We start from the raw sequence: 72089 nt of genomic DNA on the forward strand, positions 1-72089 counted from the left end.
GACAATACTTGAAAGAAAATTTAAGTACTAGTTGGCATGTGTTCAGTTTCTATGAAGTTCACATTTTCTGCAATACATTAACAAGCAGAAATATTGCTAAAATTTCTTTTATCAGGGACATAGGCAAGTGTGACAAGTGAGGTTGAGTTAAATATATGACAGCACAAGGCTGTAAGAGGAGAGAATCTGTAAACAAAACCTCTTACTGGAGTTGAACAAATGCTGGGAGTCTCATCCAGAGCATTGAATGAAGATTCAAAGTAGTGGGCAGAACATCAGAGTGTCTGGCAGCAAACTGCAAACTGTCGCTCCCTGAGCACTCGCCAGCACAGCATGAGATCACTGGTACTCTCACAGGTAGGTACTGCAAACAATGAGGATTTCAGGTGAGATTCCCAAAGGAATGTCAGCATCACAAAAGTTCACCAGCTGATAAAAGGCAACAGCCAAAAATGTTTGGAGCAGGATTGAGTAATGGGGATTTGGAATGGCAGGAGAATAAAACTAACAAAACCAAAAAAGATCTGAAGGTTAACTATTATAACTGGAGCAGTAGGTGAGAATGACACATCAGGTATAAGGAAGAAGTTTAATTAGAGCCAGGGACCAGGCTTGGGGTCAGACTCAATGAAGCATCAATTACTAGTTAGCACCAATGTTTATACATCCTTCCTGACTCAAGACAAGATTGGTTCCTGATACTCTGGGATAGAACTCTGCAGGGTACAAAGGGTGGGATTCAAGTGGTCTGGGATGAAAAAGACTAGTGACACAAAAGTTGTGAACCAGATAGCATTTCATATGGATACCAGAATTGAGGACACAAATGTCATTCCCTTGGACACAACTTTTAAAATAATCAGCACGCATACTTCTGTGAAGTAAACAGCAGTCAAGATTTGGGTCTATAGCCTTTCTGAGAGAGCCTACTGTATGATCCACAGATGTTTATATCAGACCCCTGCCTACAGAAATAACTTCAAGTGTTTTACTCTAAACTGTCAAGAAATTCTAGGTCCATCAAGTTTCTTAATGATGTGTTATCACTTACATCTAGATAAGATATAAGGAACTCAAATACTTTCGTTTTGTGTAAACAATCTGGGGACGATGCATTTTCTGCATCTACTAGACATTACCTATTTTCCAAACATGAATTATCACAAATAATAAGCATTAGAATACACAAAGTTTTTTTCCTCCATTCACATGATGGTGACTTTGAGTTATATCACATCTCCCAAATTTATTTTATTTTCTCCTGTTTTTTACTTCTGAAAATGTACATTTTGAAGGGCAGTATAGAATGGCATTAACAACTAGGTAACATATTTATAACAATAAATTTATACTTTTAAAAAGGATTTTCATTGTTAATACCAAATTTTAAATATATATATTAATGAAGTTGTATGTCTTAACTTCTAGAATTCAAAGAAAAAGCAGTATAATTATGATCAATAAGATTGTTTCCTACATCTAAAAAAATATAAAGCTCAATCATCACAAAACTTTTCAACAGTGATATCACAAATATTATTTTTTTCCCTCAATTGTAGTCATTGGAGTAAAGTTTTATTTATTGCAGAAAAATAGTTTTGCAACCTTTCTCTTTCACAATGTAATTTTTGAATAAAAGTACAAAAAAGACTTCAAAGCTTTCACCACATAACAAACATAGTTTTCCCAGATTTTAACAGCTGAATCATTTTTTGTTGTTGTTTCACACAAAAAAGCTTTATTCCATTTGAGCCAGAATGTTTTAAATGCTTGTTTTTCAAAATTAAGTTTTATCTTTAAGAAAAGGTGTGTAGTTTTTATGCCACTTAATAACAAGGTTTTCTTTTAACCTCTTTGTAGTCTACATGTCAATAAATGACAGACTTCTGCTATTTAATCTAGAAAAAAAGCCATACATTATCACCTCAATCTGGCCCAAGATAAACTTGTTAATAACTGAGATTTATGAATATTTATCATGCGACAAGTGGTCGACAAGTGGTTAAAGAGACAGTACAGCTTTAATTTTCAGGTAGCATTACTGATAGCCATGCAACTTAACACTGATTAATCAGACTGACTGAGGCTTTAGAAACACAGGCTTGTCTGAATTTGTCATATATCTTCCGTGAATCTTTTCTTCCTAGCATTTCAAAATACTCTGATCTCCACTGAAAATTACTCAAAACCTTTTTTGGAGACAGATTCAGTCTTGACCAAAGCTTCTGCAGGATGCAAAATTGGAGCTGGAATCAATGAGAACATTTGAAATAACAACTAACTCATCATAGTTCCTTAATGGAAAATACTAGGAGACCCGGAACAGAGACCTTTGAAATATGATACTGTCTTGAAAGATGTGGTATGCTATTATAAAGCAAAATAAAATTCCACATTCCAGAACCTCAAGTTCCTTCCAGGTTTTGATTTGAGTTAGTCATTTTTCTGCTCCTTCTTTCTCATTCCTAGTGCTTTACAGTGTGTGATCTATTGCTATATTCCTGAGAAAACTTTCCACTGAGTTGAAAGCCTGAGAACTTTAGTTTGGATGAATGATAATGAGCACTGTCAAAGAGGCAGTAAAATTGAGTCCTTGGTCCTGGCTGCTGAGCTGAGAGCTGCAGGAGTTAATTGTGTGAATGGTAATGAGACTAGGGAGGCAGCAGATGCTCGCGTGCCTTTACAATCCAAATCCCACCAACAAATTCCTCCCACAGAAACTTTGAGGGACATCTTGGCACCCTGGAGATGGAGCTAGACCCAGCCACAGCCACATGCCACCTGCTAAACCTATTGTTAAAAAAAAAAAAAAAAGGCCCATTACAATAACAAAGTTGTTTGCCTTCTTTTGCAATGACTTTATGACATCAGTTTTACCATAGTAGAGGAATGGAAGGGAAAGGAACATCTGATTCTTTAGAGAGAAACATTTGCACCCCAAACAGTTGACTTTCATGGAAAGACTGATGTTTTGTGTATGATGCATACTCCTCTGATAAACCATGCCTGCCTTCTCATCTTGTAACTCCCCACAGGCTGTTTACAGATTTACAAGGCCATGTGGTTTTTAATGACATGAAGAGAAAGGGCCATGTCTGTACCTAAAGAAAAATCAAAAGAGAAAAAGTTAGGATGTAGACTTTTTACCAAAAATATTCATTTCTGAATTAAAAAAAAAAAAAACTCTAAATGAAAATAAAAATCCTTGACCTTTTAAATCATCTTAGCCAAAATGTTCTGTGAATGATCTTTCTTTTAAAAATTAGAATTTTACTGAAGATTCAGTAACTCAATCTTTTTTTAAATATCTGAGATTGGGAAGTCCAGAATGCCCTGTCTTAGAAAAATGAATGGTCAGAGTGGAATCAAGCAAAATTTGAAGAAAACCTCAGATATTGGGTGTTTAGGCTTGTGGGACAGTTTTCCATATGGCCATTTAGGGCTCTCCATGAGGACAGTAATAATGTATGACGCTGTGGGAAATTCTATTATACATTACTTTTGCTTTTGAGGATGTATACACCTGCTTTTCAGAAATGTTGGTATTATATTCCTTGTAGGAAAAAAAATGGCCTATTTCTAGTATTGGAGAAATAGGGTTAGTTTCAATGGCGACTGCAGACATGGTAGATTAGTCATGTTAATCCTGCCCTAGAAGAGAGGCTCAGTGTCTCTGTCCAGGTCAAATAAAAGCTGCCTCACGTCTCACTTTTTGTTCAGCTGGTTGACCCTCATTATTATAGAAGCAATTAGTGAGGCTGAAATTTCTGAATTCATTGGACAAACCTTTGATGATATGCATTAGCAATACAGGTTTGAATTAGAAATATTTGCATGCTTTCTAAATTACTATCACTATCATCACTGCAGGTTTGGGGTTGTACAAACTCTATAGTGCTAGATTATTCTGTCTGTAAAGACCCAAGTTTCTATAGTAAATAAAGAAAAACTGTGTTCTTTTCATAATAATAAAATATGTGCTTCTGACTTACTGAGAAGTCAGATATGGAAGCATGTGGGAGCAATATGTAAATGCCAAGCAAGCTGTTTATACTGGGATCTGCTCCTGCATAATAATCATAATCCAATGCCAGCAGAAACCTTTTGAATTTAAAACACTGTAGAGATCCAGCAAAACAGAAAGAACCACAGCAAATGTTGTAGTTGCTGATTATTTCTGAAAAATCTCAAATGTTTACTTTTTCTTTTTTTGCATGTCAGGGATTTCTACAACCTTAATACAATTCAGTAAAATCATTTTAAAACAGCTTGATCCCACTTTGGTGAACTGCTCTGCATAAAAATGGGGGGAGGGTGTTGAGCTTTGCTTTGCTTTTCTGTATTTCTAGCACTAGAATAACACATTAAAACAGAAATGCATAGCCATTTTGTTTAAGAAAAATTGTATTGGCAACTGTGAAGACAGAGATTTTATTTTATTATTTCATTAAATTAATGTTAGAAATTCAGACCTCTGTGCACTTAATGTGCAGGCTATATATGCTTCTTGAAATTTAAAGAAACAGTTTTATTATTTTTATTTACTTAGATGGTTAAATTCTATACTTTTGGCTGAGAAAGATGAAGCACATTTGCTTCCCTTAAATGATGTTACTTTCTTTGCCAGGAATGTTAGTATCTTTCATTTAGCCTCACAACAGAAGGCAGAGTTTCTAGAAAAGTTTGTCAAAGTAAATAATATACTCTTGAGTACTCAATGTAAGCAGGATATCCAGGTGCACTTTTATGTCTTCCTTCTGAATTTAGGATTCTATCCTTTGCACAAGAAAATATTTGTGGAGAGTGACTTATCACTGGGAAGACTGGTGATGGTATGAACAATGAGGCAACATCAAAGAGTCCTTGAGTGGGAAGTAGGTTCCTTTGATCTCAGGTCAGTTTCTCTTGTACCACATTATGCTACTCCCTCCTGTCAGTCCCCTGGTTGGCTTTTGCTCAAACACTGGAATGTTTCTGATTATAACATAAATAGAAATATGAATGGCTATTCTCCTTTTCTCAGTTTTCCAGACTTTCTAGCTGCATCTTTTAAGCCACAAATGATTGATTTGTGTTTTCTTCTAGATGAACCTGGTCTCAGAGAAACCAGGATACATGGGAGACTGGGAGATTTAGAGTCAGAAGAATATTACCTCTGTCTTTCTTTACCTCTTCTATTTTTCCCACCTCCGCCTAAGAATCACTTTAATTACTCTTGTAGCATTGATAATTTTTAAGAATACCATCCAAAGGACAAAATAGTGATAATTTTTGTTGTTACAAGGACCGTAATAATTTTCCATGAGATAATGCATTTCAATGGGTATTGATATCTTCCCCTAAAGCTTCATTGTTTTGAAAAAAAGGAAGAATTCAAAACTGGGACAGCATTTTTCATTTAATAACTGAGAAACTAGTGAATATTACTATATCAGAAGTAGGTTTTGAATGCAAATAAAAATATACATATCCAATATCAACTATATATTAGCTGTGTAAAAAAATTACTTAAACTTTGTGAATCTTAGTTTCTTTATAATAAAATGGTTCTAGGAGTAATGTGGCAGACAACAGTTGCTCTCCATTCAACAGCCACTTTCCTCTACTCTGTTAATTGAATCCCAATATTTTAGCATTTTATATGAACTGAAAGAGCTCTTCCAGGACCCCGGGGCTAAAACATATTAGTTTAGGCCAATTATGACAATTCCCCTCTTCTTGCAAGAGGTTGAAGTATCATCACAAGACATAAATCTGAAAAGAGGTTTCAGAGGATATTGGTGGAAGGCTCCTAGAAGAAAAAAACTCTATAAGGGAAATACTACCTTTTTGAACTCTATATTCAGCTGAGTGGGAAAACATTTCCCAGAATTTTAATAGCCATCTTGGGAGGGAGAAAGAACCCATGTTAAAAAGGATACGGCAGCACATTCAAGACGAATGAATAGAAGGATTGGAGAAACGTGGTTCAAGATGGCATTACTAAGCCACTTAATTACTGAAGGTCAGTAGATGTCCAATATGCTACTGGAGATCAGTGGAGAAATAATTCCAGAAAGAATGAAGGGATGGAGCCAAAGCAAAAACAATACCCAGTTGTGGATATGACTGGTGATAGAAGCAAGGTCCGATGCTGTAAAAAGCAATTTTGCATAGGAACCTAGAATGTTAGGTCCATGAATCAAGGCAAATTGGAAGTGGTCAAACAGGAGATGGCAAGAGTGAACATCGACATTCTAGGAATCAGCAAACTAAAATGGACTGGAATGGGTGAATTTAACTCAGATGACCATTATATCTACTACTGTGGGCAAGAATCCTCTAGAAGAAATGGAGTAGCCACCATGGTCAACAAAAGAGTCCGAAATGCAGTACCTGGATGCAATCTAAAAAACAACAGAATGATTTCTGTTCATTTCCAAGGCAAACCATTCAATATTACAGTAATCCAAGCCTATGCCCCAACCAGTAATGCTGAAGAAGCTGAAACTGAATGGTTGTATGAAGACCTACAAGACCTTTTAGAACTAACACCCCAAAAAGATGTCCTTTTCATTATAGGGGACTGGAATGCAAAAGTAGGAAGTCAAGAAACACCTGGAGTAACAGGCAAATTTGACCTTGGAATATGGAATGAAGCAGGGCAAAGGCTAATAGAGTTTTGCCAAGAGAACACATTGGACATAGCAAACACCCTCTTCCAACAACACAAGAGAAGACTCTACACATGGACAGCACCAGATGGTCAACAGTGAAATCAGATTGATTATATTCTTTGCAGCCAAAGATGGAGAAGCTCTATACAGTCAGCAAAAACAAGACCGGGAGCAGACTGAGGCTCAGATCATGAACTCCTTATTGCCAAATTCAGACTTAAATGGAAGAAAGCAGGGAAAACCACTAGACCATTCAGGTATGACCTAAATCAAATCCCTTATGATTATACAGTGGAAGTGAGAAATAGATTTAAGGGACTAGATCTGATAGACAGAGTGCCTGGTGAACTATGGACATTGTACAGGAGACAGGGATCAAGACCATCCCCATGGAAAAGAAATGCAAAAAAGCAAAATGGCTGTCTGGGGAGGTCTTACAAATAGCTGTGAAAAGAAGAGAGGTGAAAAGTAAAGGAGAAAAGGAAAGATATAAGCATCTGAATGCAGAGTTCCAAAGAATAGCAAGAAGAGATAAGAAAGCCTTCTTCAGTGATCAATGCAAAGAAGTAGAGGAAAAGAACAGAATGGGAAAGACTAGAGATCTCTTCAAGAAAATTAGAGATACCAAGGGAACATTTCATGCAAAGATGGGCTCGATAAAGGGCAGAAATGGTATGGACCTAACAGAAGCAGAAGATATTAAGAAGAGGGGGAAAGAATACACAGAAGAACTGTACAAAAAAGATCTTCACAACCAAGATAATCACGATGGTGTGATCACTCACCTAGAGCCAGACATCCTGGAATGTGAAGTCAAGTGGGCCTTAGAAAGAATCACCATGATCAAAGCTAGTGGAGGTGATGGCATTCCAGTAGAGCTCTTTCAAATCCTGAAAGATGATGCTGCACTCAATATGCCAGCACATTTGGAAAATTCAGCAGTGGCCACAGGACTGGAAAAGGTCAGTTTTCATTCCAATCCCAAAGAAAGGCAATGCCAAAGAATGCCCTAACTACTGCACAATTGCACTCATCTCACATGCTAGTAAAGTAATGCTCAAAAATCTCCAAGCCAGACTTCAGCAATACGTGAACCATGAGCTTCCAGATGTTCAAGCTGGTTTTAGAAAAGGCAGGGGGACCAGAGATCAAATAGCCATCATCTGCTGGATCATGGAAAAAACAAGAGAGTTCCAGAAAAACATCTATTTCTGCTTTATTGACTATGCCAAAGCCTTTGACTGTGTGGATCACGATAAACTGTGGAAAATTCTGAAAGAGATGGGAATACCAGACCACCTGACCTACCTCTTGAGAAACTTATATGCAGGTCAGGAAGCAACAGTTAGAACTGGACATGGAACAACAGGCTGGTTCCAAATAGGAAAAGGAGTACGTCAAGGCTGTATACTGTTACCCTGCTTATTTAACTTCTATGCAGAGTACATCATGAGAAACGCTGGGCTGCAAGAAACACAAGCTAGAATCAAGATTGCTGGGAGAAATATCAATAACCTCAGATATGCAGATGAGACCACCCTTATGGTAGAAAGTGAAGAGGAACTAAGCAGCCTCTTGATGAAAGTGAAAGAGGAGAGTGAAAAAGTTGGTTTAAAGCTCAACATTCAGAAAACAAAGATCATGGCATCTGGTCCCATCACTTCATGGGAAATAGATGGGGAAACAGTGGAAAGAGTGTCAGACTTTATTTTTGGGGGCTCCAAAATCACTGTATATGGTGATTGCAGCCATGAAATTAAAAGACACTTACTCCTTGAAGGGAAAGTTATGACCAGCCTAGATAGCATATTCAAAAGCAGAGACATTACTTCGCCAACAAATGTCTGTCTAGTCAAGGCTATGGTTTTTCCTGTGGTCATGTATAGGTGTGAGAGTTGGTTGTGAAGAAAACTGAGCACTGAAGAATTGATGCTTTTGAACTGTGGTGTTGGAGAAGACTCTTGAGAGTCCCTCGGACTGAAAGGAGATCCAACCAGTCCATTCTGAAGGAGATCAGCCCTGAGATTTCTTCGGAAGGAATGATGCTAAAGCTGAAGCTCCAGTACTTTGGCCACATGAGAAGAGTTGACTCATTGGAAAAGACTCTGATGCTGGGAGGGATTGGAGGCAGGAGGAGAAGGGGACGACTGAGTATGAGATGGCTGGATGGCATCACAGACTCAATGGACGTGAGTCTGAGTGAACTCTGGGAGATGGTGATGAACAGGGAGGCCTGGCATGCTGTGATTCATGGGCTCGCAAAGAGTCGGACACCAGCAACTGAACTGAACTGAACTGAACTGGTACAAAACAGTGATTAATAAATATTACTTTTATTTTCATTGTGTTAAAACCTTGACATTTAACTGCTATCTGTGGTATGACTATTTTAGAATAGTACTTTCTATGAGTAACTCATTCTTAATGTACACTCTTAAATTTGCCCTCCTAATTATTAATACATTTTGGAGTAGATATTTTCTATAATGATTTACTGCTTTTGGGCAGATTTTTTTTAAAATTCTTTTCTAGTTAAATGAGAATCTTCTTTGGAAATTAAATTCCTGAAGATAAAGAATATTGAGTATAATTGGCTAATTTATTATAATTAACCTATCCAAATTCAAAATAAATACTAATGATAATAAAAAGGCACCATGTTGCCACAGATGATAGCCTGCTATGTGCCTTACAGGAAACAGGAATTATTTTCAATGAAGGCCTATCAAATTTCCTCAGTTTTGTTCCAACTGTAACACTTTCTGTATAACTAACATTCATTGATACTTAAGTAAAAAGTATGTACGGATTGTTCATTTCTTTTACAGGTTGAAAAAGAAATAGAACTTATACTTCCAGAGAGCAGCTATACAGCCAAGCATCTGCTGCATGTTCTAAATTTAGTAATCATTGGTTTCCTTTATTATACGAAATTTTAATTATTCTTGACAAAGTTGCTATTTGACAGTAACTTGACTTTTTCTTTTCCTTGTGAAATTCAACATCCCTAATTTGATAAAAAGATCTTAGTCCACTACAAATCCTACATTGCTCTTCTTAAAAATGGTTCAGCTGGTGGATGGTAACTGTGAAGTAAATCATTTCCCACAAATTCTAAGTAAATAAGAAATTGGATACTGAAGTTGCAACTAAGTTAGGCATATTTACGAATAGTGGGTTTTCTGTATAACTTTGATGGTAATAGACATTATTTAAGCTTACCATACTATATTAAGAAATGGGTTTCTCTGATAGCTCAGTGGTAAAGAATCGGCCTGCCGATGCAGCAGGCACAGGTTCAATCCCTGGGTTGGGAAGATCCCTGGAGAAGGAAACGCAACCCACCCTAGTGTTCTTCTCTGGGAAATCCCTTGGACAGAGGAGCCGAGCGGGCTACAGTCCATGAGGTCACAAAGAGTCAGACACGACTTAGCAACTAAACAACAACAATATATTAAAGCCTTTCAAAAAGCTTTAACCCAATCTAATATATCCTAAAATAGCACTGATTTGATTTTTACTATTTAAGTGGATGCCAGTACTTATAACTGATATTAGTTTTCCTTTATACTTTTAGAAATGTTTTCTGAAGAGTAGACACTAATCTATGTACAGTAGGATGCTCTTAGTTAGAAAAAAAAAAGGGTTAGATGAATTAGATATTTATTGGGAACACTCAGGTACTACATGTGAAAAGGATTTTAATATGAACACAAAAGATTTAAACATTGGCAACAAATTTTTGTCACACTTCAATTTCTATTTCTTTTAAATCTTGAGCTAGAAATAGTTAAGGATAAATAGTGTACTCAAGATCTGCTTTCCCACACCACTGAGTAATAAAGGACTATTTGCATGAAGAAAACAGAATGCAAATGTGCCATTTATATATACTTGACAGATACAGAACACTCAATCGGGAATTCCTAAGCATACACATATGTACAAATAAACATATATGTAATGACATTGGAAACATTTTTGTCTTCAGAAGTAGTTCCTCAAAAAGAATTAGATTTCTTTTTTTGAAAAGTATTCCCCTTCCAAATGAAAAGTGTACTTTCTAAATAGATGAGGACTGGGAGCAAACTGATATATTAAAACACTGAATCCAGAGGGAAGCTCAATTCCCTTTTCTTTCTATGCATTTAGCTAAATAGAGAAGTTTTCTTATATCACTTCTACTTACATTTGGAAATTAATGGAATCTAAGTCTCGGTCCTTCTGTGGTAATCTTCACCATATGCCAATTGTCCCAATTGTCTAAACTCCCGGGAGGAGCAAAATCTCACAGCACATAGGATGTGAGTACCATTGTGTTAGGGTTTCAACCACTCCAGACAATAGATTACTCTTTGTAGCATTGTGTCTCAATCTTTAATGTGCATAGGAATCAGCCTAGGATCTTATTAAAATGCAGAATCTGTTTGAGTAGGTCTGGGGTACCGTCTGAAATCCTGCATTTCTAACTAGCTTCCAGATAATGCCAGGCTGCTGCTCTCTGGACCTTACACTGTATAGCGATGCTGTAAACTGAGAACTCAGACTCAACTCACAGAAGGACTTGAGGTCCCCCAGAGTTCCTCGAATCTTCTCAGCAGTAACTTTTGGAATGCAGTGTGTAGGCTTAGTTTCTGCCTCAGGATATTATCCTGATGAGAAAGAAACTTAAGAGCCTCTATGATAGTCCTGATAATTAATCCTGAAACCAACTCTGCTGCCATGTAGTCTAAGTTTGTGATCTTTCTCAAATCTTGACTAGGCTCCTGATAAATGACCATTTCCAGAATACTGGATCTTAGGTCCCTGTACCCATCTTGTTCTCTCCATGTTAATAACTAATTTCATAACCTGTCTGCTTAGAAGACCTGAAGTTCTAAAATGAAAAGCTTACCTGTGTGCCTGGTATTCTGGACTCAGTTGATTGCCTGCTGCCAGCCCTTAAGTCATCTGCTGGAACTTGGCACTCTACCATTGGCAGGACATCCCAAATACTGATTGCCCACTCAGATAAAACTGGCCTAGCACCTGTCACTGCATTTCATGAACTCCATTTCTTCCAGGCCTTCCACTGCTGCTGCCTCCTGGCACCTGCACAGCTCTGCCTGCAGGTGTGTGGTCCTTGTATGGGCATTTATCCCATTGTTTTGATCAGAATTCTTATAAAATCTATTTCTATTCTACAAGTCTCAGGATAATTTAGGATCCATTCTCATGTCTCAGTCCTAGATCTTATGTTGATAACTATGTTCCAATAAAGAGTTCATACTGTTTAGTGATATTATATTGTATATTCTTGAATAGGTTAGAAAATGAATACAGGGAGAACAACATGAACTTCTTTTACCTGTATTGCAGTATTAAATACATTTCTATGTTTTAGGGTCTAGGTATACTTAAATAGGTTTATGGATCTTATGGAATTTTCTTCAGTGAACCACCAAGTTTTCAAGATCTTCATGGATGATTATTATTAGCTTTGTCAACTATGGCTCACAAGTGGCCTTCATAAATCAAAAATGGGGAGAGGTTCATCTTTCCAGCATAAAATTATATAATTATCTAAACCAAAAGCTTGAAAAGCAAGAAGGACTGTGGTTATAATTCACACTCCTTCCTCCACCCCTCCAATGGATATTAGGAAGAAAACAGACACACAGAGGCTAAGAAAAGGAAACTAACTTTTGTTTAGTGTTTCCTCTCTCTGCTGTATGTTTCTTCTATACAGTTTTTAAAATTCTTATAAGAATTCTTTATAGCAAACAATGATTAGTCCCACAGGATTAGCCAGATTGGGAGAAGATAAATCAATTGTTCAAGATTATTCAATTATCACCTGATGGTACCTGCATTGGTACATGTTCAGTTCAGTTCAGTTCAATTCAGTCGCTCAGTCGTGTCCGACTCTTTGCGACCCCATGAATCGCAGCACGCCAGGCCTCCCTGTCCATCGCCATCTCTCGGAGCTCACTCAGACTCACGTCCATCGAGTCCATGATGCCATCCAGCCATCTCATCCTGGGTCGTCCCCTTCTCCTCCTGCCCCCAATCCCTCCCAGCATCAGCGTCTTTTCCAATGAGTCAACTCTTACATGAGTTGGGCTCATATAAAAAGTCGAGCTTTTCATTTTAAATAGTTCCAGAGTATTGAGATTTCTTAACTTTAACAACTTCTGGCTGGTAAAGCTTTTGCTCTTACCTCATTCCCAAGATATATAGTAGAGTAACTATTAGGTTTGTTACAAGCAAGAATATAAGTTTCTCCTACAAGGCATTTCACAACGAATGGCATGAGAAAGGTTATCATGGTATGCCAATTTGCAAAAATATTGTGAGATCCCATAGTAATACAAATTAAAATATTTAAACAGAATTGACATCTATTTGTAAGATATAATTTTAGTGACTATAAGTTTGTATTCCAGGACCAAAAAAGTCACTATTGTTGATGTAATGGAGACGTACACGAGCTTTACCATTGAGTCTTACCCTTCCTCTCTTCTTCAGTAGGAAAAAAGAAAAGTGAAAGTGTTAGTCACTCAGTCGTGTCTGACTCTTTGTGACCCCATGGACTATAGCCCACCAGACTCCTCTGTCCATGGAATTCTCCAGGCAAGAATACTAGAGTGGTTTGCCATTTCCTTCTCTTGGGGTCTTCCCAAGCCAGGGGTTGAACATGGCTCTCCCACACTGCAGGCAGACTCTTTACCCACTGAGCCACGAGAGAAGCACCTTCAGTAGGAAAGAAACCATTAAAGATTTAGAATTATAAAGCTTTTGTTTTTGCTGGGCTTCCCTGGTGGCTCAGACAATAATCTTCCTGCAATGCAGGAGACCCTGGTTTGATCCCTGGGTCAGGAAGATTTAGAGGAGGAAATGGCTATCCACTCCAGTATTCTTGTCTGGAGAATCCCATGGACAGAAGAGCCAAAAGTTATCACAAGAAGTGACATGGTAGAAATGACTGGATATATACCCTATGCCAGCTGGTATCTTTTCTCTAGGTCTAGCAATTTTCGGCCAACTTAGGCTGATGAGGTAAAAGGAGACTTGTGAATAAAATATGCACAAGAGAATGGAAGTAGCTGAGATTCTCCTTCAGGAACTGGAGTGGCTATCATCACTTAGAATGCCACAGTCCTCAAGAGAAGAAGCCCTCTTCTTTCTTGTCAACAAAGGCCTCCTATCACATGAGTTTGGACATTAAGGAACATTCTGTCACTGCTTCATCACTAGGATATCTAAGAAGTTGTTTCAGGGTCTATCACTTTTTCATGACTTTGTAAAATTCAAGAAGAAAATTAAATCCAATCATCATTAGATAACAACTAACAGAAGTTTATCAGTTTTCCTCCCCTGACGCAAACCCTTTTATAAACAGCAAGGATATGAGGGACAGATTTTTTTTTTTTAGGATTTTCTATTCAGGGCTACCAAATAAGGACATTTTGAATTGCTGGAACTAATCAAAAGTTCGAAGGAAAGATTTAGTTTCTATTTTGTACTTTTTGAAAACAAGTTTGAAAAAACAGAGTAATATACACACTAAGGAGAAATCAAAAGCAAAATACTATCATGTAGGTATATATATAATTCCTCAAGGAGAGACTGACCAGCTGAAAATGAAGCAGTATTTGGTAAGGATGATACAACAAGAGAAAAAAGCCCTCCTGCATGAAAGGATTCAACGTTCTTTAATGATTTACTCATGGAAACACATTTTTATGAGTTTATATTAATTTCTAATTGATTTCAAATATTTCAGTAAGTTACTTCTGAAGCTTTTTTTCTCACATCAGTTAATTCTGTTCAAGCTCACTGTCAGAAATAAGTGAAAGATTTTTAAGATATTTTTACTTTTTAAGCATACGAAAAATGTCTTTTACATTAAGATAATCAAAATCATTGCTCTTGGGGTATTGGGAAGTAGACTTACCAAATCCAAAAAGAAAACTCTCCTAGACTAATAGAATTAGATTACCTTTGAATTTTCACCCCAACTTTGAATAGTCACTAATTCCTTTCTTTGCTCTTTTGGTGTCTGCAAAGGGGTTCACTAAAGCCTGAATTGATATAATTATTGGCTCAGATTGTTAAAGATCTAGGACAGATGGCTATGAGTTTCTAAAGTCCCAGTTGGTTGTGGTAGTTTTCCTAGTTTTGCTATAGGGTTTGGGATCAGCAATTTGAAAGGGCTACAAACTTGTAAAACAGTATTATTCATGGGGGCAGAATGTTCATCAGCGTGACCCAGTACTAAATACATTCATTATAGGCATTTCTATTCTGCACAATTTGCCACACAGCACTGGTTTCTGGAGGGGGGAGAAAAAGACAATGGCTTATAAAATGCTTTTGAATGCCTAAAAATAAGGAGAATTCATGCTGAGACTCCTCTGCTTTCTTTTTTGGAAAGAATCTTCTTAGTTACTTTAGCTGAGCTCTGCTGAGAGTAAGCAAAGTGGAAAAATCAGAAAATTACTTTTTTTATATGTTTCTGGGGGGCAAAAGAGAGAGTGGGAGAAAATAAATGGGAAAAAAGTGACAGTGAGATTATGTGAAACAGCAAATATGCAAGTGGATGAAGACAGCTGAGGAATAATGCAAGAGGTATGAAAAAAAGCATTAAGAATAGAGCCATGATGATAAACTTAAAAGGAATTGCAGAGCAGAAAGAACATCATAAATAATCATATTTTCAAATAAGAATACCATATCAGTTTCTGTGACCTGGATAGAGCACAAACCTCCCATGATATTTCCTTAGCATTTTGATGCACACAAAATGCAATTTTCAGCTCAGGCATCTTATTTTTCAATGTAAACAAGCTTTGGGTTTTTAAAATACAAATCCTAAAAGTGTCTTCATAAATAATACATATATTATAAAAATTTGACTTGTAAATTTCTGAGTCCGTGTCCCCCCAGTATTCATTGTGAAGATTCACCATGTATAGATAGTCTAGTATTTTTTCCGTAGAAATTGACATGCTAAACCATGAAATGTCTTTTACCAAAGGTAAATAGGATTTTTTGAAGTACAGGGCAAAGAAATATCATAGCCAATTTTGGCCAAAGTCCAGGCAAGAAGTGTTATAAGGTAGAACTATATTGTTAATTAGTTTCGAATCTTAAGGTGTTCCTTTAAATCTTGCTAATTAAGAGAAATCAAGAGTGGAAAATAGCCTTTTTCTTATCTTCAAAGAATAAAGATGAAAGAAAAACAGAAAATGAAACCTCTTTACTAGTTCTGTTCTTTAAAACAGAGCACAAGAAAATCTGCTTGTGCTCACAAAAGGAGAAAGACCCAAGTATTTACAGAGGGGGAGGGGAAGGAGGCGGGCAAACAAGCCTAATTAGAAGCAAGTTTTCAAATTTTATTAAATTCCTCCACCAAAAAAATGCACTTAGAGGTATTTTAAGTTAAACCAGTACTTAAGGACTATGAAAAGCAAGATGATTACATGTTTGCGGAAGAAGAAAGGGCAATTAAGAAAACCAGGCCAATTTAAAATACCAAATGAATAAAGGCGACCAGAAGTTGATTTAAAGTTTTTCTTCTGTAATTTGTCTCTCCTTTGTCGTGGCACGCTAAGAGAAAGTGAATGCAGTAGATGCAGAGGAGGAAGGGAGAGGGGCGGAGGAAGGCAGGAGCAGTCACGGAGCCTCCCGCATCCTGCTCCCCCAGCCCCCACCGGCCCTGCTCTCCCAGGCTCGCGCTCTCCCGCGCCCCCAGCCCCCGCCCCCCAGCCCTCCCCGTCTCTCTCCTTCTCCCACCCTCCTCTCCAGTCTGCCCAGCCCTCGCTTTGGGGACTCCATCAGCTTTTGATTTGGAAGGACGCTGATTGGCTGGAAGCGATTCAACACACGCCGGGCAAGAGAGCTTTGTCTGAGTTGAAGTGAAGTTGTACAGATTTTAGACTGGAGTCAGCAATCACGGGCGTTTAGTCTGCAGCCGAGCAGAGAAAGGGAGAGAGAATCGCTCGGGAAAGATCCATTGCGGACTCCGCCGGCACCCTGCAATAGATGGATTCCGACTACACAAGGGGGAAAACGCGGAGGTGACACTCTCTTTGCCTGCCAAGAGGACGAACGGCCAAACAAATGCAAGGACTGGACTCCATGCCGGTAATATCTGGAAGGCGTGACACGGTGTGTATAAAGCAAAAGTTTGCGAGCTGTTAATTGCTGTGCTGTGTTATTGAGACGCTTTCAAGTTTCCGGTTACCAAATATAGCTTAGCTTTAAGTTGCCAAAGGAAGTTGAGGGGATTGGTTTTCTGTTTTAACTAGCTCTGTGAGCGGAATCTCATAAACTGACCGATGTACCAAATGAATGCTAAAATGCACTTTACGTTTGTTTTTGCACTCTTGGTGGTGTCTTTCAACTTGGATGTGCTGGGCAAGAATTTGAAATACAGGATTTATGAGGAGCAGAGGGTTGGATCGGTAATTGCAAGACTATCAGAGGATGTGGCTGATGTGTTAGTTAAGCTACCTAATCCTTCTACTGTTCGCTTCCGAGCCATGCAACGGGGAAATTATCCTCTACTCGTGGTCAACGAGGATAACGGGGAAATCAGCATAGGATCAAAAATTGACCGCGAACAACTATGTCAGAAAAACTTGAACTGTTCCATAGAGTTTGATGTGATCACTCTGCCCACTGAGCATCTGCAGCTATTCCATATCGAAGTTGAAGTGCTGGATATTAATGACAATTCGCCCCAGTTTTCAAGATCTCTCATACCTATTGAGATTTCAGAAAGCGCGGCAGTGGGGACCCGTATCCCTCTGGACAGTGCATTTGATCCAGATGTTGGGGAAAATTCCCTCCACACGTACTCTCTCTCTGCCAATGATTTTTTTAATATCGAGGTTCGAACCAGGACTGATGGAGCAAAGTATGCAGAACTCATAGTGGTCAGAGAGCTGGATCGGGAACTGAAGTCAAGCTATGAGCTTCAGCTCACCGCCTCCGACATGGGGGTGCCTCAGAGGTCTGGCTCATCCATACTAAAAATCAGTATTTCAGACTCTAATGACAACAGCCCTGCTTTTGAACAGCAGTCTTATATAATACAACTCTTAGAAAACTCCCCTGTTGGCACTTTGCTCCTTGATCTGAATGCCACTGATCCAGATGAGGGCGCTAATGGGAAAATTGTCTATTCCTTCAGCAGTCATGTGTCTCCCAAAATTATAGAGACTTTTAAGATTGATTCAGAAAGAGGACATTTGACTCTCTTCAAGCAGGTGGATTATGAAATCACCAAATCCTATGAGATTGATGTTCAGGCTCAAGATTTGGGTCCAAATTCAATCCCAGCACATTGCAAAATTATAATTAAGGTTGTGGATGTTAATGACAATAAACCTGAAATTAGCATAAACCTCATGTCCCCTGGAAAAGAAGAAATTTCTTATATTTTTGAAGGGGATCCTATTGACACATTTGTTGCCTTGGTCAGGGTTCAGGACAAGGATTCTGGGCTGAATGGAGAAATAGTTTGTAAGCTTCATGGACATGGTCACTTTAAACTTCAGAAGACTTATGAAAACAATTATTTAATCTTGACGAATGCCACGCTGGATAGAGAAAAGAGATCTGAATACAGTTTGACTGTAATTGCTGAGGACAAGGGGACACCCAGTCTCTCTACAGTAAAACATTTTACTGTTCAAATCAATGATATAAATGACAATCCACCTCACTTCCAGAGAAGTCGATATGAATTTGCAATCTCAGAGAATAACTCACCTGGGGCATATATCACCACTGTTACAGCCACAGATCCTGATCTTGGAGAAAATGGGCAAGTGACATATACCATTTTGGAGAGTTTCATCCTGGGAAGTTCCATAACTACATATGTAACCATTGACCCATCTAATGGAGCCATCTACGCCCTCAGAATCTTTGATCATGAGGAGGTGAGTCAGATCACTTTTGTGGTTGAAGCAAGAGATGGTGGAAGTCCAAAGCAACTTGTAAGCAATACCACAGTTGTGCTCACCATCATTGATGAAAATGACAATGTCCCTGTGGTTATAGGGCCTGCACTGCGCAATAACACGGCAGAAATCTCCATCCCCAAAGGGGTTGAAAGCGGCTTTCATGTCACAAGAATTAGGGCAATTGACAGAGACTCTGGTGTGAATGCAGAACTCAGCTGCTCCATAGTAGCAGGTAATGAGGAGAATATCTTTGTAATTGATCCACGATCATGTGACATCCATACCAACGTAAGCATGGAATCTGTTCCCTACACAGAATGGGAGCTCTCAGTTGTCATCCAGGACAAAGGCAATCCTCAGCTGCATACCAAAGTCCTTCTGAAGTGTGTGATCTTTGAATATGCAGAGTCGGTGACAAGTACAGCAATGACCTCAGTAAGCCAGGCACCCTTGGATGTCTCCATGATTATAATCATTTCCTTAGGAGCAATTTGTGCAGTGTTGTTGGTTATTATGGTGCTGTTTGCAACTAGGTGTAACCGAGAAAAAAAAGACACTAGATCCTACAACTGCAGGGTAGCAGAATCGACATACCAGCATCATCCCAAAAGACCCTCCAGGCAGATCCACAAAGGGGACATCACATTGGTGCCTACCGTTAATGGCACCCTGCCCATCAGATCTCATCACAGGTCATCTCCGTCTTCATCTCCCACCTTAGAAAGAGGGCAGATGGGCAGCCGGCAGAGTCACAACAGTCACCAGTCCCTCAACAGTTTGGTGACCATCTCATCAAACCACGTGCCAGAGAATTTCTCATTAGAACTCACCCATGCCACCCCTGCTGTTGAGGTAAGATCACACCCTGCACCTATTCACTGACACACTCAGTTGTTAGTGGTCAGAAGTTGTCTATGTCTTAGTTCTTAAATGTTTCCATTACTAAGTAACAGTACTAACAAAATGGAAATTAAATAGGATGCACGTTACATTATGTAAAGCAAATATACACACCTCAGCATGCTGGTCTTAAGTTTTTCATAAAGAATTTGCTTGCATGTACTATGTGTAATGTTGAAAAGTAAATGTGAAGCTAGCAAAGGACTGTCTAATTAGAGTCCCCTTATCCTCAGACTATGATACTTCAAGCCAGAAACAAAGGGGCTTGCTCTAATTCTCATAGTTATGATCTCTAAGAAAAATTTAAAAATGGAGGCTTCCAGAATCCCATCCCAGTGCATGTGTATTTGTTCAACTTTTGAAAATTTTCTGACATTATTTTGACTACACGTTTTACAGCATTTTACAGCATTTCCCATGTATTTTTACAGCATTTCCCATGTATTTTTATAACTGATCACTTTAACCTGAACAATAAAATAGAGGTAATCAGTCATTGTTTAAATAAAGGAATCCTCTTTCAAAAAGAAAATGTCAGCTGTATGATAACATCTAAATCTCTCTGGGACTTATTTCATTTCTGTTTGGTGGCTGGTTGCATGGTCTATCAGAGTCTAGCATGTGTAGGTCTTTCAAATGAAGATAATATGTTCAATTAATTAGGATAAAGTAGTGAGTAATAACTGTAGTTGCTTGCTTAAAGCTTTTGAGTATTGGGGGATTTGTGTCCAGGAATCAATACAGTCTCTTTGGTTTCCAGCAGGTCTCCCAGCTTCTTTCAATGCTTCACCAGGGACAATATCAGCCAAGGCCAAGTTTTAGAGGAAACAAATATTCCAGGAGCTATAGGTATGAATGACCCCCCTGTTACCTATTATATCTCCAATAACCTAATGCTGAAGAGCAAAATCTATACTTTCCCTGACTTCTCTTTCTAGATATGCCCTTCAAGACATGGACAAATTTAGCTTGAAAGACAGTGGCCGTGGTGACAGTGAAGCAGGAGACAGTGATTATGATCTGGGGCGAGATTCTCCAATAGACAGGCTGCTGGGTGAAGGATTCAGTGATCTGTTTCTTACAGATGGAAGAATTCCAGCAGGTAAGAGTGTGGTGATAGATAAATCCTTATTTTCAGGTCTACTGCCCCAGTGGAGTGAGTGGTTTCTCCCATGCTTTTATTTTTTCTTTGTACTAAATTAGCTATATGCACCCTATCAGTAATGAACATAAATTGAAACAATTTTATATTGTTTAATTAAAATTCATAGTAATCAGTTGGTAGAGAAAGGGAATAAACAGGAAAGCTTAAGAGGACAAGAAGGAAGGAGTGGGGAGAGGAGGATAGAAAACCACACCACTTCCCTCCTCTTTCTCCCTCATCCGCTACTGCCATAGAGCACTCTTGAGAAATTCTGTCAAATTACTGGGTGGTTGTTTTTTATTCAGACAGCCTGTTTTGGTGCCCAGTGGTAAGCAGGACTATAATTTGGAGGACACATTTCCTGTGATGGGAACCAACTCACATAATCAGAGATGAAAATACTCTAGGGAATGGTATACTTCAATCACTAAAAATAGGCAAAAGAATGCATCTTTGTAGGTGGCAAGCACGGAATATTTTTTGCCACCTTTCATTTTATGTCTCCACTATAAATAAGGAGGGGCAAGAGTCCAAGAGGGGAATTTATACGTACACAGCTAGATGGAGGAGACCCTATTAAATTGTGAGCCACGTTTTCCTTAGAGTCCCTCCTCTCTAATCCTGCAGTAGAAACTCTCAGATCCAGCTGAGTAAATACTGACTGCCTCACTGTAGCAACCCTGTTACTGAAGACTATAATATTAAATCAACCCTTCAGAACCTATTCCTTTGGCTACTTACATTTCTAAATTCTACTGAATGCTGATCAAATAACTGCCACTTGATAAATGAATAAATGAAGTGATAAATGAAAGAAAAGGAGAACAAAACTGTATTACCTGTGTGAGTCCATGAACAACTGTTTCCTAAATACAGATAAATAAGATAGTTTAGGAAACAGACCTGAGGGAGTTTCAGAGAGCCACCGAAACTCAGTGGAAATCAGTAAACAGAAATGCTAGCTCTCGTAAACTGTAGTCATAATGGTGGCAGCAGCTGCAGGAATATTAATATTAATCCAGGCAGTCACAGTCAGTTACCAGTGATGCCCCAGTGCTTCCTCTGGGCTCATGAGTTCTGTACCTGCACTGCCTCTCCCAGCACTCTGGCATAGCAATTAGTGGTGATGGTAGTAACAGTAGTGTTCTTTTTTTTTTTTTTTAAGATTTGAAAACAGAAGCTTATAAAGGTTAAAAAAAAAGTATACAAAATCAAGCAATTTGTATATTTTAGAGGTGAGATTTGAACCCATGCCTCTACTCATAAACACAAATCTATCAAGAATAATATAAAGTAAGTTTTTTTTTTTTTTAATACTTTGACGGACGTATTTGTTTTGCCTTTCTAAAGTCTTACTACCTGTCTGAGAACCAATGAAATGCTGCTTATTTAATTATGCTATTACTGTAATAGATACTGCATTTCTGACAGGATGATGTATGGGAAGGACTTCTAGTGACATTAAGGGCTACAATCAATGTACACTGAAAGCTGATACTTACACAGTCACTCATGGTGGGGGTTTTTTGTTTGTTTTTGTTAAATTCATAAATTCTCTAGACCAATTTAAAGAGAAATTCTTGAAAAAACTAGTGGAATATATATGGCCTCAGACAATTTGCTCATAGAGAAACAGTTTTGTTATTCTTATCCATGAAATGAAAAAGTTGGCTGAATTTCTATGATTCTATAATACTGGTGGAACTCAAATGTTGAATATTGATCCCTAATTTGCAATCATATAATTACCCAACTTACATTATTTCATAAAATGGAAACATATCATGGGTATAATACCAATATTTCCTGTTATCTTTTCAATTGTAGAAAGTTGACTCATTGACACAATGCATTTATCATTATAGTTAAAAGTATAACTGCCCCTGCTTGGATAACCTTGCTGGGCCCAAATGATGCCTAAAGTCCTTTTTTAACTCTGAAATTCTCTAATTCAATAACTAATCATGGTCCAATTTTTTTAAAAAAAGGTCACAACTCCTCTTTCATTCTAGCCTATATTTTCAAAGTTACCACTGCCAGGTTATGTTCATGGCAGGAGAGTTATCTAATGCTTGAATTAAAGTAATTAAAATAAATGTTAAAGAATAAAGGACAATTGGGGAAATAATAGGTCGATATTGATAAACTCTAGATACCAGAGCCTTATTTAGTGAGTGACTTTAGACTCCTCCTAAGTCACATTTCTTTTGAAAGTTAGAGGCTCATTTTTATATTACCATTTAATAACACCAGTTAATATGTAGACAAGTCTTTAAAAAGGAATTCCACAAAATTATACTTAATCTGGGTGTGTCATGGGAGAGCTCTTTTGCTAGGCCATGTAACTGTATTTTAATAGATTATATTACAGTACATACACTTCTACCTTATTAGCTTCTTGTCTCTATGTGGGGTATTGTAGAAACTATTCTAGAGGGGGAGCCTGGTGAGCTGCCATCTATGGGGTTGCACCGAGCTGGACACGACTGAAGCAACTTAGCAGTAGCAGCAGCATTCTAGAGGCACATTGCACCAGGAAGTCACTAATGATCCATAAAATATCTTAAGCTTTTTGTATGCTTGGCTAGTATAGAAATGTGCATAATCAAATATCTATACTTAATTATCACCATCATTCTGATGATACATTACCCATATTCTGGTTTATTCTTCACATTTGCAGTTTCTTTCAACACATTAGTGTGTAAAAGTTTTGCTTTGTAAACTTTATATTCCCAGGAAATATTCCAAGTAGAAAAAAATGTTAAGTCCACATCTGAATGCCATTAACGGAAATCAGCACAATTTTTTTAAAGCATGGATATTTTTAGGATTTCAGTGTCTTATTCCAACTGTTTTTTTCTGCATTAGACTGTGATCAAATATAGATTATGTTATATTGCTTTGCCTGCCAACAGGGTCATTTCTGGTCATTCATTCTATTAATTCATTCTATTAATTCCCACAGGAGGACTCTGCATTCTGAACAGTAAAGTCAGCATGCATTTTTGTCTGTTGGCTCATGTTTGTCAACATACTTTCTTCCTTACTCATTCAACTTTGAATTACAACTCTACACAAATGCTTGCAAAATCTCCCGCCAGGATGTCCTTGCGATACTCCTTGACTGAGCTCATTTCATTTTTTTTTCTTTTTTTTAAGCATTGTAACATCTATGATTATTTAATTCAAACATTCCTCTTTAATTCTGTGTCCTCTCCATTCTCATGGCTGGTACCCTACTTCTGGTTGCTTTTCTGTTTCAGCACATGAAGTGATATTCACTCTCCAGTAGCTTCTTCCTTTGTCAAACCTTTCTTTCATACAGCTTGAACAACTTTTTCAGAAATGGCAACCCACTCCAGTGTTCTTGCCTGGAGAATCCCAGGCATGGGGGAGCCTGGTGGGCTGCCGTCTATGGGGTCACACAGAGTTGGACATGACTGAAGTGACTTGGCAGTAGCAGTTCAAAAACAGTAATTGACTTTTGTTTTCCGGCAACACCTAATTCAGCTGTTTGTCTTGACATTTCAAGGCCAGTGAAATCCAGTCTTAGCTTATTAAATTTATTATTTTTTTTTATCTTTTGCAAAAGGCAGGGTCATTTCTACATAACACAGCAATCCTTCGCTAATGTTCACGTTTCTACTTGAAAAATTAGCTTGTCTTTGTCTATCTAAATTCTATTCATCTTTCAAAGTTTGTTTCAAGTTTCTCTTTAACTGCTTCAGCATCCACCTCTACTCTTTTTTTTAAATTTTTATTTTTATTGAAGTATGGTTGCTATATAATATTATATGTTATAGGTATATAATGCAGTGATTCAGAATTTTTAAAAGTTATATTTCACTTATAGTTATATAGAACAGTGGCTAATAGTTTAGAATATACCTAATAGTTTGTACCTCTTAATCCCTTATCCCTATCTTGTCCCTCCTCTCTTCCCTCTCTCCACTGGTAACCATTAGTTCATTCTCTATATCTGTGAGCCTGTTTCTTTTTTGTTGTATTCACCAGTTATAGCTTTTAGATTCTGCATGTAAGTGACATCCTACTTTTTTTTTTTTTTTTAAATATTGTCTCAGCATCATATAGTTTGACACTTTAGACATCTATGACCTCATTTGTCACACTTGATTATTCTAGTACTGGAAACCATTTGAGGGCGAGGAGCTATAACACCATTTTACATATGTCAGGCTCTTAATAGATTGATAACTCAATGACTAATGGCTTGATAGGAGTTAGGCATATATTTACCTTATAATCAATGCCTGCTTCCTGTCCTGAATATAAGGTCTAGTACTGAGAGAAAACTCACCATCTTGCTGTGGGAAAACAGAGTTTTCTGTTTCCCCATGACTTTCCCTCCTCAGAGAAAGTTTAATCACCGGACAAGAGCTTTCAAGGAACAAAGGAAGATTAGCCACTTGCATGACTAGCCAACAAGTCCTGATTTGCTGGATATGGTGTAGAACATCTGTGACACTAAGCTGTATGTACACTGAGAATGATTTCGCACAGTTGAGTCTTGGGGTAAAGGTTGAAAATACCAATGAAATTAAGAAATGCCCCTTCTGTGCCACTGTTCCTCCATCTCTATTATTTTAGCCTTCCTTATCCCCATTGGGCTTCCCTGGTGGCTCAGAGGTTAAAGCATCTGCCTCTAATGCAGGAGACCTGGGTTCAGTCCCTGAGTCAGGAAGATCCCCTGGAGAAGGAATGGCAACCCACTCCAGTATTCTTGCCTGGAGAATCCCATGGACGGAGGAGACTGGTGGGCTACAGTCCACGGGGTCGCAAAGAGTCGGACATGACTGAGCGGAAAAAAAAAATTATCCCCATTAATCTTTATTCATTAATTTTTCATATTTTTTAGTTTTAAAAGTTGTTAATTTATTATTTTATAACTAAAGGCCAATTTATTTATTGTGAAGTTATAAGATAGCATTCCCTGCCTAAAAATTCCTATGACCAAATTTATTTTTTATACGAACTGTTGTTTTAATTACTCAGATGGTATTGATTGTGATTTTCATTATATTCAGTTCTCTAGAAAGCTGATCATGCTCAGGAGTCTTAGAAGCTTGTGTAATTTTTCTTTTTCTCCCCCCTCATTAAACATAAAACAAAACAAATTCGATCAAACAATTAAGACCTTCCCACAGAATTAAAGGCCAGAAAACAACTGAAGAGATGTCATTAGGTCTGTTACTCTTCCTTCTAAAAGGATGTGAGTAAGACAATACAGACAGATCTCCTTTCCACTTTCAGAGACTCAGGGAATTAAGGAAAAAATTAATTACCATTTGATAGTTATTTCGGTGCTTAGAAAACCTCATGGCTATGGAGGTATTCCAGTTCCTTTCAACATCTTTTGATTTGTCCGTATAGGATAAACAACAATAGCTGGTAAATATCCCCCAATAATAGTAATGCTTGAAGTCAGCACATCTACATTTTTTTAATCTTGCTGATTTAAATGTCACTTTTCTTCACAGCAGAATGACACAAGGATCCTCAGTATTGCTTTCTCTCACCCCATTGTGATTTCCACGGGATTGGCATTCACACTATCCATCATTTTCTGTACTTTGAATTTCTAGCCTTCCTAACAATCAGACATTTTTTCTCACAGTTCTCACTCTCATTTTTGTTCTTCAAGTGACTCCTTCTCTATTAAGAACTGAGACCCAGAATGGATGAGGTATAAGAACAGAATTATCTCTGAGATGCACATGATGAAGAGCAGGGACTTCCACACCTTTGAACAAAGTCCTTTACATCTCCTTTTCTGAAAGGTGACATTTACTCTTCACTTTCTTGTGCATAAGTCTTTTCCAAAATTTTATTTTATTGTATGCTGCTGCTGCTAAGTTGCTTCAGTCGTGTCCAACCCTGTGCGACCCCATAGACGGCAGCCCACTAGGCTCCTCTGTCCTTGGGAGTCTCCAGGCAAGAATACTGGAGTGGGTTGCCATTTCCTTCTCCAATTTTATTGTATAAGAACACTTAATATGGGATCTACTCTATTTGGTTAAGCTGTGTGATATCGTTAAAAGTAGGTACAGTGTTTTACAGCAGATCTCTTGAACTTAATCTTGCTTAACTGAAAATTTATGCTTGTTAATTAGCAATTTCCCAGTCTGCCTAATGCTTGTTAACCACCATTTCATTCCTGGATTCTCTGAATTGGACCATTTTAGATGCCTCAAATACAAGGAATCATGTAGTATGTGTCTTACTGTAACTAGCTTATTTCACAAAGCTTAATGTCCTCAAGGTTCATCCACATCATCACATTTTAGAGAGTTTCCTTCATGTTTAAGGCTGAATAATATTCCATTGTATGCATATACTACATTTTCTTTATCCATTCAACAGTTGATAGACGTTTAGTTTGTTTTCACATCTTGGTTATTGTGAGTAGTGCTTTCCTAAACAGGGGGAGTGCTGTATCTATTTGAGATCTTGATTTCAGTTCTTATGGGTAAATCCAAAAGATGGGATTGCTAGATCATATGGTGGTTCTCTCTTAATTTTTTGAGTGACCTCCATATTATTTTCCATAGTACCTGCACCACTTACATTCCTAACACCAGTGTACAAATGTTCCAATTCTCCACACTCCCCTCACTTGTTATCCTTTGGGTTTTTGTGTTTGTGTTTTATTATAGTCATTCTGGTAGGTTGGAGGTGATTTCTCATTGTGTGTTTTGATTTGCATTTCCCTGATAATTAGAAAATATGTAGCAAATGCCTAGTCTATGCAGACACTTCAGACACTTTACCTAGTACTGGGGATACAGCAAAAAGCACACTCAACAACTTGCTTCTCCTGACAGGGGATTTGGCATTGTTCAAGAGTCATCCTTTTTAGCAATAATTTGGAAGAGAAATCATTCTTCAGCAGCCATATCTACAGAATTAGCTCTGAATGGATAAGTAGGGCTGATATCAATCCAGTTTTAATTCAAATCTAAGATAATTAGTTTGCATTTTCTGTATACTGTCATTTGAGCTAAAATGAAATCATGATATTGAAAGGACCTAACGATCACTGAAAGAGATGGATGGTTTGTGGAGTGTATTTTACATCTTCACATTTCTTGCTGGTTATGTAGTTAATATATTTGCCAAATTTAGAGATTTTTCCCTTCTTCTTCATTTTCCTGGTTTTCTCATATCACTGATTATATTCTGAGTGTAGCCACTAACATTCCAATGGAGCATCATAACATCTGGAAGAACTAACCAGTGTTTTTTTTTTTTCTTCATGTTCTTCATCTTTTGATAACTTTTCCAACTTTTTGAATTTAAAACCTCTAAAAGATTTCTTCTTAACAGAGTAACTGCAGATGGCTGGTAGTTGAGGATAATTTGCACTGCTGTTTTAAGTAACAAATCAATAAATAATCCAGTATATTTTTATGAGATTGATAAGTATAATGACTTATTAGTTTATTATAGTCTCAGTGCTTCCACTAAAAGTAAAGTAGGTCAGATAGACTACATTATAGAAGGTACTCAAAGGTGTCACTCAAGGCTTATCTGGTAGCATTCTAAAGTTATGGATTTCACCATACACCTCTGGGTTTTCATAGAGTTTATGTTCAGCAAATATTTCATCACTCACACCTTAGCTCTCTTCCAGACATTTTCATTCATAAGTTATCCATCCATTTTCTTATTGCTTGAGGAGCAGATGATATTCCTGAGAAGTACATGAGTCATAATCCTCCTTTCTTATTTGATGGACAAGAAAAAGTATATATACCAGGTCCAGGAGACTTGGTTTCAATCCCTGGGTTGGGAAGATTCCCTGGAGAAAGGAAAGGCTACCCACTCCAGTATTCTGGCCTGGAGAATTCCATGGACTGTATAGTCCATGAGGTCACAAAGGGTTGGACACGACTAAGAGACTTTCACACACATACACTAGGTCCATAAAACCAGCAGTCATATTAAAGTTGTAACTATAGTCCATCTAATGTGTAAAGTAATACGGTAGTATCATGATGATGGTTTAAAATTGTGTATTTGAAAAAAATATAAAATTACGTTTTTTTTTCTATTATGTTTGAGTCACACGACGCGTAACACTGAATCCTTGTTGCTTTTGTCGCTTTTCTTGAGTACAGCTATGAGGCTGTGCACGGAAGAGTGCAGGGTCCTGGGACACTCCGACCAGTGCTGGATGCCGCCGCTGCCCTCACCCTCCTCGGATTATAGGAGCAACATGTTCATCCCCGGGGAGGAATTCCCAGCACAGCCCCAGCAGCAGCATCCACATCAGAGTCTTGAGGATGACGTGCAGCCTGTAGACTCTAGTGAGAAGAAGAAGAGTTTTTCCACCTTTGGGAAAGACTCCCCAAGTGAGGAGGACTCTGGGGACACCAGCACGTCCTCTTTGCTCTCGGAAATGAGCAGCGTGTTCCAGCGCCTCTTGCCCCCTTCTCTGGACACCTATTCTGAGTGCAGTGAGATGGACCGGTCCAACTCACTGGAGCGCCGGAAGGGACCTTTGCCAGCCAAGACTGTGGGTTACCCACAGGGGGTGGCGGCCTGGGCAGCCAGTACGCATTTTCAAAACCCGACCAACAACTCTGGGCCCCCACTTGGAACTCACTCCAGTGTGCAGCCTTCGTCAAAATGGCTGCCGGCCATGGAGGAGATCCCTGAGAATTATGAAGAGGATGATTTTGACAATGTGCTTAACCACCTCAATGACGGCAAACATGAACTCATGGATGCCAGTGAGCTAGTGGCTGAGATTAACAAACTGCTTCAGGATGTCCGCCAGAGCTAGGAAATGTTGGCAGAGCATTTTTGTTTCCATGTTTATGGAAATAGGAGACAGCAAAAACCCTGAAAGAACTGGCATTGCCAAATAGTTGCATTTATCATAAATGTGTCTGTGTATATTGAATATTAAATACTGTATTTTCGTATGTACACAATGCAAGTGTGATTATTTTAATCTGTATTTTAAAAATACATTTGTACCTTATATTTATGTGTAATTTAACAGACAAATTTTATTTTTTTACTCCCATGACAAACATGTCTTTCCTAATCATGTAGAAACTAGCCACTGTTTAAATCTGATATAATATTCAACCACAAAGAATAAACGCACTGCTTAGATTAGTTATGTTGGGGAAGAAATTGTTATCCTGTAGGAATAACCCCACTAAAGCATTATTCAGTTCTTAGTTCCATTAAGTGATCCATCTTTTTTCATTACCTTTTTTTTTAAAGTAAGCATCAGTAAACTGTTTATTTTATTATTGTTATTATTGCTTTTACTGCTCTCTGCTAGTTCTAATAGTTCAATTCTTACAGTAAAATTGAAACACGAAGTGAAATTTTATTTCAGGACTGGGAAGTATCTTTCACAGACAATGATTTAAAGAAATAGTAGAATCAGTTTTTAACTCCCAGGCTCCTACTATTGCAGGGCATCACACTGGCCTGTTCTTAAGAATACTTCTAAAGTATTATCATCTACTTATAATCAAGGTAAACAATGAATTTTATTCCATCCTTGTAATATGAGAGGTGTCCCAAGGAAATAGAATCTTGTCCTTTAAATGGATAACAGTGTGTATTTTAGCAGGATAAGGTATTCATGGACAAAGACAATTATGTTGGTATACTTCTTAGGGTAGTAAATATAATTGATTTATCCTGAAACTCTTCCATTAAAATCTTCCCCTCTCCTCTAACAATACTTGAACATTTTTATTTTTTGCAATGTTTTTTTTGCTATAACTCTTCACTCTTAGCTTTTGTCTCTAGAGCATGATCTCATATTTTTGCTTTTATTTTTAGTATAGAAACATTTATAAAATTACAGTTTTTTACTGCAATTCTGTTTTAGTTGTTACGTGACAAACGGCAAATTCTTTATTTATTGTGCTGTTATGTCTCTGTGTGGAATGCCTTGGTAAGGGACGTTGGTGTTATGACTGTTCTCGTTTATGACCAAGCTTCTATTAGTGTTATTTCTATGGATACACTATCTTGATTGTACTCTCCAGAAAATTTTACTGTCAATGAAAATAAAAGGAAAATTAAAGTAAAGCTAAAGAACCGTCCATAAATCAGAGTCCTGTTCCTACATATACATTCAAAGTTTTGCAAGAAGCATATCCTTCTTAAGAGCGTATTTCAGTGTTGGGTTTTGAATAGTAGAGTGGGAACATTCAATTGGCTTGGCAAACAAGAAAAACTACAATGGAAAAGGAATGAATTTGAGATCTGTAATGGGAATGAAAGTAGCCTACCATATTTCCAGCTGATTAAAGAATTTAAATGCATTTGAAATATAAAGAAAAAATAATAATCAATAGTAACTGCTTGAACATTTTTCAGATTATTTCTCAAAGCTTATTGTGTTACACTGTGTCAGGGAGAAAAGTCTATATCCTTACAGTGTTTCCAAGAGGTGAAAATTTTATCTCCCTTGGTTTACTAGTAGGGAAATGAAAGACTGGAAAAGTTAAATAACCTTAAAATGGCTGAAACTCAGGTATTTAAATTCTCAAATGAGTACCACATCATACAGATAGGTTATATCTTTCAAAAGGCACATCTTCCTTTGTAGAAAGGATTGCAATTACAAGTGAAATTTCAGTTTATTTTTTAGCAGCTTATACATATAAATGCTAACCACACTGAAATACATTTTGCTTTTCAACTTCATTTCCTTTCAGTACATATTATCATTAAGAAAAAGACTTTTATAATTTCACTGTTCTTAATTTAAAGCATCAACAGTAATTTAAGAAGCAAAGCTGGAAATCAATGTTTGGATGATATAAAATAAATAAAATGCACTATTGTATTAAATAGAAGACTTTTGTCTATTGTCTATACAGCGAACATTTCATCTCAAATTCCTTGCTTCTCCAACCTCCCTCACTTCTTATTACTTCCCATGCCACAGGTTAAGGATATTAGTGCAAAATTTTCACTTTTCACAGATAATTTCTCAGTGAAGCCTGGAGTATCTGTTTCATCATAGCAACTTAACTCATCAGATTTATACTTTCTCTCTTTTGATATCATGCTCTTCCTCTATTCGAAACAACTAAAAAGCACTTAAGGAGATTTCTTTTTCCATTCCTTACTGGATTTCACCTTACTTGATTCCTTTAAATATTGACTTTACTTGATTCCTCTCAACGTTCTTCAATCATAATCATCCATCAAGGCAATTTTCTTCCAAAAGTGTAATTTGACAGTGAATCTGTTCCTTTTTAAATGCTTATTTATAGGGTGATTAGACAAATCTTCCTTTTAAATGCTTGTTTATAGGGTGATTAACAAATCTTTCTTTTAATAAAATGCCTGTTTATAGGGTGGATTAGTATTGACTTTCATCAAATTCTTACAAGTTATTAAAATGGTTATTCATTTATCATTTCTTTCTTTCTTGGTACTTAGCAGATGAGGCTTATAACTGTGTTAATCATTTCAATTCTTGTTCATTCCATCACACTTATATCAAATTTGCCACTTACCAATAGATAACAATTAAGGTAAAAGATGAGTAAGTTATACGATCTTTGGAGTCACCAAAGAAGGTTATTTATGAAAATCAGCTTAGCTTCTTTGTTTCATCCATTTGATACCAGCTAAGGTCAGAAGATATTCAAAACTGAGTTTGAATTACTGACACATTAAGATTCAGGGAAAAGTGGATCTATGTGAAATTTAGTTCTGTGGGTGAAAAATGGATTGCCTGACATAGCAACTTGCAATCCTGCAGGAGCTCACAGAACTAATCCAAAACAATTCAGTCAATTTGCCAAATTACTGAAAAGTTTTGATGTTTCTGTTCCAATTCAATATATCTTGATAACATATCATCACAGTATTGAAGATTAAGGATACACTGAATAGGCAATAAATATCACTATGTAAAATTAAACCCAAACCATGTGAAAGTCTTAAAGATTTGTGTTGAATTTTTAAAGGGAAAAAACAGTGCAAGAACTTTTCTTTTAAAAATGCCTGTATATTGACTTCCTTCATTGCAAGTTAAATTCATAAAACAAAGCTATCTTATATTTCTAAGCTGTCTTATATATTGTGAAAGTGTAAGGTGCCAAACTGATTGTGATCACTTTTAATATGGTAAGTGAAGTGTTTGTAGCTCAGTCATGCATTGGAAAAGGAAATGGCAACCCACTCCAGTGTTCTTGCCTGGAGAATCCCAGGGACAGGGGAGCCTGGTGGGCTGCCGTCTATGGGGTCACACAGAGTTGGACACGAGTGAAGCAACTCAGCAGCAGCAGCTGCAGCAGCGTGTCTCTTTAAGATTCCATGTACTGTAGCCTGCCAGGCTCCTTTGTCCATGGGATTCTCCAGGCAAGAATGCTGGAGTTGGGTGCCATTTCCTTCTCCAGGGGATCTTCCCAACCCAGGGATCAAACCTGGGTCTCCTGCATAGGCAGAAAGATTCTTTACCATTGAGCCACCAGGGAGCCCCTTTAATATATTAGGATGTCTCTAACATGTGAATGTTAGAAAAAATCCTATGTGGCTACATAACATTTTAGTAAATTTGGACCACTGAAGAGTCACCTCACTCTGTTTAGTTTCTAGAACAAGCAGTAAGTTACTTTTTGGAAATAATTGAATGATACCTGAAGTATTACATTGCAATTGAAAAAAAAAAGCCCAATTGTGGTTTCAGCCTTCATCTGTGTAACTGTAGTCATACAGTCAAATAGATATATTTGTATACCAGAAATAATAAGATCTTTAATATAATGTAAACCAAAAAATAATTAACAGGTAGGCACCATACAATAGATCTGAAAGTGACAGTCTATACTTCTCATTAATTTGTATTTTTATTATAAGATAGCTTATACAACTTGTGGAGCTGTTAAAATAATTTTATGGGGCGCTGACTTTGCAAAAATTGCCACCAAAATTTACATACTTCCTGACTTTTAAAACCGCAAAACACATTCTACCCTGGCACTTTAAAATAATAGTTTTCTATTTCCTTTTATGACTTCTGCAAGTTGCTCTTTATTCTTGTTTGCTTTTTCAGATTTTATCTCTTCAATTTATTTATTTTATGCTTCTCCTCCTTGATAATTTATCCTACTGTCCACATTTTATAGCAATCTTCTCCAAATTTTTGCATGTATATAGTTCTTCATATAACCACCCAGATTTTATCAATTTTTTATGTCTTTTCTTTGTTATTGATATAATAGGGATCATATTTTTGAGGTATGAAGCTAATACCTTTTCATTTTCAATAAACCTTGCTCCTCTGATTCACTAGTTTAATAGCAGGGTAGATTCATATGATTAAGCACAAAGAGGTCATTTTATTTGCTCTATGTTTTAAATTAAAAGTTTTTGAGTGCTTACAGACATTCTAGTGTAGAAAACTTTTCTTTTATTGAGGGAGGAAGTATTTTTTTCCTAAATATGAAATGCTTCTATTTATGTACTGAGGGTTAGGCTGGGAAAGGTAAGCTTGGAGTTTTACCAAGTTAAGTGCAAGAAAATGAATATTAAGTAAGGAAGGTCCATAACCATCGAAAGGAAGATAACTTAAGCAATTGTTGAGAGCATAAAGCCCTAGAGGTGAATAAACTGAGAAGGGTAAAATATCAGATGTTTGTGTCTTTATTCCCATCTCCAGTGATCTTCAGAAAAAGCTGTACAACAAAGCAGTACCTTTGGGTCCTGTTTGGGGAAGGTATTTTCCCTTTCCCTGACCCACCCTGTGCAGGAGGGCAGACTTGGAAGGAAGAGGTGCAGGTGTGCCTCTGGGCATCATTTCTCCTCACTGCCTCTGGATGAACTATAGGAGATTCAGACTTTCTTTCTTATCCAAAACGGGGGAGAAGTTGATGTTATAAACCGTATTTACCTTTCAAAGTACTTTTATCTAAATGAAGGAAACTGTTCTAAAATCCTCAGGTGCATTCTTGTTTTATTAAATGGTACATTCTGCAGTTGAAAATAGCTAACCATAAAATATTCTAGGCAGAAAAAGCACAGATTTTCTCTTTGGAAGATGACCTTTGTGTTAGGTTCCAAATCATCTATACAACTTGTAGTAAATCTTATTCAATCCAAAAGTGGCATTAAGAATGTTTCAAAAATTCTCACCGGAAAAATATTTTCCAGTCTCTGCCTTGGGGTCTGTATCTCTTCTGCAAACCTATGCCTGGTCACTGTCAGTGTGGATTTTGTGAACTTCTGCTAGAGATTTTAGTAATTGCCAGAAATGTAGACTGCCAAATATATGACAAGGTTACATGGCAATGAGCAAAGTACCAAAAATCTACAAAGTCCCAACAACGACCACTGACTCATTTCCTCACAGCTTTTTCTCTCTTCCCTTTCTTCTTACTTTCTCCTTGGGTGGCATCTGAGTATACAGGCACTATATAAACCATTCTTTAATTCAACAAATGTTTATTGTGCACTTCATATCAGATACCGATCCAGGTGTTTGTTGAACAAAACAGACAACAAAGACGTGAAAATCACTACACACCTATTAGAGTGGCCAAAGTCTGGAACACTGACAATACCAAATGCTGACACAGAGGTGGAGCTACAGAAATTCTCATGCATTGCTGATGAGAATGCAAAGTGGCACTTTGCTAGAGAATATGGAGTTTCCTACAATACTAAACATACTTTTACCACAGTGTGTTAGTCACTCAGTTGTGCCCAGCTCTTGTGACCCCATGGACTGTAGCCCATGAGTCTCCTGTGTCCATGGAATTCTTCAGGAAATACTAGAGAGTGTAGCTATTCTCTTCTCCAGGATATCTTCCCGACCTAGGGAGCAAACCTAGGTCTCCTGAACTGCAGGCAGATTCTTACTGTCTGAGCCACCAGGGAAGCCCAGCTACCAGGGAAGCCCATGAGCTAGCAATTGTGCTCCTTGGTATTTACTCAAAGAAGCTGAAAACTTACGTCCACACAAAAGCCTGCACCCAGATGTTTATGGATGTTTTTTATAATTGCCAAAACTTAGAAGCAACCAAAATGCCCCTCAGTATGTGAACAGAAAAATAAACTATGGTGCTTCCAAGAAATGGAATATTATTCAGTGCTAGAAAGAAATGAGCTACCAAATCATGAAAAGACGTGGAGGAACTTTAAATGTGTATGGTTAGGTGAAAGAAGACAATGTGAAAAGGTCACATACTGCATGACTCCTAACTATATGACATTTCTGAAAAAGACAAATATATGAAGACAGTGAAAAGTCAGTGGTTGCCAGAGGTCTAGTAGCAGAAATGAATGGGTAGAACACAGAGAATTTTTAGGCAGTAAAAATACTCTGTATAATACTATAAAGATGGATATATGTCATTATACATTTTTCCAAACCCACAGAATGTGCAATACCAAGAGTGATGCATAATGTAAACCTTGGACTTTGGGTGATTACAGTATGTCAGTGTAGGTTCATCAATTGTTACAGATGCACCATCTGAGAGATGGTGTTAATGGGGGAGTTTCTTCATGTGTGGGTTCACAGGCTGTACAGAAAATCTCTGTACCTCTCTCTAAGTTGTGCTATTGACCTGAAACTGGTCTAAACTAACAAAGTATAAAAGAGGGAGGCGGGTGGTAAATGGCAAAGCCAGCAGAGAGAAAGCCCCAGACTGTAACTGTCATGACAGAGAAAACCATACATAATCAGGTATAATTTTCAACAGGACAGAGAACTGAATAGAGGCCCTGCTTTGTTAACCAACACACCTCTAGCCCCCAAACAGCAGCTGGCCTCTGATATATTCTCAACAAACATTTGTAGAATGCAAGAATGACTGTATGCTTCTCCTTGAACCTGAATGCTAGTCAGCAAGAACGACTGAAAAAAATATTATTATCATTAAACATTCAGTTATGACCCAAGCATACTAAGATATGTTCAGCATGACCCAAGAAACTAAGATAGCGGTAATAAAATAAAATTCAATGTTTTCCCCTAACAGTATGGATTGGAAATCAGGAAAAACTGAGACCAAATGTAATTGTTTAAGTCTCTTTTTCATTTTTTTAAAGGAACATTTAGGTATTTTGGAATATTTTGTCCTTATATTTGGGCATTTGTGTCTGGACTGGATGTTGCAGTCTATATCTCAAAGCTGATGCTCCAAAGCCACTCTTATCTGGCAATATGCTTTCAATAAGTCACATGATCAGTGAAAAATCTGGTCTCTGCACTTACACTACAATGTTAATAAATACAATAGTAATAGCACAGTTGCCTCAAGTGAAGAAAATAATAAAACCTTTAAATTAGAAGAGGAAAACACAGGGAATTTAAAATACGAACCATCTGTTTTCTTGTGTCAGTTTTCTATAGAAGAGCTCATCAGTTTTGGTGCAGAGAACGGGGATTAAATAATGTTTCTTTGCCATCTGAGATTTCACTAGGTGGCTTGAAAGAAAAAAATAATAACTTTATATAAAGAAAAGAAACTATGGTTCATAACACTATCAGTGGGGAGGGCTAACAGTTGCAAAATACAAACTCAAAATGAGTAAGTTCTCAAATGTAGTGAGCTTCTTCTCACTTAATACAGTCTAAAGTGAAGGTCATGTGAAGACCAGCATCATGAGGACTCTACGATCATTAACCCATCATATCTAAGTTTACCTTGAGAGGGAGCTCCTTTCCAGACAGACAGGGGAAATGGTCATGAAGTAGTACAACTGGGAGATCACCAGAGACCAAGCCTGAAATTGTCCTAATTGTGCACTGGCAGTGCATTAGCTAGAAACAGTCATGTGACCACAAAGGGAGGCTATGAAATGTTGCCTGCTATATTTTGTCAGCAGCACAGTCTCCACCATGCAATCTTCAGGAGTGCCTGCATGTCACAAGTCATCTACATAGTTTCTACAGTCATTTTCAGTTCACTATCATAATTCTCACATTAGAATCTCAGTAACTTGACAAAGAAAGTGTGTATTTTTGTTTTTCAATGCTTTTTTTGTGTTTCCAGACATTGGTATAGTCATTGACCTGTCAAAGGTACTCAATCTATGAATAATTACAATTAACAAAAAAAAATTTTTTAATGTAAAAAGAAAAAAAAAATTTAAATCCTTCACAGTAATCTTTTTTGGCTGGTAAGGTTGGCGGAGGACACAGTGGTGATGGGAAGACTGGTAGATACTGTTATCAGAATCAACCCATTTAAAAAAATAAATATGACTATTTTTCCCAAATCCTGATATATATCAAGAAAGTGCTTTCTAGGGTAGGGAGAGATGAGGGTGGAAACTGCATGCAAAGCAGAGAGAGAGAATCGTTTATGGTAAAGAAATGTTCTTTATCTGGATTGGGGGTGGTCCATTACAATTGTCAAAATTCACCAAACTTATACTTAACATCACCAAACTAACTACACTTAACATCTGTGCATTTTAATATTTGTAAATTATATCTCAATAAAATAAGAAAAATCACAATTCAATGATGCTGAAAAGCAAAAATGGAGGACTTCTCACTGAATCAAATCAAATCTTCTCTAATTCAACAGGAAGTTAGTTCAGAGAAAATCCTCAGCAGGATATTCTAGACCATATAGCATTAGGAGTGACTTAGTTCTATGACCTAGCTACTTGTCTTCCTGTTACAACTTTAGGTTTCTTAGAGAAGATAACAGCTAATGATATCTAATCATTTTCATTTTACACCATCGGGTGTGACAAGAGAAGCAGTGAAGAAACCACCATGAACCCTGAAGACCAAATTTCAGTTAATGAGCTTTCCATACATAGGGAAAAAAAAAACCTTATGATTTTATTTAGTTTTAACAGAAACACAAATTGTGACATAGGAGAGCAATCTGTGTGCATTATCAAGATAGCAACATTATGTGAGAGTAAATATACACCCTGTACCCTTGCAAATATATTGTGATTGTACTTATCTTGGGCTGTACCCCCACCGTGCTTGCCCAGCTTTAAGACCAAAGAATAGTTTAATGGATGGGGGAGCTTAAGCATCTGAAGCAAGGTCCTGAAACTGAAGATGTACAGAGAGCAAAAGAACGGCCATCTTGGGTGGCCTGAAAATACATTCCACCTCTGCACACCCTGTAAGACCGTTATAATCTTGGTCTGCACCTTTTCAGCAATATTTCTGGGGTGAGGTATGTAGAGGGGCACTGCAGTCAGACACCACAAATACAATACAGCCAGTAGCAGCCAAAGAGTATCAAGAGAAAGACATCAAGTATGTCATCCATCAGGATGAGGGAAAATTTTGAAGCCAAGGGCTTACCAGGTCAGTGGAGAGAGAGTCAATGATGGTAGCATTTTATCCAATTATGTAAGGAAGGTAAGGCCACCTCTGGTTTTTACAAACCCAGAGCCACCCTCACAGGAAGGAAACATTCTGTTGGCCTAGCCAGGAGTCAGAAGTCACAAATACAGGACTCTGCTGCTGCTGCTAAGTCACGTCAGTCGTGTACGACTCTGTACGACCCCATACACAGCAGCCCACCAGGCTCCCACATCCCTGGCATTCTCCAGGCAAGAATACTGGAGTGGGTTGCCATTTCCTTCTCCAGTGCATGAAAGTGAAAAGTGAAAGTGAAGTCGCTCAGATGTGTCTGACTCTTCTCGACCCCATGGACTGTAGCCCACCAGGCTCCTCAGTCCATGGGATTTCCCAGGCAAGAGTACTCGAGTGGGTTGCCATTGCCTTTACCGACAGGTCTCTACCCCATGCTCTATTGAGTGCCACTAGGGGTGTACCCATTAGGTCTTTCCAAACAAGAAAGAAAAACACACTACGTGGACTGTGTGTCCAGAAGTCACCCTATTCCACTCGACACAGCATAGTTCAGGGGTGTTCATGAGCAGTCAGTTGTATAGTAATGTGTACTGATGAGGGTCCATCTGATGAACTGTCATGTGGAAGTGGAAGATGGTGAGAGTCTTCTCATGGTCAGCTGTTCCCACGTAGTCACATTAGCCAGGCTGACTTTTCATGGACATCCAGAGGAAGATAACAACAGTATCTCACTGTAGACCCAGCAATTAGACTCATTTTGCAGTGAGGCCAGGGTTTCTTCCCAGTCCACAAACAGATTTTCTCCATTTAGGCTAAGGATAAAGTGCAAGACATCTAACAACAACGCAGAGGAGATGATGACCATCAGCAAAATACTAGCAGTAACTACATTCTGAGATAATACCATACCCATCTGTGGCTTTTGTCCTGGTCTACAATAGAGCTCAGAAAACTCAAGGTTTTAGTAATATAGGAATGTGTCTGAAATTACATCTATAATGATCACCTAGTTTTAATCTTGAATGTCTGAACCACAGCTACTCCATTTTGACTTTCAAATGTATTCCCCTCCTCAATGGCCAAAGTAGATGTACAAGGCATGTTTGATAGAACACATAACAGGCCACTCTGCTCAGTAAAGTTTAAGTTAAACCATATATAAACCAGAATGACTTTCCCATACCTCCATATGTGAAGATTTTTCCACTGTTTCCCCTTTTGATTGCTAATCTTTCAAAACACCAAGGTATACATCCCTTGAAACCACAGTGAATGTTGCCTGCCCTGTGTCTAGATCATGTCCCTTGATTCTATGCCTCCTTTGTATTAATATTTGGCTAGTTATCCACACTGGGGGAAAACTCATCAGATGCTGTGAGGAAGCTCAGAGGAAAGTGAATGAGAAAAACAGCACAGGGTATACATTTTATCACTTATAATGATATAAGTTATCACATTTTATCACATCAAATTGCTACACAAACATTGTACATGTCCTTTCAGTGGCAGAGTTAAAGCAAGCAGTGATATATCATGAGTAATTATACTCTGTGACAACCTCACTAGATAATTTTCTTTCCATCCTGAACATCAGGGAAAAAGTATGGCTAACACAAAAACATTCATAAATACAATTAGCAGAACAAATTCTGCTAATTCTTAATTAGCAGAACTAAAATTTAATATCCACTGAATCAAACTATTTTTCTCTTTAAAATTACCCTCATCTTCCTCAAACAAAGCCAAATCAAAACAATTTGAAAAATAAGTTATTTTTGTTTGTAAAATAATCTGGTTAATTAACCACATAGTATCCTCCAAACTGGCTGTGGTGCAAGTTTGGACTAAATTCCTCTCAAGGACAGGAACACCATGCCAAAGGCCTGCCATCAGGCTTCACCTCAGTGGATTTCTCTCTTCTAAGTGAAGTGACGTCGCTCAGTCGTGCCCAACTCTTTGCGACCCAGTGGACTGTAGATTACAAGGCTTCTCTGTCCATGGAATTTTCCAGACAAGAGTACTGGAGTGGGTTGCCATTTCCTTCTCCAGGGGATCTTCCCAACCCAGGGATAGAACCCAGGTCTCCCGCATTGCAGGCAGACGCTTTACCGTCTGAGCCACCAGGGAAGCCCTTCTCTCTTCTAGAGGTCCCCAAAATATTGAAACTCCTGCACTTGCCAGGAGACACCCTTTCCCATTCACTTCATAAGACTGCTCAGAACTCAGTCTCCAATTCTGGAGGGACCGGGCAAGAGAAAAGAAAAAATGATTCAATTCTACACACAGGTGTAGAATTGCCAAACTGCTGTACATCATAACTAACTAGAGGGGAAGGGCTTCCCTATATCTTGAAAACACAGATCAAAATTGCTAATAATCTAGACAAAAACTATAAAAATTATACCATATTCACCAGTTCACTCATTAACCAATCCTTTGTTAACTTATTGTACACCCATCATGTTTCCCCTTATGTATGTTTAATTTCTTATCCAGTTCAACAATAGGATATGAAACTCATCAGGAACCTGTACTTATCAAAAACCCTTTCTATGGCTATTCTTAAAGATGAAGGACTTTTGCAAAAGCATCAGAGTACAACAATAACTGGCTATAAATAACAAATGACTTTAAAAGTCACAGTTAAACACCTGGTTACAAAGTAATCAATAAAGAAATGATGACAGTAACTAGAATTATGGTCGGTTTTAATCTTAACCATTAAAAACTTTATGGCAAAAATCAAGAAGCAACTAATTGTGAACTCTTTGTCATATCAGAATTTCGAGTTTGGAAAACTTATACTTTGGTCTTCCACTACTAAAAAGGCAAAGTTAGGTAAACTCAGACCCACCCAGCAATTAATGTTCCAATATTTTATCCTACTTGGAATTGTTGGGGAAGTGTTTAATTTCCTTGGTTCTGTTTTATCACAACAAAAATTTGAAGCGACAGACCAGCGTTACAGCCCTTGGACAGACCAGTGTTACAGCTCTCAGATGGACCAGTGTTACAGCTCTGTGTTACAGCTCAGTTTTATTTAGAAAATTGCAGAAAAGTACATCCTTGAGGCATGAGGGCATGCCAACCCAAAAGATATGAAGAGAAGAGAGAGAGAAAGAGAGAAGAGAGATCCCCAGCCCTTTGGCTCTTCTTTTTACTTGTTTTTTCCCCTCCCCCTGGGTCTGCCCTATGTAAATTGGGCCCCAGGAGTACTGTTTGTTTTATTTGAGGTCTTCACTCTGGTCCTTAGACCCTCCTTTGTTCTATTTTTGTGGGCTTTTCCCTTCCTTGTCTTTTAGCCACCACCATTCTGGACTCCTTTTTCCTATTCTAACTACCTAACATTCCCCCTACACATTTCTGGTGGTCCCTGAGTGTCCTACTCCCTTATTGGGAAGAGATATACTCACTAAACTGGGGACCACCCTTGTGTTGGGAAGCTTTTCAGCCCCTAGAGCCCTACAGCTTCTGGTTACTACTAAAGAACCCACTACACCCTCTCCAATAGAGAGAGATCAAAAACTGTGGGAGGACAAAATTAACCACCAGGTGTGGGACCAGGGGACTCCCGGACGAGTCCACCAAGCTGAACTGATCATCATTGTCCTCCGAGATCCCACTTGGTTCCCCAACTGGAAACAATATCTCCTCAGAAGAGAGGCTCAGGAGGGGGACGACAGCTGTTAATAAATAAATTCCTTGCTTGCAGGCTATTAGTCCCCACCAGTTTGCCCTGTAACACTCTGATCTTCTCAGTAGAGAAAAAGAACGGAATCTGGCAAACGGTTCAAGATCTCTGGATCATAAATGAAGCTATAGTCCCCCTCCTTCCCAAAGTACCCCATCCCTATGTAATCCTGGGAGAAATCCCACCCAGTGCCACGTGGTTTACAGTCTTAGGTCTCAAAGATGCATTTTTTTTGCATACCACTGGCTAAAGAATCCAAATATCTTTTTTGCCTTTGAGTGGGAGGCCCCAGGAGAAAAACACCAACAGATGACTTGGACAGTATTACCTCAGGGGTTCAGAGATAGCCCCCACCTGTTTGGACAGGCCCTTAGCCGGGATCTCCTAGATCTGGACCTGGGACCTAATGGGAAAATATTACAATACATTGATGACCTACTAATCTGCTCTCTAGATGAGAAAAATGCCCAACAATATGCAGTTCAGGTCCTAAACTTTTTGGCAGAGAGAGGATATAAAGTCTCTCATGCTAAGGCACAGATGGTCGAGACAAAGGTCACTTACCTGGGAGTTCAGATTACACATGGGTCTAGGACAAGGAATCCTCCAGTTGCCCTCCCCCATGACTCTAACACAATTGTGAGATTTCCTGGGGCTAACTCAGTTTTGTAGAATCTGGATACCCAACTATGGTCTAATTGCCCATCTTAAAGGGACAGGATGATTCAATCCCACTGATGTGGGGAACTCCTCAAAAGAAGGCAGAGGTTACACTAAAACAAGGCTTAACTCAGGCATCTGCCTTGAGATTGCCAGACCCAGAGAAAGCATTCCAACTTTATGTCCACAAAAGAGAGGGCATAGCTGTGGGAGTGTTAACTCAAAGGTTGGGATCTGAGCCCCAGCCTGTAGCTTACTTATCCAAGAGGCTCAACCCAACCACCCAAGGCTGGCCCCACTGCCTTCGAAATCTTGCAACTATTGCAATCCTGATAGAAGATGCTTTAGAACTCTCCTTTGGGGGCAAACTAACTATGTTTACCAGCCACCAAGTGAAACAACTCCTAAATGGGAGAGGCCATTATGGATGTCTGATCAAAGAATCCTCAGATATCAAGTAGTGTTGATGGAAAATCCAGGCCTCACTATATCCCCTTGTGAGGTTTTAACCCAGCCACCCTCCTGCCTACCCCCGAGAGCTCTCTCCCCTTTCACTCTTGCCTGGAAACCTTGGACCGCTGGGCAAAACCCCGAGAGGGATTGTCAGAAGATCTTCTGACCAATTCTGAGGAAATCTGGTACACTGATGGAAGCAGCTTTATCATTCATGGAAACAGAAGAGCCGGATATGCAGTAGTCTCCAATTTTGAGACCATAGAGGCTAAACCTCTGCCACCAGGTCAACAAGCTACAACATGCGGTGTCAGTTCAATAAGGATATATAAAACTGTAGCTGACCACAGAAAATATCACTCACCCTTAGAGGGACACTGCTATAAGGACTCTGAGGCCTGAGACTAGCGAGAGGGGGAGGCCCAATGCCCCACACAGCCCCAGGTCAGCAGGAGGTAGCCAGAGAGACCTCGAAGCCCTTATTCCCAAAGAATTGGGAACCCCGTCTCTTTGAGGGGGGAATGTTAAGGAGTTAGAATAGGGAAAAGGAGTCCAGAATGGTGGTGGCTAAAAGACAAGGAAGGGAAAATCCCATGAAAATAGAACAAAGTAAGGTCCAAAGACCAGAGTGAGGACCTCAGGTAGAACAAACAGCACTCCTGGCTAGCCCAACTTACATAGGGCAGGCCCAGGGGGGAGGAAAAAACATATAAATAGAGGAGCCAAAGGGCCAGGTCTGCTCTCTCTCCCACGTGCAGGTGTGCTCATTCTCTCTTTCTCTCTCCTCTTCGTTTCTTTGGGTTGGCATGCCCTCACACCTCGAGGATGTATTTTCCTGCTATTTTTTAAATAAAACTGAGCTGTAACACAGAACTGCAACACTGATCTGCCTAAGAGCTATAACATGGTCTGTTTGAGACCTGAGAGTTATAACACGGTCTGTCCAAGAGCTGTGACGCGCCAAGGGCTTTAATGTCCTTCGCTTCAAATTTTTTTTGAGATGAGACAGAACCAAGGAGATTAGACTTGCCTGACACAACTAAACCTTGATCCCCAATCTGCAAGCTAAATGACACACTCAGGTGGCAGGACAGTTCCAAGGCACTGTCAAAAGACAGAGGTGTGGATGGTTCCCCAATGGTTGGGATGAACCTCGCACTCATTAGCATATGAATTCACCTAACTGGAGGAAAAAAAGAAAAAAAAAAACTAGCCACACCACAATCCATGGCCCAAGCACTTGCCCTTTGCAATGGCCCACACCCTGCAGAGTGTGCTTCTCTCTATATCAGAACAAATCCACCTCTTTCCTATAGCTGTGCCTCTAACTGAATTTTTGCAATGAGACACCAGAGCCTGAGCTTCATTAGGTCCTGAAGCCAGGCACCATGGGTTTTGGCCAGGCTCAAGTCCTGGGAGAGAGAGCTGAAGGACAGGAGGAAAAAGCAGTGAGAAAAACATGCCAAGGAATAACCTTCATAAACTGCCAGAATGTCTGCTAAATACCTGATCTGTGCTAACAGTTTTCATTGGCCTGATCCTTGGCCTGATTTTTTCCTGTACTAACTACCTAACAGAATGACCCAAATAATCAATGAATTCTCTTCATTTAACGTAGTTTAGTTTCAAGCTACCAAAATCTGGAGAGATTATTTTAGATAGACATGCCCCAAATTATTCCTACAGAGTTTTTAAAAAGTCCTTTTCTCCCCTTCACTTTTAAAGACACAAACGATTAAAGTTCCTGAAAGCTCAGGTAGATCATTTACATCTCAAAAGGCACAGGAAGAGAAATACCAATTCCTTCCTTAAGCCTGACTTCCTCTAAAGGCATATGCAAAATCCGGTCTTAGATGTCAAAAGAGGACATCTTCAGGGATTCTTTTTCAGTTTTTAAATTGCCAGTTCAATTTAAGCAAATAACAGTAATAGACATTCACTCACATTCAGCTTCTGTGGCCTTTCTTGATATAAAAAGCAAAGGCCAGCCCACAGCTGAGGCCACTTCTTTTTTCTCCATGTAATGGCAGCTAATAGCTCTGCAAACACCTTAGGGATGTCTACGAGTTCTCTGTACTCCTGAAGCCCCCATTTATCAAGACAGGCATCACAGGGCCCCACATGGTGGACGGGACCCTGGAGCTTCGCCTGCAACCTTTGGACTCCATCTTCGGGAATGGCCACCTCAGGATTATCCCCATAACTTTCAGGCCCCACATGCTAGTGAACATCCCCCACAACCGTCCATTTCCAACCCTTATTTTCTGACACCGTGGGTCTCAAAAGAGTTTCTTCCATCTCCCGGCTGCTCCACCAATTGTTGGGCTGCACTGCAGAGCCCTCCAAGCCCTATATTTCCCCATCCTTGAGACCAGAGAAACAGCCCAGAGCTGGTGACAGAGACGTCAACGGTTTAATGGATGGGAGGGCTTACATGTTTGAAGCAAGGTCCTGGACTGACATCCCAGTGTGTGCTGCAGTCAGCAAGCAGGACATGGCAGCAGTCTTCACTCTGGAAAGAGAAGGAGGTTCCCAATTATAGGGAGAATTGACATCAGGTTGGCTCATCAGTTACCAGGGGAACTAGCAGAGGAGCACATCCCTCACTGCCCATCTAGTAAGCTATCAGGCTCAGTTCAGTTCAGTTCAGTCACTTACTCCTGTCCGATTCTTTGCAACTCCATGGACTTCTGCATACCAGGCTTCCTCGTCCATCACCAACTCTCAGAGCTTGCTTAAACTCATATCCATTGAGTTGGTGATGCCATCCAACCATCTCATCATCTGTTGTCCCCTTCTCCTCCTGCATTCAATCTTTTCCAGCATCACGGTCTTTTCCAAGGAGTCAATTCTTCACATCAGGTGGCCAAAATATTGGAGTTTCAGCTTCAGCATCAGTCCTTCCAATGAATATTCAGGGCTAATTTCCTTTACGATAGACTGGTTTCATCTACTTGCAGTCCAAGGAACCTTCAACAGTCATCTCCAATACCACAGTTCAAAAGTATCAATTCATCAGCACTTAGCTTTCTTTATAGTGAAACTCTTACATCCATACAGACTACTGGAAAAATCATAGCTTTGACTAGACAGACCTCTGTCGGTCTATCATCTAGTAAGCTATCAGGTGGAAATGTTCTAATCTAATAGTTAGAACAAACACTGGCTGGTGCCAGAGCATGTATGTAAGAAGGTCAGTCCTGTGATTAGGTTGAAGCAGGTGCTGGTCAAAAGATATACAGAGAGCAAGAGAACAGCCCTCTCAGGCGGCCTAAACATACAGCCTGTATGTGTGTGTGTGTGTGTGTGTGTGTGTGTGTGTGTAGTGAAAGTCTCAGTCATGTTCGACTCTTTGTGACCTCATGGACTATACAGTCCATGGAATTCTCTAAGCCAAATCCTGGAGTGGGTAGCCTTTCCCTTCTCCAGGGGATTTTCCCAACCCAGGGATTGAACCCAGGTCTCCCTCTGTCTGGGTAGATTTTTACCAGCTAAGCCATAAGGGAAGCCCTAGAATACTGGAGTGGATAGCCTATCCCTTCTCCAGCAAATCTTCCCAACCCAGGAATCCACTGGGGGTCTCCTGCATTGCAGGCGGATTCCTTACCAACTGAGCTATCAGGGAAGCCTGTGTGTGTAGTGTAACATACATTATGTATGTAACAGAATTCTCACTAAATTTTCTTAGAGTCCTTTTAGAATATTTCACATCAGCTATAGGAGAAATCTGAGAGTTACCCCAAACTATCACATGAAGATTTTGAGTAGCAATAAGACTGTTGCTCTAAAATTATAAACAAACAGGCAGAAAAATCTGTCAGAATGAAAGTATACATAATCAAATGTACATACTAATTGTTCTTAGTATTGATGATGATGTGTCAGTTTAGAACTTACACCAAGCCTTAGGTATCCAAACTGCCCAAAGAGTATTAGGCAGTGCACGTGAAATTAACAATATGCTACTTACAACTGGGAAGAGTTTGCAAAAACTTTCTCATTGAGTGAGTCACTGTTGAAGGTTTGTGATTCACATCGTTATCTCTTTTATGAAAACAAATCAGCATATAAAGAAATAGCCAAGAAAACAAAAGCATTACGTCTTTCTCCATATCCCTCATTTTTTATTATAATGCATTCATTTTTACAAAAGCAAAGACAGGCCAGATATTAATGTCAGAGATGAAGAAACACACAAAGCAAGTGATTTACAGACTATCCGAGGAGGCCTTCCAAAAGCTGAGAAATGAAGAGAAGGGAAAGGTAAAGGAGAAAAGGAAAGATATACCCATTTGATTGCAGAATTCCAAAGAATAGCAAGGAGAGACAAGAAAGCCTTCCTCAGAGATCAATGCAAAGAAATAGAGGACAACAATAGAATAGGAAAGACTAGATAACTCTTCAAGAAAATTAGAGAGACCAAGGGAAAATTTCATGCAAACATGGGCTCAATAAAGGACAGAAATGGTATGGAAATAACAGAAGCAGAAGATATTAAGAAGAGGGGGCAAGAATACACAGAAGAACTGCACAGAAAAGATCTTCATGACCCAGATAATCACGATGGTGTGATCACTCACCTAGAGCCAGACATCCTGGAATGTGAAGTCAAGTGGGTCTTAGGAAGCATCACTATCAAGAAAGCTCATGGAGGTGAAGGAATTCCAATAGAGCTGTTTCAAATTCTAAAAGATGATGCTGTGAAAGTGCTACACTTAATATGTCAGCAAATCTGGAAACCTCAGCAGTGGACACAGGACTGGAAAAGGTCAGTTTTCATTCCAATCCCAAAGAAAGGCAATGCCAAAGAATGCTCAAACTACCACACAATTGCATTCATCTCACATGCGAGTAAAATAATGTTCAAAATTTTCCAAGCCAGGCTTCAGCAATATGTGAACTGTGAAATTCCAGATGTTCAAGCTAGCTTTTGAAAAGGCAGAGGAATCAGAGATCAAATTGTCAACATCTGATGGATCATTGAAAAAGCAAGAGAGTTCCAGAAAAACATCTATTTATTGATGTTTTGATGTTATTGATAGATAAAAATATTTAACTATTGCTTTATTGACTATGACAAAACCTTTGACTGTGTGGATCACAATAAACTGTGGGAAATTCTGAAAGAGATGGGAATACCAGACCCCCTGACCTGCCTCTTGAGAAATCTGTATGCAGGTCAGGAAGCAACAGTTAGAACTGGACATGGAACAACAAACTGGTTCCAAATAGGAAAAGGAGTACATCAAGGCTGTATATTGTCACCCTGCTTATTTAACTTATATGCAGAGTACATCATGAGAAATGTTGGGCTGGATGAAACACAAGCTGGAATCAAGACTGACAGGAGAAATATCAACAACCTCAGATATGCAGATGACACCACCCTTATGGCAAGAAAGTGAAGAAGAACTGAAGTGCCTCTTGGTGAAAGTGAAAGAGGAGAGTGAAAAACTTGGCTTAAAACTGCAACACTCAGAAAAGTAAGATCATGGCATCTGGTCCCATCACTTCATGGCAAATAGCTGGGGAAACAGTGGAAACAGTGGCTGACTTTATATTTTGGGGCTCCAAAATCACTGCAGATGGTGACTGCAGCCATGAAATTAAAAGACTCTTACTCCTTGGAAGGAAATTTATGACCAACCTAGACAGCATATTAAAAAGCAGAGAAATTACTTTGTCAACAAAGGTCCATCTAGTCAAGGCTATGTTTTTTCCAGTGGTCATGTATGGATGTGAGAGTTGGACTATAAAGAAAGTTGAGAGCTGAAGATTTGATGGTTTTGAACTGTGCTGTTGGAGAAGACTCTTGAGAGTCCCTTGGACTGCAAGGAAATTGAACCAGTCCATCCTAAAGGAGATCAGTCCTGGGTGTTCAACGGAAGGACTCATGCTGAAGCTGAAACTCCAATACTTTGGCCTCCTGATGTGAAGAGCTGACTCTTTTGAAAAGATCTTGATGCTGGGAAAGACTGAGGGCAGGAGGAAAAGGGGATGCCAGAGGATGAGATGGTTGAATGGCATCATCGACTCAATGGACATGAGTTTGGGTGGACTCCAGGAGTTGGTGATGGACAGGGAGGCCTGGCATGCTGCAGTTCATGGGGTGGCAAAGAGTCAGACATGCCTGAGTAACTGAAATGAACTGAACTGAACTGACTTTCCACAGGAACAATCTCTTAACTCATAACTTCTTTTAACGTGAAGGGATTGTTTCTTCTCTTTTGGCATGAAAACTTTCCATTGGTATTTAATTCTCAGTTTCAGTGAAAATACCCAAATTCAAAAGTACTCATTAATTACTCATTGTTTTGATGGTGGTTTAGAATGTGACTTGGAATAATCCATTTTACTCCAGGATTAATCAACTTTATGAAAGAAATTAGTTTTTATTTTGAGTGTTTTTAAATTTTCCTTTTTTTCTGCTAATATGCCTTCAAAAAATTAACAACTCTTTAGGATATTATATCCTGAATATCACCCTTTTCTATGACAAAATTTGATTTGATCACATCTCTCCTTGACTCTTCACACTTTTCTCATTTTATTTAACTCTAGTGGAGGGGAAAAAGCTACTGCTGATAAATGTTCTCCTTCAGCATGTATAATGTTATTTCAATAAGTCTCTTAACTGAACAGTATGAAAAGGCAAAATGATAGGATACTGAAAGAGAAACTCCCCAGGTAGGTAGGTGCCCAATATGCTACTGGAGATCAGTGGAGAAGTAACTCTAGAAAGAATGAAGGGATGGAGCCAAAGCAAAAACAATACCCAGCTGTGGATGTGACTGGTGATAGAAGCAAGGTCCAATGCTGTAAAGACCAATATTGCATAGGAACCTGGAATGTCAGGTCCATGAATCAAGGCAAATTGGAAGTGGTCAAACAAGAGATGGCAAGAGTGAATGTCGATATTCTAGGAATCAGTGAACTAAAATGGACTGGAATGGGTGAATTTAACTCAGATGACCATTATATCTACTACTGCAGGTAGGAATCCCTCAGAAAAAATGGAGTAGCTGTCATGGTCAACAAGAGTCTGAAATGCAGTACTTGGATGCAATCTCAAGAACGACAGAATGATCTCTGTTCATCTCCAAGCAAACCATTCTATACTAAGGTAATCCAAGTCTATGCCCCAACCAGTAATGCTGAAGAAGCTGAAGTTCAACGGTTGTATGAAGACCTAAAAGACCTTTTAGCACTAACACACAAAAAAGATGTCCTTTTCATTATAGGGGACTGGAATGCAAAAGTAGGAAGTCAAGAAACACCTGGAGTAATAGGCATTTTGGCCTTGGAATATGGAATGAAGCAGGGCAAAGACTATTAATAGAGTTTTGCCAAGAAAATGCACTGGTCATAGCAAACACCCTCTTCCAACAACACAAGAGAAGACTCTACACATGGACATCACCAGATGGTCAACACTGAAATCAGATTGATTATATTCTTTGCAGCCAAAGATGGAGAAGATCTATACAGTCAACAAAAACAAGACCAGGAGCGGACTGTGGCGCAGATCAAAAACTCCTTATTACCAAATTCAGACTGAAATTGAAGAAAGTAGGGAAAACCGCTAGACCATTCAGGTATGACCTAAATCAAATCCCTTATGATTATACAGTGGAAGCGAGAAATAGATTTAAGGGCCTAGATCTGATAGATAGAGTGCCTGATGAACTATGGAATGAGGTTCGTGACATTGTACAGGAGACAGGGATCAAGACCATCCCCATGGAAAAGAAATGCAAAAAAGCAAAATGGCTGTCTGGGGAGGCCTTTCAAATAGCTGTGAAAAGAAGAGAAGCAAAAAGCAAAAGAGAAAAGGAAAGATATACCCATCTGAATGCAGAGTTCCAAAGAAAGCAAGAAGAGATAAAAAAGCCTTCCTCAGTGATCAATGCAAAGAAATAGAGGAAAAGAACAGAATGGGAAAGACTAGAGATCTCTTCAAGAAAATTAGAGATACCAAGGGAACATTTCATGCAAAGATGGGCTCGATAAAGGGCAGAAATGGTATGGACCTAACAGAAGCAGAAGATATTAAGAAGAGGTGGCAAGAGTACACAGAAGAACTGTACAAAAAAGATCTTCACGACCCAGATAATCACGATGGTGTGATCACCATCTAGAGCCAGACATCCTGGAATGTGAAGTCAAGTGGGCCTTATAAAACATCACTACGAACAAAGCTAGTGGAGGTGATGGAATTCCAGCTGAGCTATTTCAAATTCTGAAAGATGATGCTGTGAAAGTGCTGCACTCAATATGCCAGCACATTTGGAAAACTCAGCAGTGGCCACAGGACTGGAAAAGGTCAGTTTTCATTCCAATCCCAAAGAAAGGCAATGCCAAAGAATGCTCAAACTACCGCACAATTGCACTCATCTCACATGCTAGTAAAGTAATGTTCAAAATTCTCCAAGCCAGACTTCAGCAATACATGAACCATGAACTCCCTGATGTTCAAGCTGGTTTTAGAAAAGGCAGAGGAACCAGAGATCAAATTGCCAACATCTGCTAGATCATGGAAAAAGCAAGAAAATTCCAGAAAAACATCTATTTCTGCTTTATTGACTATGCCAAAGCCTTTGACTGTGTGGATCACAATAAACTGGAAAATTCTGAGACAGATGGGAATACCAGACCTCCTGACCTGCCTCTTGAGAAATCTGTATACAGGCCAGGTAGTAACAGTTAGAACTGGACATGGAACAACAGACTGGTTCCAAATAGGAAAAGGAGTACATCAAGGCTGTATATTGTTACCCTGCTTATTTAACTTATATCCAGAGTACCTCATGAGAAACGCTGGACTGGAAGAAACACAAGCTGGAATCAAGATTGCCGGGAGAAATATCAATAACGTCAGATATGCAGATGACACCACCCTTATGGCAGAAAGTGAAGAGGAACTAAAAAGCTTCTTGATGAAAGTGAAAGAGGAGAGTGAAAAAGTTGGCTTAAAGCTCAACATTCAGAAAACGAAGATCATGGCATCTGGTCCCATCACTTCATGGGAAATAGATGGGGAAAGAGTGGAAACAGTGTCAGACTTTATTTTGGAGGGCTCCAAAATCACTGCAGATGGTGACTGCAGCCATGAAATTAAAAGACGCTTACTCCTTGGAAGGAAAGTTATGACCAATCTAGATAGCATATTCAAAAGCAGAGACATTACTTTGCCAACAAAGGTCCATCTAGTCAAGGCTATTGTTTTTCCTGTGGTCACGTATGGATGTGAGAGTTGGACTGTGAAGAAAGCCGAGTGCTGAAGAATTGATGCGTTTGAACTGTCGTGTTGGAGATGACTCTTGAGGGTCCCTTGGACTGCAAGGAGGTCCAACCAGTCCATTGTGAAGGAGATCATCTCTGGGATTTCTTTGGAAGGAATGATGCTAAAGCTGAAACTCCAGTACTTTGGCCACCTCACGCGAAGGGTTGACTCATTGGGAAAGACTCTGATGCTGGGAGGGATTGGAGGCAGCAGGAGAAGGGGACGACTGAGGATGAGATGGCTGGATGGCATCACTGACTTGATGAATGTGAATCTGAGTGAACTCCGGGAGATGGTGATGGACAGGGAGGCCTGGCATTCTGCGATTCATGGGGTCGCAAAGAGTCGGAGATGATTGAGTGACTGAACTGAACTGTGCTTTTTAAAAATTTTTTGACAGAAAAATGAATTATATAATGTTGACCAATTGATTAGATTCAAGTGAAAAAATAAAATATCAACCATGTAATGCTTAAAGCACATTAAATTGTCTTTCTGTTCCATATCATGTTGTTTTAATTATTACAATTTTAAAATGTTAAGGACAGAGAATCATAGTTCTATCTCCTTTTGTATCTCTATTTTTAGGACATTCTTATTTTATTGCTAGTTTTACACTGACACCAATTTGTCTAGTTTGCAAATATATACTGTTGGTACTTTTACTAAGATCACATTTAAATTTACAAGTTAATTTGAAGGAGAATTGACATTCTTATGAAGTTGCATTTTCTTTTCCGAAAATGTCTTTCCTTATGGTAAAGTCTTCCTCTGTGTCTTTCAGTGGCATGAACAGTTTTCTACATAAAAGACTGTACATGTTTCTTGTTTTGATTTTGTCTGTTGGTGTCTTATTTTCATACCTTTTTATCACCCATATAAGAAACCCATTTATTCCCTATCAATCAGTTTTATGTCTAGCCCTGTAACTGCTTTGTCTTATTTTTTATGATTGTCTTCCATTTGATCTTCTAGATTTTATAAGGAAAAATATATATATTATTCTCAAGTAGTAATAATTTAAAATTCTGCATTCTGAATTTTGTTTCTAAGTTTATTACCCAATGTTTTCCTCAATATTATTGCCTAATGCCTCTGGAAAATTTTATAATCAAAATGTTGATAGCAAATTTTGTTTCATTATTGATTTCAAAGAAAATGTATCTAATTTTTTCTCAATTTGCATATACAAGCTATTTTACATAAATATACAGGATCATATAGAAATTACCTTTATTATAATTTTCAAAATAAAGAATTAGATATTCAATTTAATTAAAATAATATCTTTATAGCTAGATGTATATGTCTCTTTTGACCCATTTATTATATTGATTTATATTTACAGCTACCTTAATATTTAACTACATTAACATTCCAGGAGGAAACTGTACTTGTTCTATTACTTATTAAGTAAGCAGCTGGTTTTTGCTAGGTAATTTTTAAATGCTTTTATATTAATAAATTTTAAAGTTCTGTCGGTTTTTGTATGTGCATACCTTCAGCGAGATTTTGGTATTAATGAGATGTATGATAATTTTAAAAGAGGTAGAAAGTTTTCTTTTTCTTGTGTTTTTTCTATGCCTTGAACAGTTGAAATATAATTGAAGTTATCCATTACTTGAAATTTTTTAAGAATTCCCCAGTGAAACCATCTGGGCACTTTATCTCTTGAATGGTAAATCAAGTGTGTGGTTTTCCAGCCCCACTTTGTGGGGTCAGTTTTAGTGATTTATATTTTCCAAGGAAAGCATCCAAGTTCTCATACTAAAAGCAAAACTTTGAAATGATTGGTTGTTTAGAATTCTACTAATTTCTATGATGTTTTTCATTATTTCTTTATTGCTATTGATAATAAATAATTTTCTCTTTATTCATGTTATCAATTTTATTCACAGCAAGAAGGACAATAGGCCTTATTTATTGGTTCCAACATTTTTGCTTTTATCTTTATTACTCACTCCTTTCTTACATTTGTCTTTTTTCAAACATTTAAAAATTGAATGCACACTGCTTTTGATATATATTACTTTTCTTCTATTTTCATTGTGTTTTTGATAGGTTTAGAAATATACATATTTTAATTGACATAATTTTCTAACTCATTTCCAATTTAGTTTGATTTACTGCTTTATGTAAGAGATATATAAGACAAAATTTACCTTGTAGAAAGGTCATTCATGCTATTTGTACTTTATTACTTTAAAGTTATATTATTTTAACTCTGGAATTTATTATGAGGTTGTTTAGGGCCCAATATAAGGTTAGTTTGTGAATTTTAGCTCAGAATTTGAAAAGAAAGTGTATTCTCTCATCTTTCACAAATGCACATACATATTTACATATGTGTTTAATATAGAATGTTATTATACAATGTTCATATTATTGAGAAATAAATACAAATTTATACCTACTATGTGTTTCTTTTTTTTTTTTTTTTATTTTACTTTACAATTCTGTATTGGTTTTGCCATACATTGACATGAATCCACCAGGGGTGTTCATGCGTTCCCAAACATGAACCCCCCTCCCACCCCTCTCCCCACAACATCTCTCTGGGTCATCCCCGTGTACCAGCCCCAAGCGTGCCATATCCTGCATCGGACATAGACAGGCGATTCTGTTTTTTTTTTTTTCTATAGATTTAACTCCATTAATGTTAAAACTTTTTTGAGGGGGTGCATAATTGCCTGGTTTGCTTTTGCCCATTTACTAATTTCTAGTTAATATAAATATCTTTGTGCTAAGAATGTTTTATTATACCAGATTGTGCTTTGAGGTCCAACCCGAGAATTTTATTATTTTAATAAATAATAGGTAGGTAGTGCATTTCTATTTAGTGGTTTGACATGTTTTTTCCTTGTCTCTTCAAATTCTAGGTTAACCTATTTATTGCTTTTTTTGTGTGTGTAATTATGGTATTAATTAATTTTATTTTATCTTTTTATTTTTATACATTTATGACTATAGCTTTATATAAAAAATTAAATCCTTTTTCTTTGACAATGTCTATGAACTTCTTGCTGTGGGCAGGAGAATAATTTAATGTTTTTACCTCCTTTCTCTCCCTTTCATTCTCTCTTTTCCTTTCTTGTTGTTTAGCCTTATACATTAAATTATGTGTAAACTTGTAACTTTGTAACACTTGTAACTTTGTGTAAAACTTGTAACACTTACAGCTTTGTCTATATCATTAAATGGTTCATTCAACTTGTAATCATAAAAGATTAGATAATCATCCCATTTACCACAGTTCCCACTACTTTCCTTCTAGTACATCATTTCTACACTCTCAGAGCATGTAGTATTTTCATTATTAGTCTTATTTTTCACATCTGTTTTTATCCTAGTTGTTCATATAAATTAATGTCCACTGTCAGCTCTTTTGTCATAGTTGCCTTGATACTTAATCGACATAGATTATTTATATTGCCCATTCCTACTTTGAAGACTTTATAAATATGGTTTCCTGTTTCTAGGGTTAAATGATGCAACAAGGAATAGGGAAATAGTAATTTTATTCCCTTACAGATGTCTTGACTTACTTTGCTTAGATTCCTAAACTTTTTTTCCTTCTATTTGTTTAAAGTACAGTAAAATCTACCAGTCTGTATCACAGTATTCACGTATTGATTGTTCTGTGTTAGCTTTTCTTATAATAGGTGATTTTTGGTTCTTAAATCTATAGATTCACATCTTTAATCTTTGAAAGTTTATACTATTTTATTTTGGAAAGTTTTGTTTTATCTTAGGATAATTTTATTGTTTTCTTTTCTAGTAACCATTTTCTTTGGGGTCACTAATTTTGCAAAATAGAATACCACTTGCCTGTCTTTCCTATCATTCATTATTCTCTCTCTTTTTTTTTTTTTTTTTTGCTGGTTTTGAACATGTGTGGGTCTATGTTTGTCCTTCTCTAGCCTTTCTTCCTGTGCTTTGCTGTTCATATTTTATTTCCTTTGGAATTCTCACCATAAGTACCTGAGCTTTTTGAACTATACTTTGTTTTTTGTTTTTATAAAGGTGATCACTTTGCTAAACTTGAGAATTCTTCCTTGTAATTATAGCATGTGTTTGTGACTCCTCTTTAAGGCTTGTTTTCTTTGCATCATGAGGCTTTAATCTAAAGCAGTTCCTCTAATATCCCACTGTTTGACTAGGTTTCTGAACAATTTTTTGACTGATGAACTGTTCACAGAGTGGGCCCTTATTTGGTAAATGTGTCCTGCTTCTTTTTCTGAATTTTAAAACCAAGGAGATGTGCATTAGTTTCATAGGGGTGTCAAAACAAATTACTACAAACTGGTGGGTTAAAACAATAAAAATAAATTATCTTGTATAATATAGGCCTGAAGTCTGGAATCAAGATGACAGCAGGGTGATGCTTCCTCTGAAAGTTCTTGAGGAGAACTTTTCCTTGCCTCTCCCTTGTCTCAGTGGCCCCTGGTATTCCTTAGCATAGGGCAGAATAACCTCAGTCTTAGCCTATATTTTCATATGGGCCTTCACATTACCTTCTCCTCTTTATCTTTTCCCCTCCTTTTAAATGGACAATCATCTTTAGATTTAGAACCAGCCTTAAACCAGGATCTTGAGATCCTTAATTTAATTGTTATCTTTAAAAACACTTTTTCCAAATAAGGTCACATTCACACCTTCTGAGGAGAAAGAGTCTATCTGCCAATGCAGGAGATGGGGGTTTGATCCATGGGTTGGGAAGATCCTCTGGAGAAGGAAATGGCAACCCACTCCATCATGCTTGCCTGGGAAATCCCATAGACACACAAGGCTGGCCTGCTACAATTCATGGGGTTGTAAAGAATCTGACATGACTTGGCAATTCAACAACAGCAACAACAATAACAAATTCAATAATTATAGAATCTTAGAAATTTCTATTGGCCTTTCCAACTTTGGCAAAAAATGGTCATTTCTTCATAATTTATAATTTGAGACTATAAATATCTCTATGTTTTATCAGAACATGAGTTTTATTTTTGCTTTTTTTAAATCACCTTTTCCCAAAGTTTTATTGAGATGTAATTGGCATACAATACTGTATAAGTTTGAAGTGTACAATGTATGGCTCTGAATCACTTATATATTGCAAAATGATTACCACCATAGCATTAACTAATACCTTCATCCCATCTCATATCATAACAATTTCTTTTTTGTAGTGAGAGTATTTAAGATCTACAGCCAGGATATGGAAGCAACTTAAGTGTCCATCAACAGATGAATGGATAAAGATGTGGTACATACATACACTCAAACATTACTCAGCCATAAAAAGGAATGGAGTTGAGTCATTTGTAGAGATGTTAATGGACCTAGAGTCTGTCATACAGAGTGAAGTGTGTCAGAAAAAAGAAAAACAAATTTTGTATATTAATCCATATATGTGGAATCTAGAAAAATGGTACAGATGAATCTAGGTTCAGGGCAGGAATGTAGAGATGTAGAGAATGGATATATGGACATGGGGTGTGGGGGAAGGAGAGGGTGAGTTGAATTGGGAGATTAGGTTTGACATAAATACATGACCATTTATGAAACAGATAGCTAATGGTAAGTTTGTATACAGCACAGGGAGCTCAGTTCTGTGCTCTGTGATGACCTAGATGGGTAGGATGGGCAGGAGGTGGGAGGGAGTTCCAAGAGGGAGGGGATATGTGTACACATACAGCTGGTTCATTTCATTGTACAAAAGAAACTAACTCAACCTTGTAAAGCAATTATACTAAAAAAAATTACTCTCTTGGCAACACTCAGGTATATACCACAGTATGATTCATTATGATCAACATTGTGCAGAGCAGATCCTCAATTCAATTAATTATTGATAGGTAAGGACATATTAATGCCATCTTCTTCATTGTTTTCTGGATGTTTAATAGTTTCTCTCTTTCTTCCTTTCTTGCTGTCTTTCCATAGTGACATTCTTTGATTTCTCTCTCTTTTTTGTATGTCTATGTGGATTTTTTCTGTGCTTACCATCAGGTTTACATAAAACATCTTATAAAAATATAGTTTATGTTAAGCTGATCACTTAATTTTAATTGCATACAAAATTTCCACCGTTTTAATCCCTCTCCCCTACATTTTATGCTTTTATTATCACAATTTACATACATTTATATAGCGTATCCACTAAAACTTATTGTAGATATAGTCATTTTTAATACTTTTGCCCTTTAACTTTTATACTAGAGCTAAGTGATTAACTCTACCATATTACAATACTGGACTTTTCTGAATTTGATCTGTACATAGCTTTACCATACTTTTCATTCTATTGGTTTTCATGTTACCAATTTGCCTCCTTTCATTACAGTTTTAAGAATTTCTTTCAGCATTTCCTGTGAGTCAGGTCTGGTGTGATGAATTATTTTAGCTCTTATTTCTCTGGTAAAGTCTCTCTCTTCTTCGTTTCTGAAGGACAACTTTGCCAAGTAAAGTATTCATGTCTGACATTTTTTTTCAGCACTTTGAATATAATATCCCAGTTTCTCCTGATCAGCAAGGTTACTGCTGAGAAATCCATGATGGTCTTATGGGGAATTCCCTTGTAAGTGATTTCTTCTTTTCTCTTGCTGATTCTCCATGTACAACTTTTGACAGTTTTATTATAACATGTCTTAGGGAGAATCTTTTTGTATTGAATTTGTTTGATAGGCTTAAGAACTTCATGAACCTGGCTACAAGGGCTGTTGGGGCACTCAGGGGTGACTCAGGTCCAGGGCTATAGGCCAAGGCAGGTGGTATTATTGGCTTGAGCCAATGGCCTATGCTTGGCTCTGGGGGCTGGCTTCAGCTGCTTGTGTGGTATCAAGGCCAGCTGCAGAAAGAAGTGCAGTGGCAAGGGACGGGTCAGCAGAAGTGGTTGGGGCCAACTGGGAGTGCATGAGCAGCTGCAGGAGCTCTAGTCATCAGAGTGAACTTGCGTGACTATAGGAGCTAGTCACAGGTGCACATTCTGTGATGGGGCCCAGTGATGGGAGTCAGACCTGCCACATGCAATATATGGCTTCAGGAGTTTGCTGCTGGCACATGTGTGGTGCAGGCCAATGGCAGAAGTTGGGGTGAGATGCAAGCCCATGTAGCTGTGAGAGCCTAGACTGTTGGCAGGGACTTTGACGACTGCCAATGCTAGGCAAGGCACACACATGCCATGGGGTGAGCTGTTGTCTTGCATGTGTGATCACAAGAACTGGACTCGCTGCTGATGCTGATTTCAGGCTTCAGTGTGGGGGTGGGAGAGGGAATAAGAAAGGTCTCAGGCAGGTAGTATCTGCAAACATTAAAATGTTGGGGGCGAAAACCTCAGTGGTGAGACCTCAGGGGCTCTGGGAAGGCTATGGCTTCCTTGGTGGCAAAAGCTGCTGGGGTCCTCTGTGGAGCAGCCTGTTATAGTCTGTGATAAGGTCCTCTGTGATGAAAGCCAGTGGTTTGGGAGGATGGTCTGCAGCATCAGCAAGGGTGATGGAGGTCCTTGGCAGGGAAGGCTGGGAACTGAGTTCACTGAAGCTATATGGTAACCAAAACTGCTACTCTCTGCCTTTCTTCCTTGCTTCAAGCATCTCTAGACATCTCAGCTTTGGCTGTCTCTGGGAGGGGTGAAAGTCAACCGGGTCCAGAAAGGCTAGGGCAGCTAGTTGCTCACCTGACTCTCCTTTTCCCAAGTCAGAGAGATCTCCTACTCCGGGGAGTTCCTTCTTAGCTCTGAGCAGTGTCAGCCTGGGGAATGGGACAATGCAGGCAAATTAAAACACATCTTCTTACTCTTTGGTGCAGTTCTTGGAGTTGTTGCTTCATTGTGTTCTTAAAGTTTCTTAAGTGGACTCTTGAGGTCTTACAGACCTATTTCATTCATGGATAACTGTCTAATTGTTCTTCGTGGGAGGATGGAAGCCATGATCTCCTACCCTACCACCATGGTGACACGACTCCTTCTGTTACTATTTTATTTTTTTATTGATCTTGGTGTGGTATGCAAAAGAGGCAGGAACTTCCATCTTTATGGCACGATTTTAAAATTCCTAGTTTCCATTTCATTTAACATGTTGTTCAAAGTTAAGTGCTAAGTTTAAGTGTTAAGTATAAGTTTAAGCTTGCAGAGTTACTACAATCAATAAAATAAACATACCTTAACTTTTTGCAAGCAAATCTGTTTCCACCTGCAACCTTAATTTATACTCCCTTTTTATTAAAAATGAATAAAATGTGAAGAGATGTGTCTCCACCACTTTACTGTGACCTTCCTTTCATGGGGACATTGCCCCATTTCCCACCCTGGTATTTTCATCCTCTATATTTATTCTCTTTACATGTCAAATCCTACACTATTATTATATACAATAATATATATATTATGTATATTTAATATGTATATATCATCTTCAATATATATTCATATAAATATATTTCATTTTAATAACCCTCTCTGGAACACAGGCACTACTCCAGTTATCACCCTAACTCCCCCCTGTACTCTATAACCACATTTCTTAAGTACACCATTTTCATACTCACTAGCCACATTTTCTATCTGCCTCCTGATAGATGAGGTAAGATGGTCTCTTGCATTCCCACTTTTCATCTAACTGCTCCACCTAAGGCTATGATGAACCTTCAAGTTGACAAAGTCCGTGGATGCTTTTTGGTCCTCATTTTACATGACCTTGAACCACAGTTAACATTATCAACCATACCACCTCTCAAAAATCATATTATTCTCTTTGTTCTTACATGAATTATTTAGTGTATGCAATAACTTACCCCCAAACTTAGTGACTTGTACCAACAAACATTTATCCTCTCTCAGTTTCTATGGGCTAGGAATTTGGCAGTGGCACAGATAATGGTAATAGATCGGGACCTGTCCTGGGGTTGCAGTCAGGATGTTGGCTGGGGATACAGTCATCTGAAGGCTTAATTGGATATGGCTGATTTGCTTCCATGATGGCTCACTTGCATGGTTATTGGATGGTGGTACTTGCACGGCTGTTTAATGAGTTCCTTACTCTGCAGATTTCTCATAACATGGCAGTTGGCAGTCTTCAGAGTGAGTGACTCAAGAAGTCACAGCACCTTTTGTAAGGTGCTATTCTAGTCATTCCTATCATTAGAAGTGAATCACTTATTCCAGCCAAACTTAAGCAGAGAGAAATTATATTCTGCCTCTTGAAGGAGCTCAAATAATTTGTGGACTTATTTTAAAACCAGCATAGCCCTCTAATCACAACTTCTAGAGGTCTCTTCTCTCAGTCTTCTTTTTCTTAAGTATATTGGCTATACTTCTCTGCTCATCAACAGAGTGTTGATGCACCTCAGAGAGTTGATCCAGTTGCTCTTTGACTATCTCTTCATTCCACGCATTCTATCCTAGTGTTATGATATGTAGACATCTAAACTCAAATCATCTTTGTGGCTTAGGTTTGTGTATCTAAAATGACAAGCCCAGGTAAATAGTATTCTCACGGTGGTTCTCTTTTGTGGGCACCAGATTGGGACAGACAGCAAGAGTTGGGGGAATATAGCTGATTTGTGATTTAACAGAAGGGTCATGCAGAGTTATATAACATGAATTCCAAATTTATTTACTTTTATTTGTTCATAATCTCAATAATTACATATTAATTAAACATTTCAAAGTATTTTAAGAGAACACTCATTTTTACTTTTTAGTTTTTGTTGTCTGTTTTTCAAAATAAGACGTGGTCTAGAGCAGTTCGGAGAAGGCAATGGCACCCCACTCCAGTACTCTTGCCTGGAAAATCCCATGGACGGAGGAGCCTGGAAGGCTGGAGTCCATGGGGTCACTGAGAGTTGGACACGACTGAGCGACTTCACTTGCACTTTTCACTTTCATGCATTGGAAAAGGAAATGGCAACCCACTCCAATGTTCTTGTCTGGAGAATCCCAGGGACAGGGGAGCCTGGTGGGCTGCCGTCTATGGGGTCACACAGAGTCGGACACGACTGAAGTGACAGCAGCAGCAGCAGCTAGAGCAGTTTGGAAAGCACTGACTCTTTGTTGCTTGCAAGACTAATTGCTTTCTGAGAACACTACACGGCAGCAATATCTAAGCAGCAATATTTTGAAAGAAATAACTAAATATTATTCATATTCTTACTTTTTTGCTTAAATAAAATGAGTAGAGCCTAATGAATTTAGCCTTTAGGATGAAACAGGAAATGTCTGAAGAATACAAATTTTCTAACAGCAGAGAAAAGGGTAGTTAGCAATTATTGTTTAAACCTTTGTCTCTCTGCTCCAATATTTTAATGCTGAGGCATCTGGAAAATTTAACCTTTTCCCCTTGGGCAATATTTTGTCTTGATATTTTGGATTCCTGAAACTTTGTGAAAAGAGCACTATCCATTTATCTCCTTTCAATGAATTTTCAAAGAACACAAGTTTTAAATTTATACTCCAAACCAGCCCTGGGTCATCAGTTCTCTCAGTTTTATACTTCTAAACTGATGCATTCATCACTTAAACCATAAGCTCCATATTACCTATTTGAACATTTCTTTGTTTTCCAAGTGGGTTTCTTTTTTTATGACACAAATACCAGGGCAAAAAAAGTTAACTCTGTGCACTGATAGTTAATTTTAACTTTCTCCAGTTAAAAGAAATAGTCAAGATAGATGCCAAATAGCTCTAGCAAAAAAAAACAAAAAAACAAAACAAAACAAAACAAAAAAAACCTTCCGTTAGCCAGTTTAGCAATATATGTTTAATGTACTTCTTTCCATTTGCAAGAACCACCATTGGAATTTTAGTACTTTTCTTTTTTTCCAGGTGTAGGATAAAAAAGGCGAGAGGCTATTTCAGGGCAGATTTTTGGAGAATAATTTGAATTAGCATTAAGTTAACATTTCCTAAATCGCTATTTCAGAAACTAGAGCATTAACCTTTAGAAAAGACAAAAAAAGAAATATATTGGAACTTTGTTCTAGCATTACTGGTTTCCAACAGAACTTGGAATAAGTAGCAAATCTCCTGGACCAACTAAAAACAGCACTATTCATCAGAAACTAATAGAACTTCATAATAAAATACCCCTGCCTATAAGGTAGCTCCATTTAGTAAAATGTATTAAAAAGTATTATCCAGAGTTATGAAATAAAATGATATCACAAATGGAAGATACAGATCTTCCTTGACTTATCCTGGAGTTGCTTTGCAATAAGCCTGTCATAAATTGAAAATACTGGAAGTCAAAAATGCATTTAATACACCTAATGCACTAAACAACATGGCTTAGCCTAGCCTACCTTAAACGTGCTCCTGGTTACTTATATCCCCTGGAGGAGGGCATGGCAACCCACGCTAGTATTCTTGCCTGGAGAATCCCATGGACAGAGGAGACGGGCAGGCTACAATCCATATGGTCACAAAGGGTCAGACATGACTGAAGCGACTGAGCATGCAGGCAAAACTTATGTCAGCTTACAGTTAGGCAAAATCATCTAACACAAAGACCATTTCACAATAAAGTTTTGAGTAACTCATGTACTATTTTGAATATTATTCTAAAAGTAAAAAACAGAATGGATGTCTAGGCACAGAATGTTCATAAACGTATGGGTTGTTCACCCTCAGGGTCATATGTGGTTGACTGGAAGCTGGGGCTACCACTGTCCAGCATCACAAGAGGGTACTGTATACTGCATATCTCTAGCCAGGGAAAGAGCATAATTCAAATTTTAAATATGGTTTCTACAGAATGCATATCACTTTGCACTGTCATAAAGTTAACTAATCGTAAGTTGAGTCAGGAACCATCTGTATATATTTTTCAAGTTAAATTAGAACATTCTTCTAGAAGAAATTGTGGAGTATAATAAAAGGGACATAATATAAAGGGAAAATAAAATACTTAGGTGATTGACAACTTTATAGAGGAATGATAAAAATTTCTAAAATTATTCTTCCATAAAAGAATTATATAGAAGAAATGTAAATCATATGGAGCCTTCAAAACATGAGCAGAATAACCTGCTTTTGAGCTGAACTCAGATTCATGTATATCAGTGAGAATGCTGCATCACTGCAATGTTAGCAAATAACTCATGTGGGTTGAAACCTCAGGGATTGCTGATGGGGTTGCTGATTCCTTTGGAATCTGGGATGCTGACTCAGAGTTAAGGATTAACTTATCCAAGAGGGAATTGGCCCTTTGCAGCATATTTGGGAACTGAAATCTACTCCATCAAAACCAGCTGTATGCTTCAATGCTAAGACAATCCATTCTAGTAAAGTGCTGAGATGATGGATCAGGTCTGGCAGTCACTTGTACAGCACATCACACAGCTGCAGGCTCAAGTCTTGAACTTCACTTTTGGTCAGGCCGGTGGAGGTGACTGTGCTTCTTCTAATATGAAGCTTATATAAGCTCCCAGCCCAGAACACTGGATCTCTCTTTCAGTCCCACTGCTTCACTATGTGCCACCTTAGCGTATGGCAGGCAAGAGAGAACAATATAACTGCTGCTCTTGTCTCTTTATGTTCCCCAATAATACTGTTTCAGGTCTCATGTGCCTATTTGTTAATCTGCCTTCTTTGCCTAATAGCCCTTTTGGATAAGTCAGGTGATAAAGTTGTGCTGCTCAGTTCCTCAGAAATTATGCCCATTATGCACGTGTTGCAAATGAAATAAGAATGGGTAAACATATAAGATTTTACTAAGGGGTTGCAATGGTTACTGCTTACTGTCATATTTTCATTACTAGATTTTAAATTCTCAGAACAAATAACTGTTTTATACATTGAATGAAATTATTCATTTTTGTCAACATGCTAAGATGTTGTGATAGGAAGACTCCAAGACGGCCCCTGATTTTCCCTGCTTTCTGTTGCTCATGATTCTGTACAATTCCCTCCCTTTGAGGGTGGGTGGTATCTGTGATTTGTTTCTAATCAACAGAATATGATACAGACCATGTGACATTATTTTCATGATTACACTGCCTAAGATACTATCCTGCATCTTGCTAGAAGACCCTTTCTATTGGCTTTTGCTGGATTTGATGGAATAAGCTGCCAAGTAGAGAAGCCAAAGTGGCAGGGAACTAAGGGGAGTTCTAGGTGACAGCAAAGAAAGAACTAAGGTACTAAACTGGACAGAACACGAAGATTGAATTCTGTCAAAGAACACTTATGCTTAGAAATGAGCTCTTTCTTACCTGAGCTTCAGATAAGACCCCAGCCCAGAATTGATTCAATTGCAGCTTTGTGAGAAAAACAAAGGACCCAGGCAAGGCATGCCTAGATCACTGACCCACAAAAAATGTGTTAAGTTACTATGTAGCAACAGATAACTAATACAATGATATATACATTTAATCACACTAAGCTCTATCTACTGTGCTTTGTTTTATGAAATGACTGATTTGTACTAAGACCAACTTTTTAACTTAATGGATACAAATGAATAGTCAAACAAGAATATCTGTTATTCAACAAAGTCAGACATGGAGACTTTTTCATTCATTTAACTGCAAAGAGTCAAGAACATGAGTTCAGCCCTTGTTAGAAAAATCAAATGAATTTTCTAATATTAGCCCCAAGCCTTGTTCTTTTACCATACTACAGGAACAGTTAGGAATCAACACACAGAGCTGCATGTCCCTTCTAAATATCCTATGTTCAATCACTACGTGTCTTGACATTTAAAAATTTTGTCTGATTAAAATAAGTAAATAAATGCATAAAACACACATTCAGAGCTTCCTCTTCTCTATCCAGGGAGGCAAACTCAAAAGAGGGAGTCACTGGGACTTCCTTGTCAGTCCAGTGGTTAAAACACCATGCTTCTACTGCAGGGGGCACAAGTTCAATCCCTGATTGGAGAAGTAAGATCCTATTGGAGAGATAAATAATTTCCAGTCAGTGGAAAGCAGTCAAAGGGTAGCAGAAGTAAAAGTTACACTAATTATAATCAGTAGACTTATCCATACCTAGTCCAAATTGGAAAGGGAACAAATAATATCTGTATAGAGTGCACGCCCTGGAGAAGAAAATGGCAATCCACTCCAGTAGTTGTGTCTGGGAAATCTGAAGGACAGAGGAGCCTGGTGGGTTACAGTCTATAGGTCACAGAGTCAGAATGACAGCACACAAAATACAAAGCATTGAAACAGAATTCAAAAAGTGATTAGAAATTACTTAAATTTTATTTAACTTGAGAAATAGAATTTAAGACAGTCTGAATATTTTCTGCATATGTATTTTTTCTAGAGTTGGACATGACTTAGTGACCAAAACCCCAGATGGCATATACACATGGATGCCCCCTTTGCCCCATCCCTTCATCTATCCATATTATTCTTGATTCTCCCTGAAAATTATATTACTATAATATCATACCATTAAATAGCTATCATATGACATCACACAACAACATATTACTAAATAACTTCAGTGAATAAAGAAACATAATAATCTATGCAATAATAAATACATTTGGGTTGAGAAACTATGATTCTATTTTGGGGATGTAAAATATTTTACTTTCAGGAAATCTACATCAGTATTTACTTTCTTGGTTCTTAATTTTCATCCTGTGCATTTTATGTTTCAATTACTTTACTTTATTTGTATCCTAAATTATTTATCCTCAGTAAGTTAGGAGATAGTATCCATGCATATCCCAGATCTCTTAACATCCCTTTTATTATTTCTTTGTCTCTTTCCCCTGTCTTATGATGGTCTTTTCCCAAAACTTCCCTTGCATATCTGGAATTATATTACTCAAAATCAGAAAGAATAGAATGCCTGGCAATTTACATCCCTTTAAGATGATGGAAAAAGTCATCTTAAGTGGAGAGTGAAAAAGTTGCCTTAAAGCTCAACATTCAGAAAACGAAGATCATGGCATCTGCTCCCATCACTTCATGGGAAATAGATGGGGAAACAGTGGAAACAGTGTCAGTCTTTATTTTGGGGGGCTCCAAAATCACTGCTGATGGTGACTGCAGCCATGAAATTAAAAGACGCTTACTCCTTGGAAGAAAAGTTATGACCAACCTAGATAACGTATTGAAAAGCAGAGACATTACTTTGCCGACTAAGGTCCGTCTAGTCAAGGCTATGGTTTTTCCTGTGGTCATGTATGGATGTGAGAGTTGGACTGTGAAGAAAGCTGAGCGCAGAAGAACTGATGCTTTTGAACTGTGGTGTTGGAGAAGACTCTTGAGAGTCCCTTGGACTGCAAGGAGATCCAACCAGTCCATTCTGAAGGAGATTAGCCCTGGGATTTCTTTGGAAGGAATGATGCTAAAGCTGAAACTCCAGTACTTTGGCCACCTCATGCGAAGAGTTGACTCATTGGAAAAGACTCTGATGCTGGGAGGGATTGGAGGCAGGAGGAGAAGGGGATGACAGAGGATGAGATGGCTGGATGGCATCACGGACTCGATGGATGTGAGTCTGAGTGAACTCCGGGAGTTGGTGATGGACAGGGAGGCCTGGCGTGCTGTGATTCATGGGGTCGCAAAGAGTCAGACATGACTGAGTGACTGAACTGCACTGACTGAAGATGACTGACTGATCAGAGAGTGCGAAGGCCCAGCTCTGCCATATCTGATGGAGATAAACCCTTCATACAACGTACCCACAGAGCTACTCTGTGGAATCAATCACGCTGAGTGTGGGACATTGCCTGAGGGCTTAACTTGTCCCGCTGCCTGGCTTCTTCTGCTTCTGCTTCTTCCTCCCCTTTTGTGGTTTTTCCCGGGACTCTTTCCTTAATAAATTACTACTTGTAAACAAGCATACATCTCAGGCTCTGTTCCCAGGGGACTTCAGCTAGTACACAAAAGGTGACTAGAATTATCTTCTTTGTCAGAGGCTGTCCCTTGTCTCTGGATTTAGATATGAAGTGCTACGGGTTCAGTGGAGGAACTGTACTTCTACCAGGTTAGAACATAATCTCTATAACAGCAGACTTTGTCTCCTATATCGTCATACTACTAGGGCCTACCACAGGCCTGGTACATAGAAGGTATTAAATAGATATTTATTTAACACTCTAAAAGCTATACAATGGAAAGCTGACTAGTTAAAAAATAAACTAGTAAGTTAAACGGCAAACTAATAGGTAACGTAGAGAATAGGTCATGATGACATTTCCTCTACCTTAATTACCCAATGCTGTGTATCAAATCACCCTAAAACATGGCAGCATAAAACAACAATAATCTTTTATTATTTCCTATAGTTCTGTGCTAAGCAACTCATAATGCAATAGGAATGGCTTGTCCGTCTGCAGCTTTAGTGAGAAAACTCAAAGACTTGGGACAGCTATTATCTAAATTCTTACTCATTCACAGGTCTGACTGCTGATGTGGGCTATCAGCTGAGGACTGTCAGGGGCTGCCAATCTGAGCAATCACACATGGCCTCTACAGGTGGCTGGGACTTCCTCAGAGTATAATGTCTGCATCCCAAGGGCAAGTATCACGAGGGAGAGAGAGAGAAAGACTGCTGATGGAATCTATACTCCCTTTTAAGACTCAGCTTCCAGGCACTTCTCTGGTGGTCCAGGGGCTAAGACTCTATGCTCCCAATGGAGGGGGCCAGGGTTAGATCCCCAGTCAGGGAACCAGATCCCACAGGCTGCAACTAAGAGTTTGCATGCCACAACTAAAGAACCTGCCTGCCACAACTAAAACTCCCACATGCCTCAGTGAAGATCAAAGATCCATGTGCACCAACTAAGACTCAATGCACCTGAATAAATAAACAAACAAAACACATTTTTCTTCCAAATTCCCATAGCATCACTTCTGCCACATTCGTCAAGCAGTTACAAGTTCAACCCAGGCTCTGGTATAATAGACACTACCTCTTAATGAACCATGTTAAAGTTTAAGGGTAAGAAATAAGATATATTAATGAAGCCATTTTTGGAGCAAAAATGTCTGCCACATTCCCTTTAACCTTATTTAAAATTTGTTTTATTTTATTTTAGCAAATATAAAGAGAAAATAAAAACAGTCTTGTAAGTCAGACAAGGAGACTGACTTCTCTCTCTAGAATACCTAGTTTATTCAGTTAACTTCATTAACTTAGGAGTCTGCTTTTGAGAAATTTTATTTCTCCATCTGTGATAAAATAACTCTTCCAGTATTTTTCAATATTATTCATAGTTGAAATATAGTAGTTAATTCTCAAGGTTAAAATTATTGTGGCCCCAAACTTTTTATGGGTTCTGGAAATATGAGCAAGCAATTTTCTCAAAGAGGAATAAGATTTTTTCCTATATAATCTTCAAATTATGTTACATGAAAGGCTGAAAATATAGATGTCAGTTTAAGAGCAAGTGTTCTGAAATCAGCTCCTTCACCTGTGTAAATCAGACAACCCACTTTACATTTCTGTGTCTTTATGCACTGATCTGTAAAATTGGCATAATGATATGTCTGCTTTATGGAGTTGCTATTTATAGAGTAAATAAGTTAAAAAATTGTCATTCACATATTGAAATTCAATATATATTAACTATCACAGTTATTATTATTTTCATTAAACAGTTTTGTTGTGTGTGTGCCACTGTATTGGAGAAGACAGGCAGGTAGCTGTTACAGAATGAAATGTAACATGACCATTAAATGTATATATAGCACAATACAGCAGCATAAGTAGTGATAATAGTTGCTTGGGTCATAATGTTCACTGCAGCACTATTTACAATAGCTAGGACATGGAAGTACCTTAGATGTCCATTGACAGATAAACGGATAAAGAAGTTGTGGTACATATATACAATGGGATATTACTCAGCCATAGAAAGGAATGCATTTGAGTCAGTTCTAAGGAGGAAGATGAACTTAGAGCCTATTATACAGAGTGAAGTAAGTCAGAAAGATAAAAAGAAATACTGTATATTAACACATATATATGAAATCTAGAAAGCTGGTACTGATGAATCTACTTGCAGGGCCTCAATGAAGATGCAGACAAGAGATCAGACTTGTGGACATGGTGCGGCAGGAAGTGGGTGGGACAAGTTGAGAGAGCAGCATTGAAACGTATACATTTGCTATATGTAAAATGGACAGCCAATGGGAATTTGTTGTGTGATGCAGGGAGCTCAACCCTGGTGCTCTGTGACAACCAGAGAGGGGTGGGAAGTGGTTCAAGAGGGAGGGGCATACGTATACCTATGCTGACTCATGTTGACGTATGGCAGACACCAACACAATATTGTAATTAACCTCCAATTAAAAATAAATAAAAACAATAGCTGCTTGGGTTGAACTGTGGCCATCTTAAAACATACAGCCATGTCCTAACCCCTGGAAAGTGTGAATGTGAGCCTACTGAAGGGTCTTTGCAGATGTAATTGAGTATTTTGACACGAGGTCATCTGGATTACTTGGGTGGGACTCAAACTGAATGACAAGTGTCATAAGAGACAGAGAGAAAAGATGAAGACCATGTGGAGATGGTGGCGGAGATTGAAGCTCTTCTGCTAGAATAAAAGCCTGGAGTCACCAAAAGCTGGAAGATGCAAGATAAGATTTTCCCCTGAGAGTTTTTGGAAGGGAGCATAGCCCCACCTATACCTTAATTCTGGACTTTCATTTTCCAAAAGTATCAGTGGATAAAGTTTGTGGATGTAAGCCACCAAGTCTGTGGTGATTTGTTACAGCTACTGTAGGAAATGCTTATAGTAGTAGGTCTGGGAGTTCCTCTGTTTAGTACACAGGGATTTGTTACAGCTACCGTAGGAAATGCTTATAGTAGTAGGTCTGGGGGTTCCTCTGTTTAGTACACAGGGCATGTTCTCTGTTTTCTTGCCCAAGTTAAAACTGAAGGCTGGCAACAGCTACATTCTGTTTCACAGATTAGCAGCTGTATCTGCTAAATGTTTCTGATTAAATTGCCGTGTGTGGCTATCATTGGACCCAATTCAAAAACTAGAAGTTGGATTGTTTGGCCCATATCACAGCCTCTAAAGTGTTCTTGGTTCAGCAGGTCCACAATAAAAGGCAGTGAAGCAGGCATAT

General features: G+C 38.3%; 1 protein-coding gene across 2 annotated transcripts; it reads left to right on the forward strand.

The window, feature by feature from the left end:
• Positions 1 to 16439: 16439 nt before the first annotated feature.
• Positions 16440 to 30749, forward strand: PCDH18 (protocadherin 18). 2 transcript variants are annotated; one of them, XM_040250502.1, is made up of 4 exons: positions 16440 to 19465; positions 20274 to 20362; positions 20452 to 20615; positions 28799 to 30749. In XM_040250502.1, exons 1-4 carry the CDS (start codon positions 16979 to 16981, stop codon positions 29464 to 29466), a joined length of 3408 nt encoding a protein of 1135 aa, XP_040106436.1. In that variant the 5' UTR covers positions 16440 to 16978; the 3' UTR covers positions 29467 to 30749. The 2 variants fall into 2 exon arrangements, with proteins under 2 accessions (XP_040106436.1, XP_040106437.1); XM_040250503.1 differs by having other exon boundaries at positions 20277 to 20362.
• The last annotated feature ends 41340 nt before the right edge of the window (positions 30750 to 72089 follow it).

Source organism: Oryx dammah, unplaced genomic scaffold (assembly GCF_014754425.2).
Source record: "Oryx dammah isolate SB20612 unplaced genomic scaffold, SCBI_Odam_1.1 HiC_scaffold_12, whole genome shotgun sequence".
Taxonomy (NCBI): Eukaryota; Metazoa; Chordata; class Mammalia; order Artiodactyla; family Bovidae; genus Oryx; species Oryx dammah.

What these genes read in the sequence shown, in the direction of transcription:
- PCDH18 (XM_040250502.1), top strand. Translation starts at nt 16,979, where the DNA reads ATGTACCAAATGAATGCTAAAATGCACTTTACGTTTGTTTTTGCACTC. An exon ending in AAATATTCCAGGAGCTATAG is followed by an intron (nt 20,363 to 20,451) that starts GTATGAATGACC and finishes TTCTCTTTCTAG; the next exon opens with ATATGCCCTTCAAGACATGG. An exon ending in AGATGGAAGAATTCCAGCAG is followed by an intron (nt 20,616 to 28,798) that starts GTAAGAGTGTGG and finishes TCTTGAGTACAG; the next exon opens with CTATGAGGCTGTGCACGGAA.